Source organism: Vipera berus (assembly GCF_964194415.1).
Source record: "Vipera berus genome assembly, chromosome: 3".
Taxonomy (NCBI): Eukaryota; Metazoa; Chordata; class Lepidosauria; order Squamata; family Viperidae; genus Vipera; species Vipera berus.
Genome location: NC_138204.1, coordinates 54,230,187 through 54,289,481, shown reverse-complemented (window position 1 = coordinate 54,289,481; position 59,295 = coordinate 54,230,187). Strand labels below are relative to the sequence as shown.

Here is a 59,295-nt window from a genome sequence, read left to right as displayed (position 1 = left end):
CAAAAACAACAACCGACCTCGTCAGCGCAACAGAAAGCCCCCGTGCCGTTTCCTTGGCCGAGGCGAGGAGCCGGTAAGAAAAGCCGGCGCCACAAGGCGCATCCTCGGCAGTCGGCTCTTCGGCTGAACGGCTCCGCCGTAGCAATCCCAGAGAGCCGAGGGCAGGGAGGCTCTCCGAGCGGCTGCGGCGGCGGCGGCGAGGGGGGGGGGCTTTGGCTGTCTCCGGCCAGCTGGCTCGGACGAGAAGATTCAGGCTTCCGACAGGATCCGCTCCCCGTCGGAGACCATGGGGTCTAAGCGGGAGAGCAACGGGCTTTCCACGGCCGAGGCGAAAGGGGGCGGGTGGGCTGGTCGGGCGTCAGGTGCGCTTGTGAGGAAGCGGGAGCAAGCCGAGCCCGCTTGGCGCTGTGGCATTTTCAAACTGTGGAAGGGGCGCACCGCTCGGACGACTCGGGCTCTCTCTCTCTCTCTTGCCTCTCTTCTTCTTCCCCTCCTCCAGGACGGGGAGGGGCTGGAAGGGGAGGGGTAGGGCTGTCGCCGTGGGGCTGCCGGCGAGGGCAGGGGTCGGCAACCTCGGCTCTTTTATGACTCGTGGACTTCAACTCCCAGAATTCCTGAGCCAGCATAGCTGGCTCAGGAATTCTGGGAGTTGAAGTCCACGAGTCATAAAAGAGCCGAGGTTGCCTACCCCTGGACGAGGGGGCAAGCTGGGCGCAATCCACAAGTTGCAGCGCCAGGAAAGCCGAAAGGAGGGGAGCTCTTCTTGCCACAAAACAATCCCGAGCCCGAAACGCCACAGGAGGCGCAAAAGCCAACAGAAGCGGGCGCGCTTTCTCTTTGCGGCCCTGAGAGGGCGCTCGGCTGCAGGGCGGCGGGAATTATGGTAGCCCTTGCCGGTTTGCCTTGGAATGACTTCGCGCTTGCCTGTTGCCCGGATACTCGGCTCGTCTATGCCCGGCCCGGCCCTGCCCTGCCCTGCCCAGCCTGTCTTCCAAGTCGAGCAGCAGCTGCTGGCGAGATGCTTTATGCCTTGGCACAGTCCGGGCGCGCGGACGATTATGGGCCGAGCTCGCCGCGTGTTTCTTTTTGCATTTTATCGAGCAAAACCAGCCCTCTTGGGAGTGGAGAAAATGGAAAGAAAAAAAAAAGCCTATTTCGCTGAGGCCTCCTAGGGCTGAGTAGCGCAAACGCGCTAGTTCCAAAGGAGATCCTAATCCTCCCCCCCCCCCCCCCATCAAATGCAGAAAATGAGAAATCTGGAATCTGGAATCGTTTCGGGAGAAGAAGCGGGAAAAAAAAAGAACACGAGAGGTGGATTTGGAAGTCCATACTTTTGGCCCATCCAGTCAATCGCTGTCTGCGTTGCCTGGTAACGGCTGTGATTCCTTGTCGCCGCTGATAACCTTGTGTTTCGTTGCTTTTTGACTTGTTAATATTCCTGCCCCAGATGGAATACTCCATGTTATAAAAAAACAGTGACTCGCAGACAACAAATGCTTATGGCACAGAGGAAATTACTTTACACACGAAGTCGGAGCATTGATCCAGTGGGCTTAAGTTCAAGGAACAGATTTTGGATGCATATTGGGAAAAATGCTCCGTCTGTAAAAGATTTTCTGCAAATCAAGAGAGGTGGGCTCTTCTGTTGCTTTGTGTTCCGTTCTGGCTGAGTGGGTGATAGGATACAGTGACCTTTCTATTAAGGAAGCAAGGTGTTTCACTACCCCCCCAAGTAATTGTTCAGCCCACTTCAGAATTCCTGACATTATAATTCCAAGTTTTAGAATAATGCCCTACATATATTAACTCTTGATATTTTAATATAGTTTGTATTTACCTTTACTCATATTTTTTAAGAAAATCAACAGGTTGAGAAATATAGATAATTAATTGGGTGATACAGCAACTTTGGCAGTAAAATAAATAAATGTAATAAAATAAATAAAATAGCATTAAAAGGCTACCAATAAGCTGACTGTTTAGTGACTATTGAAATTCTCAGAAGAAAATATTCTTCACTATGTACTAATTCTCAGCATAAGTCTTTCCCTACCAAATTTCTTAAGACTTTCCTAGAGAAGTAACCGTGGTAATACACTATTATTATCTATTCATTTTGGGTGTTTTTTTTATTCAGAGTGCTCAGTTCTCTTTATTTATAAGAACCTTGACTAATTCAAAGGCAAAGCCAATGTTGTAGCCATGTCTAACTGCTCTTGAAGGAATAATCATATTTTATTGGGCAGTGATATGTGTTGGGAGCATATCATCCAAGGAACCCATTTCATCCTTCCCCCATAGAAATTGATGTGTAGCTTAAAATGTGCTGGCTCATAAAGCTGGAACCAATTTTCCTTGTGGTGAGTTGCAAATATGCAATAGTGCAGGATAGCTTGTATTATGAACAGATATTATAAAAGAATGTGTGATTTGGGCACAGAGCTTATCTGTCATAGATAGTTATTTTCCCAAGCTAACTGGCTCAATGTATACCCAACTTTGATGTGTTTCTTTTAATGAGTCCCATCACATCAAGATTTATTCTCCGGGACCTGTGAGTGCATGATTTGAGATAAACCAAAGATGCTTGGTGTTAGAGAGGCCCAATTACTCAGTGAGTTGTCTGGTGTGGGTAAAAAGCAATATGATATGGCAGCGTTTCTAAATTTTGGCAAATTGAAAACTTTGAATTGGATGAACTGTGTCCAGAATGGTATTGTAAACTAGTTCATCATTTGGATTAACCCAAAGCAGGTCATTGCAGAGACCCAATGGCTGGTTCCTTTCTATATATTTTGAGAACTAAGAGTACTGCATTATTTTAATACTGCTGTGAGCATATAGATAACTTTGAGCAACCACATAAGATGTAGCCACAAAACATCACCTCCTGACTATATGGTGTCTGATTTGAGATTGTCCATAGCTGCAACATTTCAGATCTATAAATTTAATTATTACAGGGAACTATCATAAGTTACTTTCTGTTGTTCTAAGTCAATGAAGAATACTACATTTGATTATTTATTTTGAAAAGTAGAGGGTTCTGCTTGTGTACATATGCTTAATTTTAGATACAAAATTATATGAACTTTAGATTGATACTCACCTCAGTAAGTACAGGTAGTCCTTGACTTACAACCCCAACTGAGCCCAACATTTCTGTTGTTAAGTGAGACATTTGTTAAGTGAGTTTTGCCACATTTTACGACCTTTTTTGCCACAGTTGTTAAGTGAATCCCTTCAGCTGATAAGCTAGTAACCCGGTTGTTAAGTGAATCTGGCTTCCCCATTGACTTTTCCTATCAAAAGCTGGCAAAAGGGGATCACATGACCTTGGGGCACAGCAATGTTCTTAAGTATGAACCAGTTGCCAAGCATCTGAATTTTGATCAAGTGATCATGGAGATGCTACAAAGGTTGTAACTGTGAAAAATGGTCATAAATCACTTTTTTCAGTGCCATTGTGACTTTGAACAATCACTGAATGAACTGTTGTAAGTCGAGGACTACATGTAATCTGTCTTGTGAAGTTTAACATTAATAAGGGGACATGAATTTCAGAGACTGAGATCAAATTGAGGAACTTTTCATCTTTTTAACCAACTTCACATCACTGACACTGGAGAATTTATTTGCCTCATGGGAGCAGGTAGGTTTATTTAAGGCTATAATTAAACAAGTCAATAAGAAGTAGCCTAGGTATAAAAAGGTAAAGGTTCCCCCGCACATGTGCGCTAGTCGTTTCCGACTCTAGGGGCCGGTGCTCATCTCCGTTTCAAAGCCGAAGAGCCTGCGTTTGTCCGAGGACATCTCTGTGGTCATGTGGCCAGCATGACTAGACGCCAGAGGCGCACGGAACACTGTTACCTTCCCACCGTAGTGGTCCCTATTTTTCTGTTTGCATTTTTACGTGCTTTCGAACTGCTAGGTTGGCAGAAGCTGGGACGAGTAACAGGCGCTCACTCTGTTATGCGGCACTCGGGATTTGACCCGCCAAACTGACAACCTTTTGATCAACAAGCTCAGCGTCCTAACCCACTGAGCCACCACGTCCTAGCCTAGGTATACGTAATGAGAAAAATTCTATTGAGACATGCTGTGGCTGAAGGGGATTAATAAAATGGAAGGGTTATTGGGGTAGAAAAGATTGGGATGACAGTGATTAAGCACAGATCCATCAAAAATACCAATATTTCTTGATTAATCTTAAGAAATATAAACAAATCCTGAAATGTGAAACATGTTCCACTTAGCCACGAGAAAACAAGCTTCCTCTGTTGCTGCTGGTTTTTCAGTCTGGTTATTTCTGTGTAATTATTCTAAGACGTGACTGAGTGCCTAGACCAGAGTTTCTCAAACTTGGCAACTTTAAGATCTGTGGACCTCAGCTCCCAGATTTCTCCAGCCTGCCATGGGGTGTTCTGCTGGCTGGAATATTCTGGGAGTTGAAGTCCGCATGTGTTACTGTTGCCAAGTCTGAGAAACACTGGCCTGGATAGAGTAGAATCCAGACCCTTTTTGTCTCAAATTAGGCAGGAACATATCACTACGGGAGGCCAAGAGAACCATCCAGAGTCTTGTAGGTTCTTACAGTCTCTCCCATTGGCTTGTTTTTCTCCCTGTTTCAGTTGGCTCTGATATCATACTTGTCCTAGCAGTAAAGATTTGCTACAATTGTTTACCTGCCCACCTGTCTCCTATTTATTTTGTGTCATAAAGGAGGTTGTTTGGAAGAGTGTCAGCATGAGAGGACTTTGGGTACTTTAGCAGCGTGTGAAACTGACCTCCCTGGGCTTTAAATTGTTATCTTGTAGAGCTGCACCTCAATCTTGATTTGAACAGGAAAAGATTATTAGGAGGGCCTGTGAGGATGCAAGTCACCCCTATTAGCAGCTCCATTAAAAAAAACTTAATCTTTTCCTGAAATCTCACAGGTGCATCCTCTTTCTTACACAAGTCAGATTGTGTATACGGCATCTCTTGTCAAAGACGAAAGATTCTAGAACAACACTTCTCTTGTTTTCTGGGATAGGCTTCTGGAAGCAGAACAGCAGACAAACATTAATCTGAGCAGGAAAGATTTTAATCGAAGCAAAATGTTGGTAGTCAAGGCCAGCCCTCTTGATCAGCAAATCAATATAACTGATTCAAGCAGCAGATGCTGAGGAACAACAGTAACAGTCCCAGATCTAATTCCTAAAAACTTCTGAGGTTCTCTTCCGTTGTAGAGGATATGATTATCAAACATCCTATCAACTAGGATCCTATCAATGCAAATTCCATGCACAAATGTAAGGTACCCCAGTTTTGCATCATTACAAAAGGTTTCTTTTTCTGTGTGTATGGGTGAAAAAGACACCCTAGGGAGGAATTAACCCAACAAATATTGCATGTGTTAGTTATAAAATGCTGGCAAAGAAGGAATGAAAAATACTAAAAGGGAAATAGAATTATCCTTGAAAAGAACAAGGTTGGCTGGCTAAGTGGCTGTCCAATCTCTTCTTAAAAACTCCAGTGATTGAGCACCCACAACTCCTGAAGACAAGCCATTCCACTGGTTAATTGTTCTCACTGTCAGGAAATTTCTCCTTAGTTCTAAGTTGCTTCTCTCTTTGATTAGTTTCCATCCGTTGCTTCTTGTCTTGCCTTCAGGTGTTTTTGAGAATAGCCTCACCCCTCTTCTTTGTGGCAGCCCCTCAAATATTGGAACACTGTTATCATGTCACCCAGACCTTCTTTTCACTAGAGCAGATATTCTTGCAACCTCGTATATTTTAGCCTCTAGCCCCCTAATCATCTTTGTTGCTAATTGTTGTTTTGTTGTTAATTGTCTTAACTCTTCAACAGAACATTAGAATATCTTGGAGAAGATTTGCTCCTCTTCTGTTACAAAATACATGGTCTTTTGCATTTGTTATGCCCAAGTCACAAAACTGCAATTAGAAAGGAATAAAATCAACAAGCTTTGTTGGAGCTTTGATCAACATCCTGGGAGCAGAGAGACATCTTCTGGTTATTTACATCTCAGAATGGTATCACATTTTCCAGACTGTGCAGTCTGAGCCTATACAACTTTATTTTAGGCAACTACCTAGCATTGCTACCTATATGAGGCACTCAGAACAAATCATGCTTTCTGTTAAAGATAGTAGTACAACATCCAGAGGGGACCAGAAGTAGACACATAGGGCATGTGTGCCCAGCTGTCATCAAGGTTGTGTACACTGCTGCCATCCACCCCGATAGGGTCTTTTGCCAGCCTCTCATGCTTACTAGTTGCGGAATCTTAATCTACTCATCTCAGATGCCACTTATGAAGGAAACTGAATGAATAGTATTTTCCTTCTGATGTGGGAGGGCAAAATGGTTTTCTATCAACATAGAGGTCCATTGGTAAGGCACATGTGTACAATTAAATGCCCTCCATGGTTCCCAGCCACTGGGCCAACCACTAGTTATTCTGGAAAGGCACTTGGATGGGAAAGGCTTCTTTAGAGATATCTTTGAAACATTCATGTAAGCCAAAGTGGATAGTATAATGTGGAAGCAAATGGGCTTCCTGAGATTGGGTTGATGAGTGGGTAACCAACTTTAATTTATAACTTGGACAGAAGAAATACACCATTGAAACTTTCATGGCACTCCACACTATATCGAGAACCTGTGAATATTGTCCCTAAGCCTTTTGAAACAAGGGACACACAAAAAAGCCCAGAAGACAATGCCAGTTAAAGAAGAAACTCTTTTAATTGCAGGCTGCTGTGGGTTGATACAGTATTTCTCCCATACAACAGAATTCTCCTGCTGATACAGGGTGCTTGGGATAATAGTTACACTGGCTATGGTGTATACGAGATAAGTCACTACAAATTGTGCTTCCCATTCACCCCCACCCCCAATCCAGTTTCAACAGTTAGATCCTTTCTAGTTTTTTCTATACAGGCAATTCAGAAGACCCAGCAGCTTCCCTCCTCAAGTTCAGCATCCTCATTTCATGCTTAGCCTTCTTAGCATGGATTCAAGATGCAGATTTGGGAACCAGCTAATCCAGTGCAGCAAGATAAATTTAAATCTACACTATCCTCATCCTGACTCTTTCCCCATGAGATGGACTAATATAGCATTTAATTCTTCTCCATCTTTCTGGATTACTGCAAAATCAATGTATATTTATTCTGTCCCAAAGATATTTTGAATGGCATCAGTCAATTCAGGCAATCAAAGTTTCTTCTGACAGCAGTTTCAATAATATTGCAGTTTTTTATTGTAAATGAAGATGACATATGTGAGACTTCCTTTTTAAAAAAAAAGGTTTCCCCCCCCTTAATTCTCTATGTCTAATATACTCTATGTTACAATCTATATACTGTATGACACAAGGCTATGGACTATAGCAGGTTGATGGAAATTCCTTGGTGGGAGCCAATAAATTATACCATAGAGTTAAATATTACCACAGGGTTATGGTAGGCACCATTTGTAGCTGCCTATAGGACCCAGTAGCACTTTAAAAAGCCTAACATTCAATACTATAAAAAGAATACCTAGTAAAATTTGATAGGTTAAAAATATTCTTCATAAAGCCACCTGAGCTGTATGGGAACATTATGCATTAAGAACGTAGGTTCACTGTTCGACTTCCTGCTATGTTGTTGAGAATTTTTTCTTGCTAGATGTTTTGTAAAAACTGCAGAATGTTTCAGTAATCTGAAAGCAATGCTTACTTTCAAGATTACAGTCCATGAGGCTGACTGGAATATTAGAACATTGAGGCAAAGTACAAATGATCAACTGGTAAAAGAATATCCAGAATAGAATTATTGTAGAACTGATGAGCACCAGATTCAGTTCTGATGTTGAAATTTCAGACTGATAACATTTGGGCCGGAAAATACTAACCATCTTAAACTAACTCAGTTTACAGTGTGGTGGCTTACAGAATCTGGTAGCTGCAGCCACATCTCATCTAAAGGGTACTATCAGGGGGAAGGCTGAGCTAATTTTAAGAGCTGCCATTAGTGTTCAATGGTGCTGACTGCTATAGAATAATCCCACTATGTTTTCGTTTTACAGAATAATCTGATGCACATTTAAGGTTACCATATGTGAGCAACAAAATTTAGATGGGTTATAGATGGCAAGTATGCTGCCATCTCATGGTCATATATGGTAACTAAGCATGCCTATCTTTGCATAGAATCAGACAGATAATATTGCCACCCCTTCCTTACTATATTTCTTTCATAATAATTCCATTTCTCCTAATAATAATCTAACCACATATCATCATACTGGGATTCATCATATCTTCATTCATTGTTTATAAGTCTTTTTTAGAACCTAGAGTGAAGTATATCTCGGCAGCATTGACTAGAAGGATCAACTCATGTTGGCAAAAGGTTGGACTCAATTTATGATGTCATAGATGAGCCAGGAATAGTTATAGGATCCATTTTGACCTTAAGCATGAGTATGGTTCAAGCAACTCATGCTTCCAGATAGCACTTAGACTTAAATACTATCTCATAATGCTTTACAGCATTTTCTGGGTGGTTTACAATGTCCGCATATTGCCCATCAGGTATTTTTGATAAGAAAACTACATCATTCCAATGCTGGAAAGGCTGATCAAAGTGGAAGCCCCCAAAATTTAGAGGGCACGACTTGTTTCTAAGACAATACCGGTAGTTATACGTCTTAGATAAGATTTGATTTTGGACCAAGATATAGGAAATGTACTGTATAGCATATTGTTTCAGACAAGACTTTTAAACTGTAAAGACCTTGCTTCATTCCTGGAATCTTATGGAGAACCTACATGAAGTTGCCTGCCATTTCAATCTTCTCATGGTCTCCTACTTCTTCTTTGGAAGCACATAAGATCAGTAGCAGTATTGGCGCTAAAAGCATTTTCTTAGACTATTGGACTCATTCTTTATCAGACATGTTCCAGATGGGTTACATTTCTCTTCTAGATACTAGTATTTACAAAAGCTGTAGTTTGTGCTATAATTTTTTTTTTGCCTATCCCAAGTGGCTAGATAAGGTCTTAGCTAAGGGGTAGCCCAGTGATAAATGAAAGAAAACAGTCTGCCTTTCCTACCTGGAGCCCTCTACTTGGGTTAAATCTCCCTTTCCATAATTTCCAGCTTTGAGATTGGTTGGTTCAATGTTGGTTGAGATTACAGCAATTTAACTCTGATAAATCCAAAAGGCATCAAGCTGGAGAGGCTCATTCAGTCAAGTGAGCAGGGATATAGCATATTTATTATCTTCTATTGACTATTTGTTTTACAAAGATTGGGCACATGTGATCCTACGTCTGTTAAGCAACAGGCCCTACACATTATTCTACGCTGACAGAAGATGATGTCACCCACCACTATCCTTTTCTGTGTGTTAATTTAGCAGCATACAGTACATGACCATATTTGGGGCTCATTCTATTGGCAATATAGTTGACCACAGGACACAAATTAATGTAGTTCTTCAGTAATATTCCTGTCAGAATAAGCCAGACATTTACCTTGGTCCAAGTCCACAGACATAGAATATCCATACAAAAGCAACAGAATGGCCTTGAAACGGATTATATTATAGGAAGAAAACTAACTCTAGTAGAACAAGATAAGCACAACAGCAGATATGAGTCTTAACACAGGGAGACTCAATGGATCAATTGCTCAAGGCATCTAACACTTATTCCCATCACACCCCAGTTGCTGCTTAGCAAAATGCCACAATGAAATACTGTTACATATTTTCACAGAAATAATGACAGGAGTGCCCTTTTGTGCGCCACCCCCTCCCTCCCGCCCCACGGGCAGCTCAGCAGGATGTGGTCACTAATCAGACACTAAAAAATTATAAATATATCAAATGTACAATAAAATATATCTGTACAGCACTGAGAATGAAAATAGTTCACTGATCACTTTGGAATATGTTTCTCATTTAACAGAATTTACACCAAAATTTACAGAATAAATATACAATAGAAATAGAATCTATAGATTATTTTTTCTCTCTTTATATATATATTTTATGTACAAACAAACGATATATGTTTCTCTGCCTTCCCACTGCCACTATTCATACCCCCACACACACACACACACAAAGGAAGGAAATGTCATGGATCCATTGTGGAAAAACTTCCCTAGACAGCTTCTCCTTGAGAAGCCAGTAAAGGGGCATTACATGAAATTAGCTTAGTCTGTCCAATGGCAGTTCAAACATGTCCCAAGGTGCACAGAGCAAATAAAGAATTGTGGGAATCTCTGACAACTTCCTTCCATGCAAAAGAAGAAGTATTCAGGAGAGAACAATATGGACAGGAAGAGGAAACTCTGTATTCAGCAGTTAGCTTCTTCAGTGATTGCCTTTTCACATTTTGCATGATCTCTAAACGATAGGGTCTGAGCTATATATTTTTTTTCCTTAAGGGAGTCAGAACAAAAAAACTATCAAAATAAATAAATAAAAAGAAATGGAACATTCTAGCAGAGATTTTTTTTTAATCCCTACTTGATTCATTCCCTTTTCATGACTCACAAATTGAAACCCTCAAAAATCAAGTGGTATCTCCTTCACTTTAAAATGTAAGGTTTACAATCTCTTTATAAAAATGAAAACAGTCCATTTAATTGCTCATATCAGAAGCTCACATGATCTCCGCTTATAGTCTTGTCAAGAATATCCAGAGAAGTCAGAAGAGGAATCAAAGAACAGGAAATGAAAATCTGCTGAAACCAATTAATTATAACACTATTCTGAAAAGAAACTTTGCCCTAGAGCTGTCAGTGTCTCTAGTATAAGGAAGAAAAAGTAAGAAGGCTTAATGAAACCCACAAGCCCATTCTTGATTGTCTTTCACATCTTAACCATCTAATACCCTTAATCATTTCTAAAACAGTCATCACAAAAAATGTTTTCCAAGAGAAAAGCCACTCTGAACCATTTTTAACTGCGGCACTGCTTCTAATTAATTGATTCTAGCATAATTACTCTCTTAATCAATCTTTCTGAAGTGGTTTTCTTTGTATCCTGAAAATAAACCTCCCTAACTATATTTCTAATGTCTATAGAACTGTGCAGGCTTTAAAACAGATTGGATACAGTGCTCTAAATCAGACAAGTACAGTACTATAATTTCTTAAATCAGCCCAGCTTTTTCAGTTCTGCATGAACCTGAAGAAAGATGCTGTTCTTTAAACTTATCTAGGGGCCTTTAAAAAAAGCTGGGGCTGTTTTAAGAAATAGAATTAAAGTTATTGGGGTTTTACTTCTTTCTGGGCACTTCTTTCAAATCTTTTTCGAAGCATGCAAAACTCTATAGCACACAGTCATGTGTAAAAATTAGTTAGGCCTGAAGTAACAACAAAAAAGCCTACTTGCCTTTTTAACATTCATTGTACAATTGTCATAATCACCAAATCAGGATATATGATCGTCAAAAACATAAGCTGCCATAATTCTTTTCCTTCTGATCATTAACTGCTTTGAATCAAGTTTTTCTGTTGTCTTCTTTCAAATTTTCATGTTTTAGAATATAGAACTATATAGGGAAATTTAACATGATAATACTTGGAAGAGTGAAAAAATGTTCCTATAGACTTAAAATGCTTCTGCATACTATTTGATTCATATCGTTGACCTGTTGTAATTTATCTGCATAACTGAGTGAAGGGATGTTGGAGTATATTGGCCAACCTTGTAGTGGAAATGGAAAAACAGTGCCGTACATTGACACCCATTTGCTTCTTTAGCAAGTGGCTTACTTAATGTAAGTTATTGTAATTGAGAGATTACAATAACTTCAGATATTTCAAGGGCCGTAATACAGGTGGTACACTAATGTGCTTTTTCTCTTCTATATATAGGATCTAAATGAAGAGATTGATTTTAAAAAAGAGGAAAAGGAAGATTAAGAATTAGAAAAGACCCTTTGACAGAGTAAGCTGTTTGCTTGGGACCAATGCATGTCCTGGAAGGTGGTGGACTTTCTTATTAAAAGATTTTTAAGGGAGACTTCATAGCAGATTACTGCTGGTGCTGAGATACTAGGTTTCCTGTATCAAAAAAATGAATCTTCAGATATATGTGAACGCCAATTCCCATCAGCCCTAACCAGAATGACCAATACTGAGCATTGATCAGACTTGATGCTCACCTTATCTCAAAGGCACGCATTCCTATTTATGAAGTCTATCCCAGTTCTATAATCCTTTCATATGTAGAAGTTGGACCAGATTTCCAATAGCAGTCATTTAGTTTAATTGATTCCAGTGGAATTATATTGACTCACATCCAAAAGATTTATTTCTGACTAGGAAACATGTAGAAGTATCACAGAAAATGGCTTTCTTTATGCAAAATTGCTGCTTTTACAGAACTCAGATAAAATAGCTTGTATAGTAATGTGATACTTTATCACTAGACTAAAAAAGGTCAGAAACTGACTGAAATATAAACTTAGCTACCTCCATTGTCTATTCAGATTATAATACATCATAAGAAGTAGGCTTACTTAAATAATATAACATGTGGAAAAGGAGACATCAAAGTATAATTATGCATATTTCTCCAGGTTACCTGAGTAGTCTGAAGTCAAATCTGAACCCTAAGAACAAAAAGAAAATCCATTGTCTGCTGAAATGAATAAAAATGTTGTGACCTCTTCAAATGCAGAGGTACTGGCAAACCAAATCATCAGGAAACATTGTAGAAAGAGTGTTAAAATGCTAAGTCTCTGGAAAGTAGGGCATTCTTTATCATTTTATTGACATCTTGACATTTCCCCACTGACGTTTCCTTGCCTCTATGGGAATAAACTAGTTGTTTTTCACTGTTGCATAATCAATACATGCTGGATAATTGGGATTCCGGACATTAATTTAATGCATTGTGATATACTGTTCAGTGTTGGGCTACATTGTGCTCCAGAAACCCAATGAATAGAATTAGGTGGAGTTAGGACACTAGATCTTGGCTTCTGTTTAATTGCTGATTTATGCCAAACACCAATTCAAACCCTATTTCTCTATTCCACCACTCTGAAAAATTACGCTGTATATTCAAAGCAGGATAAAGATCAGCCTTAACTGATAGTGGCAGGCAGAAATATTCTGAAAATATAAGTACTATCTACTGACTAATCGTCTTTTTAATTTCCCATAATGCCCTGGACACAACTTTAAAAGTATTATTGGTGATTCAGGCTCTCAATAATGTTCAAAGCATAAGATTTTGTTTTTCTTTTTTGTTGTTTTTGTTTACTGCTAAAAAAAATTGTGCATAATATTAGTCTCAGAAACTAACAAACAGCTGGCCATAGAAAGGCAATCCCAGTAAACACATTTAAAGCAGCCTCTATAAAACTTTTGTACCATTGCAGGCATCTACTCAAGATCTAGCCACTCAACTCTCTGCACATTAACTCTTAAAGCATCTTCTGCAAATGATTTACAGCTGCTACTTATTCCTATCAATATGTATTATTTACTACTTTAAAAAATAGACCTGGTGGTACTTTAGTCCACAAGTTGCAAGCAAGGGAATATTTAAATATCAAAACTAGAGATGGATGAAATGAAAACGGGAGGGGGAAGCCGTTTAAAGCGTTCATTAATTATATGATTTATCTGAACAACTTTGTAAAGACTTAAAACAGTTAAAATCTCACAGATAAATTGTACAATTTTGGAGGGGGAGAAAGAGAATATTTTAAAATTGGCTTTAAAAATTGGCACTGCTTGTTTGAATCACTAACTGAATGTGACTGGGAGGCAAGAACTCTGCCACTAGACTTTAGTACTCTTATCAATTCTATCGGTATCAGATACTGTGATATATGTGCAGTTATCTTCCTCACTGCAGCTAAAGAAAATAGAGGTAACAATCTGAAGAAAACATCTAAAACTATCTTAGGTATAAAATATAAAACATTGTTTAGAAAGTTTGATAATCCCACTACACTGATCCTGGCTGGAGTACATGATTCACATGTGCTATGCTGAAGGAAATGTGCTATCAATATTTTTTAATGTGCTTGTTATTCCTTCCCAAATTATAATATAGGAAATTCCTTCCATATATTTAGTGGGCTCATATAACAGGAGTAGAGAACCTGAAGCCGTGGAGATGTCCTTGCACTGCAGTTCCCTGCATTCCTTATCATTAGCCTTCCTAGCTGATGCCAATGAAATCTAACAACAGCCTGGGGAGCTACTTATTCTCTCCATCTCTATTGTAGAAAAAGAGCTGCTACTGGAATAGTTCTTACTATGTCCTATATGTCAACATTTAATTAGTGTTGTGTAAATAACATCAGGAATGACATCCTGAATTCTGGAAAACTACACTGATAGAGCTAAGTTTTGTTTCTGACTGACACACATGGCACAAACCTGAATTTGTGATAGAGGAACACTGTGAGTCTCAGCAGCATGCATACCATGGCCAACTTCTCTGAAACAAAACACCCTTCAGTTTTTGATCCATCTTCAGAAATAATATCACCAATCTCACATCATGCAACAGCAAGCATTCTAATGTGCTGTCTACCTAAAATGTATCTTAGTCAAGAGTTGAAAGACCACTTCACTAAGACTGTGCAAATTGGATACGGTCAAAGTGTAAAACCAGAAACGTCCTGGTAGAATCCATATTGGGCTATTAGCCTTTTTAAATCTTGTGCTATGAATAGTTGTAGTTGTTCGGCAAATGGGACAAAGGCCTCTTCTCCTAACTAAAAGTAAGGGACGGAGAAAGGGAGAGAGAGAGAGAGTCAGGGAACTAGCTGCTTCTTGTTTTTGTTTTGGCTGTTTCCTTATTCCATCTCTCTCCCCCAATCTTAGATTTCTTGAAACAGGTTATCTGTTTTTTTCCAATACCCATTAGTTAAAATTTCCCTTTTGCCCATAAGATTTATTGCAATGTCCTATGACTACTACTATTCACTGAGGAAAATTCTGGCATTTCATTTGGAGAGCACCAGAAGGAAAGCATCTTTCCTTCTCACTTTTTACACTTGGTATCATCTACCTCTGGTTGCTATGCATGACGGGAAGGGTTTTTTTGTTTTTTTTTAAAGCATAGATGTCCTCCTGAAGGACTATCTTCTCTTTCACCCAGAAAGCAGGGGAAGGCTACTGGTCGATGGTCACAGTTCAGATTCAGGAGTGGTATCCATGAGGTACCCACTGCTGTAGCGTCCATTGGCAACATTGCTCATTTCCATTGGGGACGTGCTCCCAGGGCCCAGGTAAGAGCGATGCGCAGGCATTGGAGAAGGGGTTTCACTAGGAACTTTGCTCAAGATGAAACGGGTCTCATCATTGTCTTCCAAGTTGGATATGTCCTTCATCATACGCCCCTTTTTGTATGTGACAGACAGAGCATTAGAACCATCTGACACCAGGTGGAATTGGCGGAGGACAAAGACCACAGGCAGAGGAAGGGTGGCCAAGATGATCAGAGACACAAGTATGCCCATTGCCCACTTGGGGTAATAGAGAAATTTCTCTGCCGCCTGGAAAAGGAAATGGGAACAGTGATTTAGCATATATTTTTGGTATTATGCACACATTTCTCAACTTAATTAGCCTAGCAGTTCTTTGAAACTAAGGCAAACATAAAACCATTCCTCATCCATCACTTTTTAGGGAAGGAACACACTTTGAAAGGAGATGTTTAGAAGAATTAAAACTGCTACCACTACACAATTTCCCTTTCTCTTCATTTCATATAGGTAATTTCTTCCTTTTCTGTGTCAACAACTTGTCTGCTTCTTATTCACTATTCAGTTTAGGCAGCTTACACCTGAAAGAATATAAAAATTCAATTCTAGTAATCTCAAGTCAGCTACGACTGGGAGAGTAAAAGCCTTTATTCTATATGTACAATCCTTCCCTACTGTTGACTACTGGGGATTTATTTATTTATTTGATTAGAATAGCCACCCAACTCAACCAAGTAGCTTTTGTTTGAAAAGTGATATAAAAAATGGCTGTTTTCACTACTTTCATAATCTAGGAATTTCCTGCAAAAGGAATAAACGCTTAAATCATTTTTCAGTCAGAATCTTCGTAGTGCCCTGTCAATACATAATTCTGAATTACTTTATTTTAAAGCCTATGAAACTGATATATAAAAATTGTACCATCTTGAAGGATTAAATGAAGCAGGAAGAAAAAAATCACAGTTCTTTGGATCTCTAATGTACAATCAGCATACTGTTTTTAGAACAAGAGTTCCCCTTGGCTTAATGCATATGGGCCCTGATCTAGTATTTACATAACTTCATCTGCACTGAAGATTTGGTGGCTTTATTACATATCGCCATGCAATTTTTGATCAACAGATATTCAGCAGCAAATAAAATGGATCAGTTTCATGCTGATGCACAGTTTATGGATTTGAAAATCTAGACTCACCTCTTCTCTTATCCAGGCACTATAACCTGGTGGACTGACTGCTAGCTGAATTATACTGGCTGTCATCAGGCCAGCCATACAGATGGGTGAAATGTACTTCCACGTATAAAAATAATAGCTGGAAGGCCGAAAACCCAGCATTTCTGTTAATTCTTGCATGAATCTAAAAAGGGAGAAGGAAGAAAGCAAGCAGGTGAAGCACAAATGCCAGATTCTGTCTTTTTATTTCACACTGGATGGAGAAATTCAATCAAGAAATTTTGCTGGCACTAGAAATCTAAAGAAAAATCAAGAAATCTGAGGTTTTCACAATCGAGTAAAGTCATTGTATAAAAAGTGGTTTTAGAAGCAAAGGAGTAAAAGAAGGAAGAAATATAAGAATATAAGAACATCAGTTCCACTGATTCCTTTTGAAAGAACGCTTACTTCTTGGTACCGTAAATCCAAGCCACAGTAATATTCTCCAGGATTACCACAAGAGTGAGTGGCAGCGTTGCAGAGTAATCATCAAACATGGTGACGAAATAGTTGCCTGAGCGTTGCACAAAAATCAGACCCACGAAGAAAGCAAAAATGCAACAGCCAACTGTAAGGAGCAGATGACAATGGTTAACACATGTAACTTTCTCTTATATGAAATGGCTGTTATGTTGATCTGCTTAACATATACAGTACTGTCAGGTTTGTCCTATGGATATAATTATATTGCCTAAAAATAGCACACAAAACAAAAAGTCCTAAATAGAAATTCACAAATCATGAATATACTCCATACTGTGGAATAAATGAATGCACTTCTATTGTATGTTTAGGCATGACAGAATTGGCATGTGCATTCAGTGGCAAAACAGGCAAATGTGTGCAACAGACCAAATGCAGGATCCAGCAGAACTTCTTATATGTGCAGTAAAAACTATCCTCTTATACTAAGCAATCCATCTACATTCTATACGGAAGCTACCGTAACTGAAGGCAGAACAAAGCATAGCATTTAATCTTCCTGTGTTTAAAAACATGATTTCAGCATGCATACTTCTCTGAAAGAGCCATTGCAGAAAGTGGGGATTATTTCCATAGGAATTGCTTCCAAGTAAACATGCAAAAGCCTGCAAAGTATCATGGAACAAACTGTATAACTTATCTTTAGAGAAAGGTAAAATAAATTTTGTTGGGAGATACTTGACTTAATAGTATGATGTATTGCAGAGAAAGCTCTTTAATTTTACCTGAGCAATCAGCTAAGAATGTGTGGATTGGGTGAACTCATGGTCAACTTTAGCCCATAGAGAAGCGCTCATTTATATGCTACATTTGGTTACATATATTATTTTATCACAGTACATTTCACTGAAAACAGGAAGAGTTACATCCAAGTAACAATACATAAAATACGATGTAGAGTCACAAAACCACTTTCCAAACACAACTCAAACCTACTCACTACAAACTATTCTGTAAACCAATACTTTGGTCCATGTGTTTCCGAATAACATAGCTATCACCTCATTATCGTAAGATTAACTTCCCAGAGGCTGAAAGGAAAAGGCTATTCCTTCTTTTTAAAGTAACAATGTTGATGGCAACATTGATTAAGGGTCTGAATTAGGATGTTGGAGGAAGAGAAAGGATACCTGCAGTTTAATGGGCCCAGAGTGGTCCACCTCTAATATATCTCGTGAAGCCACAGGTTTTACAACTGCCCTACTATTCACACTGCAGTGTTCTCCATGTGACTCTTTGCATTTCCCTGAAAATGACCTTACCTGTTAATGCTTCTTTGCGCACTTTGAACATGTCAATGATGGGGGTGGTGATGCCAGCCATGGTCCCAATCATGCTCCCCAAACCCAGGTTTATCAGCATCAGGAAGAACATCACTGACCAGAAAGGAGAAGCTGGGAAGTGGGTCATTGCTTCTGTGAAAGCTATGAATGCGAGGCCAGTTCCCTGCACTGACTGTATACAGCCAAAAGAAGATGCTTGTGTTATTCTTGACAACAGAAAGAGCGTTATAAAAGCAGATGTGTGTGTATTCTTGTCAATAGGTTTCTGTCTGTAAAACTACAAGCTTTCAGAGCCAAACAGCCAGTCACGTATTAGCCTCTGGTCCAATGAGGGGAATTTCCTATGTGGATAAGTAGAGGAAAAAGCATGCATGTACTAAGAATTGCACAAGCATCTGCTGCTTTCTATATATACATGCCCTGGAAGAGAGAAAATAAAACTCTGGCTTTATACTGCATGTATATCATAGATAAGATGGGATGAGTATTTATTCCTCAAGTTTTCCCAACATCAGTAACTTCATATAACCCAAGCACATTTATTCACTTATGGTCCATAAGTCTTGAACCTCTTTCTTTCAATAGCTGTGGAGAAAGGCTACCCACCACTTCAGTAAATTATGACCCACACGTTGGGAAAAACTACTTCACTCTGAGAAAATTCATGAACTTTCATTCACATCAGGTTTAGCATCCAATGGTATTTTCTTATCATAAAAAGGTAAAGGTTCCCCCGCACATGCGTGCTAGTCGTTTCCAACTCTAGGGGTCGGTGCTCATCTCCGTTTCAAAGCCGAAGAGCCAGCACTTATCCGAGGACATCTCCGTGGTCATGTGGCCGGCATGACTAGACACCAGAGGCACACGGAACGCTGTTACCTTCCCACCGTAGTGGTCCCTATTTTTCTACTTGCATTTTTACGTGCTTTCGAACTGCTAGGTTTCTTATCATAGCACCCCTGAAATGAGTGCTAACTGGCAATAGATTTCAGAAACCTCAGAACATTAAAAGCCAGTGACATAATTGTGGGCTGAAGCATTTGCTGTTGCAATTCTGCTACAATAAATTACATTAAAAACAAAAACAAAAGATGCCTGAGCCATCCCTCTGGATCTAAATATCACGTCTCTGATAAACCATCAAGAGGATTGATCCCTGCTTTACTATACTGTATATCCAAGCAATAGTTTTCAAGAGCACCTGTGGGCTGATAGACATTTTCTTTGGCATCTCCAAGGTTCTTTGCCCTACCTGACTTTATTTTAAATCTTTCAATTAGAATAATTATGTAGGAATGCCCCCCTATTTCAAAACAAAATATAGGAGGGTTATATCCCCTTTCTTTACAAAGATGCCTCTGTTCCTTATACATCTGAAACTTTAGTCACTGTTTGGAATCAGAGGCTACTATGTGGAATGTTCTAGACATCTGCCAGATAAAATTTCTCAGATCAGGTCTAAGTTGGACTCAGGGTAAGTGCAGTTCAGTGATGGCATAGATCTATTTCACCCATTGAAATGAATAGAGCAGTGCTAAGGGGCAAGAAATGCGAGTGTACATTAAATATGTGAACAACCGGTTCTCTGTGTGGATGCCGCTTCCGGAAGTCCACTGGGCCTGGGCAACAAAAAATTAGCTACTGGTTCTGCCGAAGTGGTGCAAACTGTCTGAATCCCACCACTGGTGCAGTTGAGTTGATCACTGCATGGACTGCCCATTTATCTGGAATGAGTTTGTGCCAGTTGACCCCAGCGAAATGGGCAGTAGTAAGACCACAGCTTCAGAGAGTCCTGGAGGAAGAAGATTAATCTAGAACTCTTTCAGTTAGGGTCAGACCTGGATGTAGTGCTGAAACAGCATTGGTTGATTACCTGTGAAGGGATTGGGAAAGGTGAAGCTCTCAGTCTCTTAGCAGCCTTCAGTGTCATTGACTATGCAAACTTTTAGTTGAGCTTAGCGGGATAGGAGTGGGGAGCAGGATGCTGCAGTAGTTTTTTTCTCCTTGTTTGGGATCAGTTCTAATCATTATTGAGCAGGGGGGAAAGTCTAGCCCTAAACCCCTAATGTGTGAGTTGCCAAAAGTTCTACTTTCCTACATGAGGCTACTAGGTAAGGTTATCCAATGTATCATTAGTACATGGTTTTATTTTGTTTAAATCACTTAGTAAATGCAGAAAATTATGCTATGGACTATGCACTTTTTACTCCATCTATTAAAGTAGGCATTCTGAAGTTAAAAACCATAATGAACTAAAATCAGCAACTTGCGTTTCCTTCCTCGAAAAGGCTTATTTTTACAGTATCTTGGTTTTTAAAATATAATTTAATGAACAAAGTTCTTAACTTTAAATAAATTCAGTATGAAGACTTTGCTCATGCAAAATTCTGAATCAGAATTATTATTTTAAAAAAAAAAAGACTTGTTGAACAATCCGTGATTGATTCTTGATACCTTTAGGCTTCGTGACTTTATGCACAGACTCCAACCGTGCAGTCGAAGATACAGTAGTCATGGGCTTTCTGGCCCAGTTTTCTCCAATTATCGTGCAAACACTTAGAATGAAATAGGTAGATCACTAAACAAACATTTCAATAAGTTAAGATCTGGGATTAGATGTGTTAACAAACCTGGAACTGGAATTTGTAAATCAATAAATCATGGTTGCACATTGTGGCTTATTACTTTTTACATCATGATTTCTGTCTTGGGATGACCATGTCATTAGGAACTTATCATTATTTACAAACCAAACCAATACCTACAGTCATTTTATGTAAGGGATTTGACATTTGGGCAGTATTTGATCAAGTCTTCATTCCGGAAGAGATATTGCTTCAGAAGGACTATAATGTGTTCTTTTTCCTGTAATTTATCTCTTTGTTTTCAAAGGAATTAAGATGGCACCAAATGCCAGTCTTTAAATATACCTTGTTAAGCTCGTCTTCCAGCAGGCAGGGATCCAATCCCAGCTTCTCAAATTGATCCTTCTTCACTGTCTTTATCACAGCATACATTTCAGTGTAATCCTTGGATGTCAGATGGGAGAAGTTCACTTGGGGTGGTATCAGGGCGTGGCTGAGGATATCTGTGTTCAGATAACCCAGGATCTTCTCAGCATTTCTATAATAGGAAAATATATATATATATATACTTACAGTGTCATTCTCTAAATCCCAGAGAATACAACGAATTCCATCTACTCTCAGCAAAATAAAGTATCATTTTTTTAGGCTGATGTAGAAGAATTAGTTTTATTATTCTGAGGAGTTTCTTCAGAAACTATATGATGAAAAGATCTCTTCTCTATTTGCTGTAAGCAAAAGATCTCTTCTATTTGCTAGGAGCTGGGGTGGCACAGTATTTAGAATGCAGTATTGCAGACTAATTAACAGCTGACTGCCAGGAATTCGATTCTGAGCGGCTCAAGGTTGAGTCAGCCTTCCATCCTTCCGAGGTCGGTAAAATGAGGAACCAGATTGTTGGAGGCAATATGCTGTCTCTGTAAACCATTTAGAGAGGGCTGTAAAGCCCTATGAAGTGGCATATAAGTCCAAGTGCTATTGTTTGCTATTGCTATTGCGGTACACTTGAGATATCAGTCCATTTGGAGGAGAATGATAGATTACTGAAACTGCAAATCAGAGGAAAGCTTCAGAAATGATAACTGTATGTGCTAGAGTTCCCTACCCAAATCACCCGGTACTTACTCAACCACACATTTTTCATTCATGACATTGGCTTTGAAGCCCAGCACAGCAAAAACGACCAATGTCGCCAAGATGGAAGTGAAGAAATTGATAAAGGAGACAAGGGCTGCATCAAAGTGACAGTTATTATCCTGTTTGTTATAACTGGAAAAGGCAATAACTCCACCAAAACCCAGTCCAAGGGCAAAGAAGACCTGAGTGGCAGCTTCTCGCCATACTTGGAGATCCAGCATTTTATCAAGCTGCAAAAAAGAGAGACAGACAGAAAGGTCAAGTCATCCCTGCATCTTTGTTGGTGAGCAGGGAAACACCTCCTACAGTATCACAACTTATAAGCAAAGAGAAAGATTGTAGGTATACTTTGTATATACGCTGGCAAGGCCCCAACAACTTTCTCCTCTGCCAATGGAATTATGGATGATAATGGGCAAATCCAAAGAAGGTGGGGCATTTTTAAGATCTGTTAAAATCAGACTATTTGTTTGGAGTGCTCATATATTAACGTTGCTCACTAAATTATATTCTCTGGGCAGCTTGCAGTTATAAAACATACATAGTTTTTATACGATTTTTATTTGATGAATTACAGTTTTGCTATTTGATCAGTATTTTGGTGTTACTCATTGGAACACTATTTAACTATAAATAGCCATCAAATTACAAACTGTAAAATAAATTTGTCGGTGGACCAGCATCACAACTAAACTAAAAATAAGTGTTACACATAGAGTACTGTAGTGAGTAAGTTAAAGATTATGTAGGAAGACTGACTTCAGATTCAATTCGCCAAAGGTGCTCAATTTCAAAATTCTACTCGGGTGCAAACTTACCACTTAGTGTTCATCCTTTCTCAAAACTGCATCTTTGTCCAGATCATGCAGCTGCCACATAGTTCCAGAGAAGGATGATATCTGCTTTGGGAGTTGCAGATGTCATCTGCCTGAAAATCCAGCCATTCCAAAGCATTTTTGAAAACATCCCCAAGCGATATAAAAAAACTCACCCAGTGCTGCAGAAATTTCCATAAGGAAGATGCTAGCATTCTGGGATAATATCCAACAACTGAATTATTATTCCTATATATCTGATGTGTACGAAAATGGGGAAAAAGTGCCTTAAGGCACAATGAAGAGTAGACAGAAAATCTCCCTTAGGTTTTAAGTACAGGTAGTCCTCAACTTACAACCACAATTAAGCCCAAAATTTCTGTTGCTAAGTGAGACAGTTGTTAAGTGAATTTTGCCCCCTTTTATGACCTTTCTTGTCACAGTTGCTAAAGACTGCAGTCGAATCACCGCAGTCATTAAGTTAGTAACAGGGCTGTTAACTGAATCTGGTTTCCCCATTGATTTTGTCAGAAGATCACAAAAGGTGATCACATGACCCTGGGACACCGCAACCATCATAAATATGAATGAATTGCCCAACATCCAAATTTTAATCACATGACTATAGAGATGCTTCGAAGGTCGTAAGTGTGAAAAATGGTCATGTCACTTTTTTCAGCGACTTTGAATGGTCACTAAATGAACTGGTGTTTAAGTCGAGGACTATCTGTAGACTTAGTGACCCTCTGAAGGCTCTTCTCCCTCAGCCTAATCTTCCTCTCAGGGTGAATGTAGAGTGGAGAAACCTGGAGACCCACCTTAATAGTTAGGGCCAGGGGTAGGCAACCTTGGCTCTTTTATGACTCGTGGACTTCAATTCCCAGAATTCCTAAGCCAGCATGGCTGGCTCAGGAATTCTGGGAGTTGAAGTCCACGAGTCATAAAAGAGCCAAGGTTGCCTACCCCTGAGTTAGGCACAAAGCCAACTGGGTGATTCTCAGCTTCTAGGAAGGAGGTGAAAGCAAACCACTTTTGAATCTTTGCCAAGAAACTGCTGGCAGTTGTCTGAAGAGTTGCTAGGAACTAACAAAAATGTAAAGGTATTTTAAAAAGTCTTACCTTAGGAGTGAACATATGTAGAATCCCATCTACTGCCCCTCTCAAAAGCAAACCCCTGATCAGGAAGCAGATCAATACCACATACGGAAAGAGAGAGCTGAAATACATCACCTAAGCGAGGGAGAGGATGTGATGTAAATCTGCAGTAGCACCAATAGGCACCAACCCTAATCAGTTTTTTAATACGTCCTAGTTTTCTATAAAAATGTTGGGAATTGCAATTTGGTGAGATTAGATAACTTATCTTCTGGTTATTCCTATAAACGGAACTATGATTTCCAGAAGGGCAGTCCACTAGACTGAAAAACTGGAAAAAAAACAACTCAGAAGAAGATGGTGGCAATCACTTCCAGACATGGCCAAAAAATCAACATGGGCATGGCTATACATTCACCAATAATCAAGTTTCTGAGCCTCTGTTGAAATAAGAGCTAAGATGTCTTGTGGCATTTTAAATATGAATAAATGTATCAGATCCATACATTGGTGAAGTAACCATAGTCCATAAAAATTGTTACAATAAACTTGTTCATTCATCTTGTAATATATTTATAACATTCTAGTACTTTAACCCTGAAAGAGCTAGATAATGGTGAATATAACCCATTCTTGCCATGGGCCTGTTCACATGCTTATCTTTTAAATAACTACCCAAAAGCACAGGACCATGGAACAGGCATATCTATACTTGGCAAATGTTTAGACAAAATCTGCATGTTTTCAGCATTCACTTGAATGCTCTGGGTGTGTAGAAGTGAATACTGGTTTATACTCTTAAAAGAAGAGTTATCAATCAATTCTAAAAATCCTGCTATTCTCTATTTCAACCCATCACCATGATACTTACCTTTCCTGAGGATTGGATTCCTTTGATCATAGCTAAGCCTACAATGCTCCAAGCTGCCAGCAGACATAAGGTCATTCTCCAGTTAAGTCCACCACTCTCTGAAATGGAGTCGGAAATGTCCAGGGCATCACGATACCAGAAGAAAGTAGTTGCAGAGCTTTTGTCACATTCTGGTTCTACAACTGTAGAGGATAAGAACTTGGGTTGAATACAAATCTTTCAATTGGCAATTTACAGTGGCATGCCTAAGGTGTAGCTAAGTGAGATAGAATTTATTTAGAACCATTGCATAGGACACATTAGGAAATATGCCTAGAGGTCTTTTTCAGAAATGGAAGTGGGGAGAATGTTGCTATCCAAAATTAAAGATTAAATAAATGGGGTGATTTATACTCACTATAAAAGATTCATCTATGTGCTGGGAGATGTTCAAAATCTATTAAATGCTCCATTAGCTTCCAAAGTGACTCAGTTGCATCCTTTGGAAACTATTTCTTACCAGCTCATACAATCTCTTATTCTAGCAGGATGAAACAGACCTGAGCTATTGTCATTTTTGGAATGGAAGCCTCTGCTCTGCTACACTCTTAACATCACAGAAAAAGAGATATCTTCCTTCCATGAATGAACCTTTATTATTATCAAAGTAGAACATGTATACATTGAGATTGGCTGAGCCTCCCTTCGTGTCCCCCCCACAACTCGCAGTGACAACAAACCCACCATCTTGTTACACCATGTGAGCTAATTGCACAACACACCAGCTTTCCTTCCAGAAGGAAAAAAGTGAATGCATTCCCCCCTCTTCCAAATGGCGTTAACAGGAAGCAGCATTAAGTACTATTTCAACAATTATCTTTATTGCTTTTAGTATCCCAATAAAAAGTAGACAATTAGAATGGACATTTGCCTCATCTTCTTTCCCCAATACGGATGGTTGTAAAAATGGCTACTCACTTGCCACTGAGCCATTTTTCAAAACAGGGCATTCACTCCAAGGTAAAGGATACTGGAAGGATTTGAAAAAGTAGAAGATGCTCCATCCAATGATCACATTATAATAGAGTCCAACAAACAAGCAGACCTGGCAAAAGAAAACTGAAATCATGTCTAGATCCTACATAACAATACTCCATTCAAACACAGGAAGAGGACCTTCTAAAAGTGAACCCCAGAAAATGGCCAACTGCCATTTATTTATTTAGCATATGGCATATCACACATGGACTTTCATCATGAATAGTTTTGTGATCATATTTAATCTCCCAAGTTTTATTTTTTTATTTATTTTAATTCCATTTATATCTCGCCCTTCTCCGAAGACTCAGGGCGGCTTACAAGCTTAGCAGTAGCCTTCATTCTATGTATATGCCTGCTTATTAGGGCTTTCACACACACCCCAAGCGGCATTATTACAAAGTCAGCTTATTGCCCCCAACAATCTGGGTCCTCATTTTACCTACCTCGGAAGGATGGAAGGCTGAGTCAACCTTGAGCCTGGTGGGATGCGAACCTGCACTAATTGCAGGCAGCTGGTGTTACTTAAGGAGGCATTAGCCCACTGCTCCACCAAGGCTCTTTTAAGTTGCCATGGGTCTGAGAATATTTATATCCCAACAGAGTGTTACTGAAGAACCAGTCTAATTGAGGGGCTGTAGATCGTGTTTTCACTGAACTGATGGCATAGATCTACTTCACCCATTGAAATGAATAGAGCAGTGCTCATGGGCAAGAAATGTGAGTGTACATTAAATGTTGAAGCAGAAGCCTACCTGGGTGTTTATGATTACTCTCCACCATGGCCATTCTCCTAATGAGCTAGGTTCCCATATTAACTGTGAATGATATAATATTGCAAAATCCAATAGGAGAACTTGCAAAATGATCTCAAACATTATTCTTTGTTTCATCATAATTCCTCTAGTTTTCAGCATTATTTATTGCTTTTTAGATCTTCTTTTTCTTTTGCCTCCATTAAACTGCTAGACATTTTAGGCATTTCATTTAGAAATAAATACTTTTCAGGATGACTCGTAATATTTCTCCAATACTGAACAAAATTTTCTGCAGTGATCATGTACTGTTACACAGTTGTTTAGAAGTCAGAAGTCAGCACATTTTATAAAATGTCCCCAACCTAAATGGCTTTTTTGTGTGTGTGTGTATGCTAATAGCCTGATTGTTTCCTAAATTTCTAATTAGGAAAAAATGGACTCTTAGGAGAAGGCTATGAATGTTGATACATGCAAGTAGAACATATAGCACTTTTAGAATTAGAATAGTGTAGGAAGGGACCTTGGAGGTCTTCTAGTCCAGCCCCCTGCTCAACCTATATCATCTCAGACAAGTGACTGCCTAGTGTCTCTTAAAAACATCCAGTGATGGACCATCCACAATTTCTGAAGGCAAGCTGTTCCACTGGTTAATTGTCCTCACTGTTAGGAAGTTTCTCCTTAATGCCAGGTTGCTTCTCTCTCTGGTCAGTTTCCAACTTTGATGACATTCCCTTTAGGACATTGTGAAGCTTTTTGTTTGCTTGCTTTAAAAAAGCTGTCCTAAACATGAATGTCAGATCCCTAATTGATACCACATATCAACATATTTTTATTCCATTGTTCATAATTAATCACCCTTAGCTACAGTATACGTAATTTATTTATTTATTTTATTTTATGTAATAAAGTAATGACTTTATTTTATTTTATGTAATAAAGTAAATAAAGTAATGACTTTATTTAACATATCTGCTAGGTTATTAATGGCCAGACATTATCCTCTTTTTTCCTGTTAGAACTTTAACATGCATCAACATGCAGATCTCTATATTGTACACAACAGCTTTAATTTATGAACCAGCGTAAAATGGAATTGCAAAAAAGAAAACCCTATCCAGGTAACCCCAAAGTTCTTAAATTTTAGAAGTAGAATTTACTGAGCTAATCATCTCCTTCTTTTCCTTTCCTTTTTGGTTGTTTCTGTTAGATAACTCGGAGTTAGGAATTTTGGTCCGCCTACTGTAAATTTTGCATAAATTTACTAATAGACCCCAGACTTCCTTTTTTGGGCAAAGCCGCCTACATATTATGCACCCATTTATAGCCCTGAATAAGACATATGAACTCATCCAATCACTCACTAAGAGGCTGGCAAATCCAATGCCACCTAATCGAGGGCAAATGTAATTCCACACTCCTATGCTGCCCCGGCGGATTCTCTGCCCTACGGCCAGTTCCAGGAAAAAGAGGGGGACTCCAATAAGGATGAGCAGGATCAGATAGGGGACTAGATAAGCACCTGAAAGGGAAAAGAAAGTTTCATTAGAGACATTTCTTTTTCTGCTACAGATCACAAGAAAAATCATCTGACCCTGAACACTTGTATGCAGAGTGAACAGCATGCACGGGGCAAAGGTTTAAAAACCTATTTGGGGTTTCAGACAGCAAGTGGCTTTGATTGGCACTTCAGAATGAGGCCACAGTTTTATTCCGCTCTGAAGCAAAAACATTACTTTATTATTACATTGCTTCGTGGCTTTTTATGTTTCCCCCAATGGGAAATGGAAAAATAAGCAAATGGCCACAATATCTTTGCTTCTATTTTAAAATGGCAGAGTTGAATCATTAAACTCTCTAATAAAGGAATGACATCTACCACATTTCAGGTAAAAACAGGCAAGAAGACATAGATTATTTGTAAAGAGAAGGAAATTCCATCAAGACTAAAAAGGAAAAGGGTTTTCTGGGTGAGGTGAGGTGGCTGGTTAGTTGTCTCCACTAAGGGCTCCACAAGCAGAAACAGCACTGCACATCAGGAGACAAGAAATTTCTTTGGAGGAAGGAAAAATCAGGCGATCGTCAGTCCTTGTGCTCTGGAAGAGCTGTTCCCCATGAGAGGAGCACAAGAACTGAGTTACCTCTGGCCAATTGCAAGCTCAGCAACTTGAGAGCCAAGGGATTTACAATAAGCCCTTAACTGCTGTGCAGCCTTACAGACATAAGAAAGGTAACCTAAGAGAGATATCTGAATGACAGTGAAGGTTTTGGTGAATGGCTTACTTTTCAAGTTAAGACTTGAAAAGTGTGGGTTGGGGGGGGTGTTAGATGCTATTTTAAGGCATTTCAATTTAAAAGTAAACAGTTTAAGAAGATTGTGATCTAAGAAAGTTTCAAATGGGGAAAGCGGACAGAGGTTTTTAAAAAATAGATTTTTTTCTGACAAAAGTGCCTTTGAAAATAGTAAAATTAATTAGAAGATCCCTTTCTGGGCATGTTGATTGTTTATTTTTAAGGACAGTAGTAGTTAGAGGATTTTACAAAACAAGAAGAAAAGGACTACGTTGTAGGACTGTAACTGTAGAGAGATAATTGGAACTAAAGTGTTAAGGATAGAAGCAAAACAGAAAAAAGGAGAAGGCTGCCTTTTACTTTCACCATAGTAATTGACACACTTTCATTTTTTCACCATGGCAACTACAAATAAAGTTGGGAGAAGGAACCAACTGCCGGTTGAGCTCCGGATGGCACCGGATCTTCGCTCCTTCTGGCGCGGGTTAAAGACCCATCTATTCGAACAAGCTGGCCTGGCCTGATGGGGGAATGTTAGGGTTTTAAATGGGTTTTATATTCTGACTGTTTTAATTGGGCAATTATTTAATCGTTTTTTAACTTTTGTATTTCTATTTATATGCCCTGTTCACCGCCCTGAGTCCTTCGGGAGAAGGGCGGTATAAAAATTCAATAAATAATAATAATAATGCAGGAGTTCACAAGAAAAACTTACAGATAAGGACATTTTATCAGATTTATTGCAGAAAATTTAACATCAATGCCTTAAGAGGGACAAGATTTGATTTGAACAAGAAACTATTGACCAACATCTTTATTGAAGAAGATTACAAATGGTTTGCCATAATTTTGGCTGAAAGGTTGAAAATAATTTTATAGGAGTTTGTTAATGAAGACCAATGTGGGTTTTTACCTAAAAGACAACAACAAGATAATATTAGAAATGTTTTGAATATTCTGGAATACTTGGAGAAATATAATGAAAACAAGCTGCATTGATATTCATAGATACAAAGAAAGCCTTTAACAGGTTGAATTGGAATTTTTTGTTTAGAATTCTGGAACATATGAACCTTGGAGATAATTTTATTAAATGGGTGAGATCTAGTTATACTTTTCAGAAACCACAAATAATTGTTAATAGAGAACTAACAAAATTGTGAGATTCAAGAGGCTTCCGGTTTGCCAAGTCAGCCATCATGCATGTCTGGAGGATGGCTCCCATCTTCCACGTCCAGATTCGCATCGCTGGGGGTTCCTAAAAGGACCAAAGAGTTGCCCTGGAGGGGTGACCAGACAGAAGGGGCTTTTGCAGAAACACGGGGGAGCTGCAACCCCCCCCATTAGTGCCTGCATTCCCTTTGTACTGGCAGACAAAAGACTGGCCATAGAAATATGGCCAGTTACTAGGCTGCAGACAGCCGAAGTCAAACTTACCATCAGGCAACATTAAAGCAGCATGGAAGAGACGGGGGGGGGGGTAAGATTCCTCTCTTATACCTTAATCTTCTTCTTTTCACCTAAATAAGCTGCTAAGTACTTTCCCCCTGTGGAGAGGGAGGGAGAAAGTCAACCCTCTCTTCAAATAAGCTGCGAGCAAGCCCAGGGGTGTTTTTTTTTTAAAAAAAAAACCCGTTGAAGAAAGAAATGGACTAAAAGAAAAGAATTTCCAAAGTACTTGGGGGACACCCAGTGGCTAAACTTGAAATTGCAATCTGACTTTCTCTTTTAAAAAAAACCAAGAAAATATTTAAGAAAAACAAGATAAGAGTAATCTTGAACACCAGATGTGAAACTTCACTATGGAAGAGTTTCAAACACAAATCCATGTTATGTGGCAAATATCTTACCAAACTTATCAGTTCCTTTCTACAGCTGGTGACGAAATAAGAGCTTTTGGAAAAAATTAGAAAGCATCTCGATGAAACAAACTCAAACTGTGACTACAACTAATATTTTATTGGGACAGAACTTAACAGAAGAAATTGAACAATCAAATACATTGGCAGAAGAATTAAATATTCAACAAATACAGGCTTTTGAAGATTGTAACGGAGAACAGATGGGAAAAAAATTATTTAGACCAGGACAATTATATCAAGAGGTGAAAATAATGAGAAGATTTGGTGCTGTTAGCAGACTCTTCAATCCTTCAAAAGTGGAGACTGGAGGGCCACTTCAATATGATATAGTAACACAAGAATGCTTTGATGACCCTGAGGCAAAGAAGCGAAAAATGACATGGCAAAGGAAGAAAGCAAGAATAAGATTGAAGAAATATGAACATTTTTAAGAGGCCTGAAACAGATAATAGCAAAATAGACAGGATTGTATTGGGATTACGAAAGATTGTTTTGATAAGTAGACAAAAATACTGACTAAAAAAATAAAAATAAAATAAAAATAAAATACAGATGTATGAATACTAACACTGAAATATTGAGTTCTTTAAATGATATGGGTTAAGATGTATATATGCTAAAAATGATAGAATGTAACTAATATACTTGGATGTAGAGACATGAGAGGCTGTATTAAATGTTGAAATGGAAGAAAGTTTGGTTAATTTTTAATATGTGGAACACCTGCTGCCGGCATCAAACGCCCTTCGCCCAGTGCGCTCCCACAGGGAGGGTCTGCTCAGGGTTCCGCCGGTGAGAGATTGCCGGCGGGTGACACCCAGGGATAGGGCCTTCTCTGTGGGAGCGCCTGCCCTCTGGAACCAGCTGCCGGTGGAGCTGAGGACTGCCCCCGACCTCCGATCATTCCGCCGGGGCCTGAAGACCTGGCTCTTCGAGCTCTCGGGCCCAGACTGAGGAGGAATTTTTAATTTGGGGTTCTTTTTTAACTGACTACAGGGTTAATTTAATTTTTTTTTAATTTGGTTCTTAATTTTTGTATTTTGGATTTTTAATTCCCTGTAAACCGCCCTGAGTCCTCAGGGAATAGGGCGGTATATAAATACAATTAAATAAATAAATAAATAAACTATAAATGAGAAACAAGAATATTATATTGTCTGTTGTGATTCAGGGTCAGCCTGTGGGTCCGGCAGCCGGGTCGGATGACTCGGATGACTCAGACGAGGGGGAGGAGGAGGGTGTTGAAGACGAACTTGCTGATGATGGCTTGGAGGCTTCGCAGAGCCCCCAGCCAGGCCCCTCTTCTCAGCTGCGCGAGCCCGACAGTGCGGATGATGATGACCCACAGCTGGCCCTGTTCAAGGACGCCCGACGCAGGAGGCAGTCAAGCAGGAGCAAGCAGAGAAAGGCTGTGGGACTCCTCGGAAGGAGGCACAGGGAGGCCACGCCCTGAACTCTAATAAAGGGAGTGTTTGGGGAAGGGCTGGTTGCTGAAAGCAACCGCTCCGTTTGAGGATCAAAGTTCCGGTATCTTGTTTCATGTTTTGTTGCTTGTTTGTATAATAAATCTTGGCAGACGTTTTCCAGCCTCAGACGCTCTCCAGCCTCTGCCGTTTGTACAGGGGTTGCCTTTCTGCAAGGCCGGTAGCAGGCTGGTACAGAACATTGTCCTCCTCTTCTTTCTCCTCCTTGCAATTGGTATTTTAATGACTACTATTTTAAATATTGTATGACTGATATGGATATGGAAATGAGATAAATAAGAACTGGATTACATTACTAGGTATTCGAGAAAATTGTGTAAAGGGAAAGGAGGTTATTTAGCAATATGAAAATGAGAAATCTTAAACGTTTAATTTCAATATCAATGTAAAATTAAAGCTAGAAAAATATATAAGGTGTTTGATGTTTTAAAGATGGAATGTTAAAATATAAAATATACTAAAATTACTATTAAATGACTGATGGATAGCAATGAGAAGTATGTTAATTTAGATAAGAGATAGTATGTATTAAAGGAAAAAAGAGAGAGGAAGTATTGGTTACAATAACTTGGAGATTTGTAATAATATGTATTTGTCTGAAATGGAACTATTGTAACCCGGACACCATGTTGCTTTTTAAAGATATTATTGTAATATTGGAAAACTAATAAAAAATAAATAAAAAAGCTGTGAGATTCAAAAAGGATAAGACAAGGATGTCCACTGTTTCCACTTTTATTCATTTTGGTTCTTGAGGTACTAAATAGAGACATAAGTTCAGAGACTTATGGGAGTTAATGTTATTTGTTAAGTTAACAGTTAAGGGCATTTATTTATTTATTTATTTATTTATTTATTTATTTATTTATTTATTTATTTATTTATTTATTTATTTATTTATTTTTGGGACTTATATGCCACCCTATCTCCTGAAGGACTCAGGGCGGCTAACAACAATAAAAAACAACAATACAAAAATTAAAAAAGAATTAAATAACAGCCCCAAAATAAATTAACTACACAGTTAAAAATTAAAACATATTTAAAAACCCATCATCAATCCAGGTCAGCCTGATGGAAGAAGAAAGTTTTGAGGTCGCGGCAAAAGGACCGGAGGTCCGGGGCCATCTGAAGCTCAAGGGGGAGTTGGTTCCAAAGGGCTGGTGCTCCCACAGAGAAGGCCCTCCCCCTGGGGGTTGCCAGCCGACATTGTCTGGCCAACGGCACCCTGAGGAGGCCCTCTCTGTGTGAGCGCACTGGGTGATGGGAAGTCGTCCCCGGTAGCAGACGGTCCTGCAAATATTTGCAGATGGTGTTAGTTTCAGAAGTTGCATTAGAGAGAATAGAAACATGGGAACATTAAATAACCTTTGTATACTAGCAGGAAGTTTTACAAACATAGAAACTGATGGCTGAAAATTATTATTATTATTATTATTATTATTATTATTATTATTATTATTATTATTATTATTATTATTATTATTATTATTATTATTATTATTATTATTATTATTTTGTCCTGCACTCTCATATGCCTTGTCTGGTTGTGATTCAGCACAATGTACATTTTATACATATTTTCTAGCTCAGCATGTGGTGTGAGCCCATCCAGATGTGATTTATTTAATAAATAATGGTTAAGCAAAATATTGCTCAGCAGTCTATCTGAGCCAATCAATGTCCTCATCAACCTCACATCTACCATAATCATATGCTGCCTTTTGCATTTATTGTTCCCACAGCAGCTCTGTGGTGAAAAAGAACAATTCCTGGAAATGCTAGATGAAATTTCTCCATAAAAGATTCTTAAAATAGCAGCACTATAATTCTTAGGTTAAATGGACAGAAAGGAATTAACTGGGTAGATTGAGAAATATAAATAGCTGATCAGAAAGTCTAAAAATATGAACGCTGGAAGTTGCCCACTAACATAAAGTGGGCCCTCCCTCCTCTTATTAATATTCCAAGCACATTCAGCATCAGCGGGATTTAAAAACCTCCCTCACATTCAGAATTGCCAGATAAGCAACTGGCGGGGTGGGGGTGGGGGAATAAATAAGGCATCCACGCAACAGCATTGGGGCAATGCTTGCCACAGCTCTGAGGAAGCTAACCCCCCCACCCCAAATTTTTCTCACACCTGTGAAAGCTCTGATAAAAAGTCCCACTGACCCAACAAATAACAGTATGTTTTCCCCCATGGTGAACAGGAAAACAATATAACTCTGAAATACCTTTAATGCATAAACCTTTACATAGCTATCTTAAGTGAATCTCCATAAAATTCCCTACAGCAATAAAACCATTGTTCATTGCTAAGCTGCTTCATACTTTGATCAATACTGAATGAAAAGGTCAAACTGCTATGCAGGTGTGCACATATATATATATATATATATAATATATAAATCCTCTTTCCCAAAACTATGCTTGGAAAACACACACACACACAAACACACACAAACACACACAAATACACGGCAAGGTTCCTTCTTAAGACAACAGCACTCTCTGGTGGTCCACCAGTGAATAGACAACTAGAAATGTGGACAACAGTGAGGTAAGTCTATGGCCAAGGTGAGCTTCACAAGTGGTTGCTTAGGGCTGCACATAACCAGAGACCCCTATAGGCTGAGAACATCTGCATAAACATATTTTAAAAATGATTTTACAGATGAAGCTTTCGGATAGGCTGATATTCAGTACAAAAGGCTGAAGCACAACATTCAAGACAATGGCAGTAAAATTTTATTGAGGTATAATCAATAAAAGTATTCTCAGATAAGTGCAGGTATGTTTGCACTTTGTATTATTTATGTAGAGATCGGACTCTCAGCTTTTAAATATTAAAGAAAATCTTAGGGTGGCTAATAATAAATATGGTTTAAAATCAAAATGCTTGAAAATAGAACCAGAAACAAATGATTCACAGCAAATTAACAATATAATTCCATGCATCTTCTGTTATCAGTGAAGTCTAGTCTGCTGGATGGCAATCCAAAAGAATAAAATGAGTGTCAGAAGTGCAGGTGATTGAGTGCAAATTTTTAAAAAGGAAAGGAAACTGCAGGTATTTTTCAGCATACAAACACAACATAATCATTCATTTGAAAAATCTGATGTTAAAAAAGAAGTCTGTATCTGAGTTTAAAGGTTAATAATGCCAGGTGAACTCACCTGGGGAGAAGATTTCATAAAGTTTCAAATACACATAACAAAGTAACCTAATGAAGACTGAATGTGCTCAGGGATCAGATGGCAAACTACCCTATATCTATTTTCTTCACATCCATGATGGAAAAAAAGATATAAATGGCAGGAATAATTTTCCAACAAACAGGAATTCTCTGCTCAAGAACATTCCGGCAGCCCAATATACTAAGATGTTCAGAATTTCAAAGAAATTTTAAGAAATCAGCAAGCTGATAAACTCTAGAATCAGATGCAAGAACCAAAGTATGTACCAAAGAGCTACAACTAGCAGATATAAACTGGGCTTGCACATTCAGCTGAACGACTGAGGTGCTTTATTTCATTGAAATGCCCAACCAATGCAGCATCATTTTGTCAGCTCCTGAGCACAGTGTTCTTAAAAAAACAAAAACAAAACTGGCCTAGAGCCACATACTTTCAGCAGAAAACTCTTCTCTCTATGCAGCATATGTATATTGGATTATGCATGAAAACAATTTGAATGTTTTAGCAGAAAAAAGATGACACTGTCTGCCAAAATTAAATGTGTTAATTACAAAAATAACATCATTTTTATAATGTAAATTGCAAAATATACACCAACATTTTTTTTGATAAATAGAATTTTGTCCTGCATTCCTCTCCAGCTAACAAAATGCATTTGCTCTAGAGTTATTTATTTATTTATTTATTTATCCAACTTATATAGCTACCCATTTCAGCCAAATGATTCTGGGCAGCTTATAGTTCATATGTTTGAACCACTCCCCCCCCCCAACCACCCCAATTTTTAGGAGATCTGTGAATCTGCAAGGTTCTTTAAAAAGATATAGGTGCATATGGCTAATCTAATATGTAATTAATTAATTAATTAATTAATGTGTTTGTTGCCATCTCACACAAGGTGACTATGGGAAGCTTATAATAGTCGCCGCAATAAAGCCATATAGATCCATATATCTAACTGCAATAAAAGATGCAAATTACAAATTATGACTAGAAGATAGGGCAGGAAGCTGTTTGATGAGCCAAGAGGGGGGTAGTAGAATCTGTTATTGGTCCATCAACCATCTCCAATGTGAAGCATTAATATGTGTTAATTATGTTAATTATAATAATCACTCTGGGTATTCAACCAGAGAAGAAAGGAAGGTTCCATTTCAAAGAAATGAAGTCACACACACAAACCCAATTCAAATGATTCCCACTGTATTAGCATTTTGAGATGCCCTAAAGACCTGGCTCTTTGCCCATGCCACCAACAATACAACCAATGCCCCTTTCTTCCTTTTTGTTACCCTCCAAGTTTGTTTTCCTTGCCATCATTTTTTTCTGGTGCTGTTTTTGTGGGGGTTTTTTTATTGTTTCTCACTTTTAACTTTTTTATCAATTGTAAACTTCTCAGAGGTGTTGGGAGTGGGGGGGCATATAAATTTAATAATGATTATAATTGGTCACATAGTCAGATATTTAGACTGAATTTGACATTTTTAGCCACCTATTGAGTCCTTCCAAGAATCTGGGATAGGCAGATGTTGTTATTTGAAGTTGTTAAAGGTATCATTGTGGGATGTAAGCTGTTCCAAGTTGAGTTGCCTTTTGTAATTGATTGATGGTGAATTTGTCAATGCCGGTGATGTTCCCCAGATGTTCCCCAGATGTTTTGGGATTGCACCCAAGGCATCTATTACTATTGGTACGATATCTGGCTGGTTGGTTTCCCAGTCAGCCAGACATTTAGACTGGGTTTGGCATTTTTATCCACCTATCACGTACATCTCAAGAACCTGTTCACAATAATGAGAAGTCACAGCTGCCATTGGCCTTCATACACACTGAATTCTATCCAAGAACCTAGGATGTCATAAGGTGGTGGCATAGTATATATGCCGATCCAAGCAGTGTGAGCTTTTACAAATGACTGATGAAAATTTCGTCAATGCGCAGATTTTCTAAATACTGTCCAAGATTTTTGGGTATGGCATCCAATGTGCCCCTAACAAACAAGCCTTCAGTTTATTTTTTTTAATGTTTCATTTGTAAGTCATTGCCAGATTTTATTTTTATCCACTTTCCCCTCAATCTTTTGTAGAAATTGACCATGTAATGTTTTTCCTTGATAGTGTTCTGTTCATATTTTTATTACATTATTGTGATAGTCACTTTTAGTTTCCTGTACATTAGGCAAGTTCCAGTTTTGAACTTGCATCAATGCTTGTTCTTGACTGTCTTTTACATAATCAGCCAATGCACACTTTTCTTCTTCTTGTTTGACTTGAAGTAAACCTCTGCTTCTAATTCTGCAAGACAAGTATAATCTATCAACATCACCACAGGGATGTAATGTATATTGAATAGTCATCAGTTTTCTTGGGGGTGTTTTGATCCAAGCTGTCCAGTTTAGCTTGTGTCCCATTAATAATTCCAGAGTTTAGTGTATCACAAGTATGGCCCAGTTATTGATGATTTTGATGGTGCTTCCACCATTCAATTTCGTCTTTACTAAACACATTTTTAGCTTGTCCATATTTGATGTTATCCAACTATAAAATGCCCAACCCAACTTTTGGGGCACTATAGACCCCTCCCTTGGAAAAAAGCATGTGATGTCACACATGTCTTGATACACTACACAAATGATGTACTTATATGTCATTTGCATAATGATACATGATATAATAAACTTGTGTCATTTGTGGGGTGGCGTGATGTGTGTGACATCTTTGAGGATTCTGGTGGGTGCCTGTTTATTTAACTCTTGTTAACCTACTAGCCTTAACTAGACTGTAAAATACAACAAAACAAGGGGAAAATGTCAAAATTGAAAGTAATGTTCATCTTTATATTTCTGGTGAAGTGTAGCATGAAAATATAAGCAATCGCCATTTTTTCTTTCTGCTCCTCTGCTGGAAAATTAATCTTTTTTTGCTCTCAGACATACATTAATAATCATACAATATTAGGGGGACCCCCCCCAAAAGGTAGCAACAGAGTGCTAAGCATGAGTTCTGAAATTCTTCCCCATATAGGAAGAACCCATATTTTCTTTGTGTACAATCTATGGATCGTAGTAATAGGATGCAACACATTTTCAAACTTGATCTTTCTTTTGCTAGCTTCTCCCACCAAATTAATTTCCCTGCTAGTTTTGGAGCTTCAGAGTCTTGAGCCACAATTTATTTCCAGCTATCCAGTGGGTTGGAGAGAATAAAAAAGAATCACATTATAAAAAAATACATTAGTTAAAAGTTGATAAATCATAAATTATTGTATATCTGAAATATAAATTAAACAATATTGTATATCACAACTAACTTGACAAATTTAAATCATAGAAGGCTTAGCTGGGTTAATCTATCTAAAATTATTACTAGTTTGAAAGAGATTTTAATAAAGAAATATTTAATATTTCTAAGATAATCATTCTGCTTTTTATCAAAACAAGTAAATTTGAGACTTGTTCATGATGGAATTACAAAATAATCTAGGGAAATAATCTGTATTAGCACATACAGTTTGATTTAGGATAACAGCTTCTATTTGTCTATGAGCCCTTTTGATTCTACAAGGATATCAGATATGAGGATACCTGAAGCTGGTTGTGGAGCATCCCAAGCGAATGACTGAGACGCCAGGTTTTTGTTTTTTATTTTTATTGTTATGGTTTACAATTTTATAGATATTGGTTTTATTATTGTGAGCCAAACGAGAGTTTTTTATTTATTGATTGATTTATTTTATTTTATTTTAATTTTATTATTTTATTTTATTTTATTTTATTTTATTATTTTATTATTTTATTATTTTATTATTTTATTTTATTTTATTTTATTTTATTTTATTTTATTTTATTTTATTTTATCTTATTTTATTATTTTATTTTATTATTTTATCTTATTTTAATTTTATTTATTTATTTATTACATTTCTATGCCACCCAGCACCCTTACAAAGTGATTCTTGGTGTTTATGATGGGAGGCAATAAACAGACCAAATACAAACTAAATACAAGAAAAAAATATTTGGGCATACACTTAAAGTAATGTGCCTTACCATACAGTCAAGGGAACAGTTGTCGCTCAATAGTGGATTATAACTTTTACCTGCCTTTACAGAGAAAGTTGGAAAAGATTCTCCTCTAAAACTGAAGAGTCCCTCTGGGTTACCTAAGGATGGAGAACCCCTGGCTTTCAAATCAGAAAATCTGGTCAGCCCCAGCTAATAATGGAGGATGAAGGGTGTACACATGTAGTTAATATAACATGCAAATCAAGACAAAATAGCCTCCTTTCCTCTAGGTTGGAGCAGACAAGCAGAGCAGAGGCCTTCTCTGTTGAGCATTGTTTCTTCTTCCTTGGTCACTTACCTCCACCATTCTTTTGGCACAAGTAGGGAAACCGCCACACATTCCCCAGGCCCACAGAGTAGCCTATTTGAGCCAAAATGTACTGTAGCTTGCTGTTCCATGCTGGTCTGTCATCCTCTGGTTCCTCCCCAACCTGCTGTTTGCTCCAGTTTTCTGAAGCCACATTTAAGACACTGTGTCTGTAGTCCACAGGTTCCTCCAGAGCCAGTAGATCAGCCACTGATTCTGTAACAGGCTCATTGCTCTGTTCTCGCTGAGTTACTTTGCTGCTCTTAGGCATTGAGATGGTCTGGTGTAGCCACTTATAGATTAAGTACAGATTTATTCCAAGGCCAGATGGAATAAAATTTTAAAAGGGCAAGTGCTGGCTTTGGGGATAAGACGTCAGATCTGAGTCATTTCTGTGAGACCTGCAAAATAGTACAAAAAGGAATCCAAATTAAAATATGTTAGGGTGTATTACCACTATCTCCCCTGCTGACCCACCCATGTGTGCTTCATCATTCTTTAATCATATAGTGCAGATGTGGACATTAGCTACAAGAATCAATTGTCCATCAGTCTTAGTTTTCATTCTCAAAGAACAATTTCCTAGTCCAGTGATGGCAAACCTTTTAGAGACCGAGTGCCCAAACCGCAACCCAAAACCCACTTATTTATTGCAAAGTGCCAAGTCCGCATCAGCATTGTGGTGCCCTCGGGGAGGGGTAGGGAGGCGCCTCTGAGTGCCACCTCTGGCACACAAAAACTGGGGATGCAAAAATGGGCCACCATGCTGCAAGGCGCAAAAATGGTTGCTGCGGCGCTGCAGGGTGCAGATACAAGGCGCTGCATCACACAAGAATGGGGCAGGGCTAGTGAGTATCATGCAGGCCCTATCCCTGCCCCATTTGCAGTGTGTGTGTGCTCACGGCCCCATGCGCGCATGCACATATGTAAAATGCTTCCCCCTCCATTTTCTTCCAGTCCACCAATCGACAATGGTTGGTGGCCTCTGCTCTACCACCTCTACTCCAGCTTGATAGTTGGCCAATTTGCCTCCTTTGTGCTAGGCAGGGCTCCTGCTCCGGGCAGCAGTGGTGGCCTGATGGACCTGCTGCTGGTGACGGTGGTGCACGTGCCAACAGAGAGGGCTCTGAGTGCTGCCTCTGGCACACATGCCATAGGTTCGCCACCACTGTCCTAGTCCATAATGCTTGAAAAGATGCTGGCAATTCTTGGCGGACATAAAAGATAGGGCTGGAGAGGTGATAGAGGAGACAGAATTTCTACATAGAGTTTTTTGGTAGAAGCCATTCCATTATATACAATATGGTAATGTATTTGCACAATGAGGACAGGTAGTAGCTTTTCTTGGTACTGATATAGGGATAATTGGTTATTCCAATATCAATATCAAGTATTTAATTAATTTTTGAGAACATTCACTGTCTTGGGCATATTAAGTAAAAAGCATATGAAAATTTCATTTCATTTCAAACTTAAAGGAAGATCATGCACCTGTTTTTCATTATTTCCAACAAAACCTTGGACAGTTGTTTCAATTTCTTATTGGTTTGCTACTGAAATTCAATACATGTGGGGCAGGGGGGTTACAAAAAAGAGGCTTTGAGGTCATACGTGATCCATAGTTCCCCCTCTCAGCTATAAAGCAACTTCATAACTAGCCACCCTTCATTTTGATGTCTCCTTTTCCAATCACTGAAAATTGGAGGATTTACAATAGTTTTTTAATCTAACATTTTTTCCCCCAAGTGTGGGCAATGCCAACAATGTGTCAGAAGCTATTTAGGTTAAAATATTGCGGCAGTAAAGAGCAGACCAAGCTTTGGCACTTCTCACATAAGAGCAGCCAACATTAAAGTTATCTTTTTGTTGCTGACATTATCAGAGTAAGTAGAATGGCCAGAAACCTTCTGTTAAATTGCCCATGACACTTGTACAACAGATAGTATCTGCGAAGTGTTTGGCACTGCATGCGAAGCCATTGATTAGTTGGCTTTGCCATTAAAGAACTATCATCTCTCAATAGAAAACCCTCCCCAACTGAATAGGGCGCAGTTCCCCACCTTTCAATGTAGGCACCCGAGTTCCTGATCCTGAACTATTTCAAGATTGATGCAGTTTCATTTCCCTGAAAACATATTTTAAAATGAGATTATTAAAAAGCTGTTTTCACTAGCACTTTCCTGCTTGCATATAGTTTGGAGCAACCGAGGTTGCTCCTCAATATAACATTCACTTTATTCTACAAAATCGTAACCAATAGGTCCCCATGAGTTTCACTAAGCCCACCATCAACTTCTTTGGTGCCCACAAGGCTTTCTGCTCCATCTGGTATTCTACATATTATTTTTAAAAATATTTTAAACTAGAAAACTAACATCTTATATACGAATGAGGGAGGTTATAGTACACGAGGGAGGGTATGACATAGTTGGCATAACAGAAACCTGGTCTACAAATAAAGGAGGGGGAATTGCACTAAATGTAAAGAGAACACTACGTATCTGCAGAAATGCACGTGATCAAAAATAAAATCTCTCCAGAATGTATATGGTTCATAGGTGTATATTACAGGCCACCTAACCAATCAGAAGAAATAGATTAACTCTTTGCCTACCAGTTAATAAACGTATGTAGGAAGCATATCACAGTAGTAATAAGAGACTTCAACCAGTGGTGGGATTCAGCCGGTTTGCACCACTTCAGCAGAAACAGTAGCTAATTTTGTGTTGCCAAGGCCCAGAATGGACTTCCAGAAGTGGCATCTACGCAGAGAACTGGTTGTTCACATATTTGAATCCCACCATTGACTTCAACTATCCAGATATCAACTGGGAGACAAACTCTGCAGTGAGCGGGAGATCAAACAGATTCCTAACCAACCTAGCCAACAACTTTGTCACCCAAAAGGTGGAGGAGGGAACTAGATGTAAAACTATACTGGACTTAATCCTTACAAATAGAGAAGAAGTGATAGAGGGAATTGACATTGCCAAAACCTTGGGTGAAAGTGACCATGTCATACTGGAATTTAATATAATGCAAACACTAGCCATAGAAAACAATCCAACCAGTGTCTTAAACTTCAAAAGAGCTGACTTTAACAAGCTCAGAAAGAACCTAGGAAAGATCCCATGGATGAAAATCCTAAAGGGGAAAACAACCCAAGAAGCATGGGAAACCCTGAAAAATGCAATCATAAAAGCCCAGACCAGCACAATACCATTGAGAAGGAAAAACAAGACATTCAAGAAGAAACCAGTATGGCTGCACAAAGATTTTTCTGACAAACTGAAAGACAAAAAGGACAAATACAAAAAATGGAAAGAGGGGCACATAACTTAAGGCCAATTATCAGCACAGTCAGAACATGCAAAGATGAAGTCAGGAAAGCAAAGGCTCAGAATGAACAAAGACTTGCAACAGAAATCAAGGATAATAAAAAAAAGTTTCTTCCAACATATTTACAAGAAGAAAAAAGTCAAGGAAACTGTAGGCCCACTAAAGAGAGAAGAGGGCAAGGAAATAACAGGCAACAGGGAGAAAGCAGAGCTGCTTAACTCATACTTTGCATCAGTCTTCACACAAAAAGAAACTATAGCCCAACATACCAAAAAAAACCACTGCAAAAGACACACTAGAAACAAAAATTAAAATAAGCAAGAAAATGGTAAGAGAACACCTATCCGACCTTGACCAATATAAATCACTGGGACCTGACAGATTACATCCCAGAATTCTGAAAGAGCTGGCAGATGTTATCTTAGAACCATTGCACCACATCTTTCATAAATCATCTCGAGAAACCTGGAAGTTACGTCAGGATGCTTTTTGTTGACTACAGCTCGGCTTTCAACACCATTTTGCTGAGCATTCTTATCGAGAAGCTGACTGACTTGAAATTCTCCCCCGCCATCTGCGATTGGATTCAAGACTTTCTTAGGGATCGGGTACAAACAGTGAGGGTTGGGTCTGCTTTGTCCACCCCCCTGAAGCTTTGCACCGGCACGCCACAGGGCTGTGTGCTTAGCCCCTACCTGTACTCTTTATACACTTATGATTGTGTATCATCTGACCCATCCACTGCGATAATCAAGTTCGCAGATGATACAACTGTGGTGGGTCTTATTACGGGTGGGGATGAGACAGCATATAGGGCGGAGGTACAAAAACTATCCATATGGTGTAGTAACAACAACTTGCACCTAAACATCGGCAAGACGAAAGAGATGGTGTTAGACTTCTGGAGAAAAAAGGAGGAACCTGCCCCACTTTACATCGGGGAGGACTGTGTAGATAGAGTTTCCTCCTTTAAATTTCTGGGAGTCTACCTCTGTGAAGATCTGACCTGGAAAGTTAACACAACCCAGGTGGCTAGAAAGGCCCAACAGAGGCTTCACTTTCTTAGGATCTTGCGGAAGAACAGGGTAGAACAACAGCTAATGACCCTCTTTTACCGGTCTACCATAGAGAGCGTCCTCTCGTATGGTATTGTGGTTTGGTATGCTGGTCTGACAGCCGCGGACAGGAAAGTATTACAGAGGGTAGTGAGCACAGCACAAGACATTGTGGGCTGTCCCCTGACACCACTGGATGACATCACCAGGGCTCGTTGCCTTGGAAGAGTGAGGAAGATTCTCAGGGATGACTCACACCCTGGACGGTATCTCTTTACTCTACTACCATCCGGTAGGAGATACAGGAATATAGCCAGCCATACCAACAGGCTGAAAAATAGCTTTTATCCGTGGGCTGTTAGGCTTTTAAATGGGACATAATCTTATGCAGAATTGACTTGGGAGGCCGGTGTGTGGTGTAGTTGGTTCACATAGTGTGGTGGGATGGAGGGTTTGTTGTCACTGTGTGTTGGGGGGAGAGAGCACGGGGGGAGGCTCAGTTAATCTCAATGTACACATGTTGTACTTTGACAATAAAGGTTTTTATTATTTTTATTTTTATTATAAATCCTGGGGCACCGGGGAAGTACCTGAGGATTGGAAAAGGGCTGATGTGGTTCCCATCTTCAAGAAAGGGGGGGGGGGGAAACGGACCCAGGAAACTACAGACCAATCAGTTTAACATCAATATCTGGGAAGATCCCAGAAAAGATAATAAAAAAACAGATCTGCGAACAACTAGAAGCAAACAAAGTCATAACCAGTAGCCAGCACAGATTTGTTAAAAACAGATCATGCTGAACCAATCTTATTTCATTCTTTGATAAAGTGACTAAACTAGTAGATCAGTGAAATGCTCTGGTCATAGTATACTTAGATTTCAGTAAGGCATTTGATAAAATAGACCACAACCTACTGCTTGGTAAACTAGAAAAAGGTGGAATAGACAACATCACCACCAGATGGATCTGTAGCTGGCTGTCAAACCGTACTCAATGAATAGTCCTCAATGGCACTATATCCACATGGAGAGAAGTAAGCAGTGGGGTACCACAAGGTTCCGTCTTAGGCCCAGTACTCTTCAACATTTTCATAAATGTCTTAGATGAGGGAATCGTAGGGGAACTCATCAAATTTGCAGATGACACCAAACTGACAGGAGTAGCCAACACCCCAGTAGACAATCTCAGGATCCAAAAAGATCTTGACAAACTTGAAAAATGGGCCCTATCCAACAAAATGAGTTTCAATGTGGACAAAAGCAAAGTCTTACATTTAGGCAGGAAAAACCAAAGGTAAAAATACAGATTGGGTGAGACCTGGCTTAAAAATAGTAACTGTGAGAGGGACCTTGGAGTCCTAGTGGATGATCACTTGACTAGGATCTAGCAGTGTGCAGCAGCAAACAAAAAAGCTAATACAGACCTGGGTTGTATAAACAGAGGCATAGAATCAAGATCACATGAAGTATTAGTACCACTTTATAAAACCCTAGTAAGACCACAACTGGAATACTGCAACCAATTTTGGTCACCATATCACAAAAAAGATGTTGAGAGTTTGGAAAAAATCCAGAGAAGAGCAAGTAAGATGATCAAAGGCCTGGAAACTAAAACATACAAAAAACGGCTATGGGACTTGGGTTTGGCTAGTCTAAAGAAAAGAAGAAATAGGGGAGACATGTTAGCAATATTCCAGTATCTAAGGGGCTGCCACAAGGCAGAGGGGGCCAGGTTGTTCACCAAAGCACCAGAGGGAAGGACGAGAAACAATGGTTGGAAACTGATCAAAGAGAGAAGCAACTTGGAATTAAGGAGAAACTTCCTGACAATGAGGACAATTAACCAGTGGAACAGCTTGTCTGCAGAAATCGTGGGCACTCCATCACTGGAGATTTTTAAGAAGAGACTGGACAATCACCTGTCTGAGATGGTATAGTTCTTCTGCTTGAGCAGGGGACTGGACTAGAAGACCTCCAAGGTCCCTTCCAGCTCTATTCTATTCCTATTCCTAAACCCAAGAGGCATTGTTAGGAGGGTGGGAAGCTAGGGATGATAAGAAGCAACCCACTAGTTAGCCTTCTAATAGACAGATACAAGTTGTTCTCAACTTACGACCACAATGGAGCCAAAAGTGTATGTTGCTAAATGAGAAATTTGTTAAGTGAGTTTTACCCCATTTTAAGACTTTTCTTGCCACACTTGTTAAGTGAATGTCTGCATTTGTTAAATTAGAAACCCAGTTGTTAAGTGAAACTGCTTTTCTGTTGACTTTGCTTTTTGGAAGGTTGCAAAAGGGGAACATCTGACTCTGGGACACTGTCAAGCATCCAAATATAAATCACATGACCATGGGGATGTTGCATTGGTCATAGTGTGAAGAATGGTCATAAGTCACTTTTTTCAGTGCTGTTGTAACTTTGAAATGGTCGCTAAGCAAACAGGTAGTAGCAAATTATTACCTGTAATTTGTCAGTGCCCATGTTTACCTTTTTGTGAGAGTGCCCACAACATGCTTTCAAATTTTCAAATATATTCATCAAAGAAAATTTTTGGTGCTTCTACTACAGGAAAGGCAATTCAGAGCATCCAGGAATTTAATGAAGGTTTTGCATCTGAGAGAAATAGGTATGGATCTGAAGAACTGAACTTACTCCAATAGAAGCCCTGCATTTTCCTTTTAATAAATCAATCTTAATTTATTTCATCAACTTCTCACCAAAAAGAACAACTAATATGCACCATCTTCAGTCAAAATCCAAGCAAACATACTCAAAATATATGTGAAAGAGATATCTAACCAAGATCAGAAAACTAAAAAACGATTGGCTAGATTCCTTGAAGCATTATCCTTCTTAATGAAGAATTGCAGGAAAATAGAATGAAAACAAGATTCTAGAATTTGGTTGAGATTAAGTCTGATCTTGAGCAAGTTTATTGCCTATATTTTGTAATAATTAAATGAATTTGTATTGGTCAATACAAGATCAGGGTAATGAAGACTAAAGCCTGCTTTACGCTAATTTAACTGATTCTTCAGTGTTAATATGTATGAATTAAAGAATTAAATAAACAATCTAATTTCCTTATAGTTTTGAATAAACTTTGGTGTTGCTATGGTACTATATTATGGTAATAATTATGGTATTAATTAAAACATTTCATGAAATAGGACCTACTATAATATATACTGCATATTTTTTCATCTTTTTAAAATACTCTGTGGTCTGAAAGACTTCATAATCTATTTTAAAACCTGTAGAAACTTTACCAGTAGTAGAAAATACTGTTGAATGCATTGTATCTCATCCTTTACAGAGTACTTCAGGTTATTTATTTTTACATCATAGGAACATAGCCAGGGTTGCTTAACCCGGTTGTCTAATCTATGGTTATACATATATATCTTCACTAAGTAAATATCTGTATATACCTAACTACTTCTATACTAAGTAGCATTTTACTAATTTCCATGACTGGAACAGAAAATTAATCATATTCATGCACTTTCCCTGCCTTCTCTTGGGAGATGAAATAAACTAAATTTTAGTTTATTGGCTTGTCATTATATTAAGTGCTTATTCAACTCATAAGATAATTTGATCAATGATCAATATATTGCTTATACACACACACACACATAATTGTTAGTATATATAAACTAGTTTATATTAAGCTAACCAAAAATAATATATGTAGGCTTACTGAATCTAGATCTTGCCCAAAATGTAAATGGAGGTGCTTGAAGACTGATTTATTATAGAATAGGTCCTGCTCATTCTAATGACTTGGCCATTAGATAAAAGTTTTCACATTATTAAGGATACAAAGCTAGTAATCAAGATTTTCCTGACTTTAATAAACCCAAAGGCAACCTTATGTTACTTAGGTTATTTGAGCACATACAAAAAGATGGATTTTCATGGTGGAATTCCAATTAAGCTAATCTTAAACAGGATTATTCTTGTGGATTTATCCTCCTTTAATAATTTACCTGTAATAGCAGTGACAGTAATGACCCAATTTACTATTTTTCCCTGTAATGTGTTTCTGTGCTTTTGTAGATGGGAAGGCGACTGTTCAGTTGTTCTCAACCCTGTGAAATAAGAAAAGGGAAACTGCTACTATATATGGCAAAGCATTCTTCTTACTGAGTGTGTGATATGGAAGCATCAATATTGTGTAATATTTTAAATCAATATCAGCATTCAGAAAGAAGAGGAGAGAGTTTTCTATCTGTTCCAGGGATTAATGTTCATAAATATCATAGCTATGGAGAGTCCTTAATTCTTCAGTTGTTCTGCTTTAAAGACTGAATGGCTTAAAGATTACATTGCACTAAGCAAAGGCTGTGCACCCCTGCAATGAATGACATAAACACTGAGAGAACGTAAATTTTTACCAAATTAAATTCTAGTGTAAACATTCAATTTTAATTTAATTTGGGGAAATTGCTGCAATTGATTGTATACATCGGTCCCAGGTACTACTGATACAGCAAGTTCAAAGACTTGTTAATGTATCTTAGCAACCAGCAGCCTAAAATAGCATGGACCTGGATGGGAAAATGAGAGTTCTCAAAAGGAACAAAATAATGAGGTGAGGAAGCAAAACAGCCCTAAATATTTTATTGCTAAGCATTTCTATTCCCTTGTGAGGCCACAGAAATCCATTGGCACTTCACCTCTGGAAGTCATTGTTATTTGAACTAGTTTTCATAAATATTACCAATCAAAAATGGTGCTAGACTTATTTGCCCCTTTCAATAGACTGTTATATTTTTGAATAACTCACATAAAGATATGAAACAGTTATAGACTATGCATTTGGAGATCCCAAGAACTTTTATCTGATTTCTGAAAATTATAAATGAATATGTTCACTTCCCTGTTCATTGTCCCAACAACATACCATGTTTTTTCTCATCTTATTACATACATTCATATTTACTCCATAGCTTATCTGAGTACATCATTTTAAAATTTCCTTTTTTGCTGTCAATCAGTTAAACAATCCTGCAGATATCTGCTTTTAAAAAATGTTCTCTCTCTGAATATTTGGGAGGTTGTTTATACCCTCTCTTCAAACTATTCCAAGGTTTTGTGAAAAAGGCATTATAAAATTTAGGTTTACATCTCTCTTGGTCTGAATATCCCACTCAAGAATCATCCCAATGCATAGAGCAATTAGGAAGTCATAAAACAACTTATGAGTAGAATGGTAATTTTATTATTAATGCATATTCTTTGTCTACTGATATTCAGGAAATGTACAGTGTTTAGCATTATTACATCCAGATGTTGGGTACCTTGTCAATGAGCTCAGCTGGAGGGCAAGGGTTACTTAAATTGTTTCCTATAGTTGGGCTGTCAAACGTTAAATAAATTTTCCATTATAATAAATATCTGATGATATCTGGTATTCATATAAGTAGTTGGCTATTGTCCCATCTAATAAAAACCATAAAAATGTGATATATTTTATTGAGTGGAAGCACAGACTACTATAACTTAACTGGCAAAGTCTTAAGAACCAGTCCTTCATAGGCAGAGTGAAAGGTTCTTATAATTCAATCGTTTGCTACTCAGAGTCACATTCACGAGATTGGCGACTATGTAAAATACATAAAATCCATTCTTTCAGCCACATAGAAAATGCATTTGACACTTGAAGCTTGAGACAAGAAAAATATAGTAGATTCACCCTAATGCTAATCAATAAAGTTTTGTAATCAGAATGTTGCTATCCTTGGTACTGATTCTTCTAGCAAAAACTATTACTACAGTAACGAAATAATCTGTAATAAAAAGAATGAACAGTTTTATGTAGCATTTGAATAAGTCTTCTTTCATTTTTTTTTCTTTTCTTATCTTAGTTTCTTTTTATACGTATTTAATATTATTATTATTTGTTTTATCCTATATAAGCTAGAGAGTGATGGATTTTAGAGTTTATAATTGTTAGTATATGATTGTTTATGATTGCTTTTTATATATATACCTTGTATTTAGCTCTGGGAAGTCGGGGGGGGGAGGGGGGGAGGGGGGGAGGTAGGGAGGGGGGAGGAGGGAGGGGGAAGGGGGGATTTTTAAAGGAAAACTGTATTTTAAAACTTTTTAATAAAAAAAAAGAATGAACATTTGTGTGGCAATTAAAAGAATAACAAATGTATTATTGTATAAGCTTTCATGGATCACAGTCCATTGTACCAGATGCATGTGAACCTGATACAATTGGCTGTAATCTACAAAAGTCCATGGAAAAGTTGTGCACTCTTATTTGTTTTTGCTGCAAGACTGATATAGCCATCATTCTGGGAACCATCATTTGGAGTTATAGTCTCCATATAATTCTCTTTCAATACACCAAAATTATTATACTATTTAAATTATCACTGACTCCAATTTTTATCCATATTATCCTATTTCTCTCTCTGTTTCCCTCTTTAATGAAATCATTCTTGGGGGGGCCATGCCTTCTCCATTCAAATTCTTAATTATTTCAATCTCAGTGACTCCTTAAAGCATACAATATGCTCTTTCCTGTAGCCATGGGGAAAATACGCTATTCAGAATCACACAATGCAAAAATAATGCTAGGGGATCACAACAAAGCTACCTTCAGTATCTCATTAGACTCATCCCATAATGATACTGTATGTTCAGCATGTACTGAGCATGCAGCAGGAACAAAGTGTGGTGGTTCTTAAGTAACTAAACATAAATCATCGGGACAAGATGGAATTGGCATCTTTGAATCACCATTCGCAATAGGTGTTTCCTAGCTTCAGTCTTTGGTCATCATTTACGTCCACTGAGCTTCAATTATTGCTTTTCTCAAGTATCACTAGAAACCTTTATATCTATTTTCCCCTAATTCTATAAAACTATTCCCATACCATCATGCAAATTACAGCAGTTAATACATGTAAAAATGACAGCTTTTCTAAGGCAATCTAATTTTCCCCTTTCCCCCATGAGTTTATCTATGCTGTGTGTAGATTTGCATCCAGCTATTTTCTTCTGAATAATTCCACTGCAATCAAGCAGAGTAAATATACACGAGGAACCTCTTTCTACATGCTCTGTACCTACTTGTATATCCTTGCATATAATACCATTTCAAATTGCTGCAAGAACAGAACTTTGAGGACTAGTTTGTAATTCTGATAATTACACTGATAATTCCTCTTAATGTTTAATACCGCTTTTATCAAGTTTATACTCTCCCACTGTGCTGGATTTCAACTTGCAGTCAAAACAGCTCATGGTCCTGTTTGACTGGAGATTGGGGTGGGGGTGGGGGGGTGGGATGAAGCTCAACATATTTTAAAGCCACCTAGTTAGAGAAAAATATTAAGCGAATGTTTGCTAGTGCCATTGACTGTGAAACAGCCACAGTAATATTAATATGTCTGCCAGGAGTGGAACAAAAAAAACAAAAGTATTGACATAATAAACAAAGCTGAACAGTGAAAGAAAAGTAGGCTGTTTTCCAATTTATTTATTGCAGGCATAATCCAGTTGGAGATCTACAATCAGATTTAGATAAGCAAGAGCTGTTCAAGAAAACAACCCATATAGCACTGCCATTAAGTCCTTTTATAGATGGCAAGACCATAAACTTATCATTCTCGCTAATTTTTCACATTAAAGTGTACTAATTTGTATAGCAATTTTGATTCACATGTTCATGCTTTAGGGGTATTGCCTGTGAAACGTCTGTTTCATACATATATAAGCTCTTTATTTATTGAATGAATGTTGTACCTGCAGTTCTTAAATGCATGAGTAGAAATTGGCATGGAATTTGGCATAGTAATACATTTCAGCTGTCAATGGAAGAAAGATTTTGCTAGCCCTTTGAGATTAAAAAGATAACTTTAAAAACAATCCTTGATCAAATACGTATCCAGGAGCAAGTTTCACAGGAGTGAGTGATTTGTTTTTAATTATGTGGTTTGTTTTTGCCTCAACATCATTAAATAGATTAGAATAAATTATGCAGTTATGAAAATACAGGGTGTATCAAAGGTCAGGCCCTACAAACAATTTATTACATAAATTAATTAAATGTACTAATTGGTTGTGTTTTCTTCTAAACTTTCCTTACTTGTTCGCCACATGACCTTGGAATATTCCTAAGCACTGTAATATTTTCTCTGAAAAATAGTAATTAATAAAATGCATTGTGATTAACATATGGGACTCACTTTTATTATCCATATATATTAAATCTGTCTGCTTTGCAAGCTTAAATGGATTGTAATGTACAGGTCTTTCTCATAATGTATTTAATTGATGCAATTTTTAAAAGCATAGTATCTACACAGTTCCTTGATTTCACTAGCAGTTTCACAGAATAACTTTCAAAGGAGGAACAATAATATCCTTCCACTCACTGATGGTGGGAATATCATCTTCAGAATTCCCGGCTAGCATGGTTCACAATGATGTTGATTTGGAACTGGAGTGATGTAGTCTTGGCATATCTGGTGGGCACCAATTTGGGCGAATTTTTTGATAAGCTAGAATGCTGAAGATCAGATCCTTGCTTACTCATTAATTCACTAGGTATCCCTGAGAACATAATTTCCCAATCCTACTTCTCTATGTAAAACATTAATAGTAATTACCTATCCTGCAAGTTTGTTATAAGTATAAATACAATTTTTAAAAGTACTCATTTACGTGCTAAAATATAATGCACATTTATTATTAATCATTGTACTACTAAAAATAGAAAGTAGCACAGTTTACACAACTCCACTGCTACTCTATTTTATTGTCTACAGCCAGTGCCTATTTAACAATGTAAAATATGAAGGTTCAGCAAAGAAACAATGAGTTAAATGAATTGGAAAAATATTATTGAATGCTTTCAATCCCCACTCAGAAGCTTTTATAAAAGTCTTTCCTTCCTTTCTCATTTAAAAGGAGAAGGGAGAAAATTCCACAGGAACATCAGTGGTCTAAAAAAAATAAGTGAGACGATTCATCTAACACAATCTGTATTTATTTTTTGTTGGTATTATAGAGAGCATTCATGAGCACCAACATTATGACCCTGTTATAGGAAGGCAGCAAAAACCACTAATCATATGACTTACTAAATGCTATGATTATATTTACAAAATGATACTTCTGACTTGGAGCCAAAGAACAAATTGGCACTCTAATGTATAAAACCATATGAGTCTTTCTATGGAAAACTGTCGCAAGGATTAACTGTTAAAATCAGGGCATTTAACAGGATGATGAGCATCATCATTATTAATTATAGTAAATTTAGAAATACCAGTGCTTTAGATCTATTAGCTATTACTTCCCAACTGTGCTAACATTGTTCATATTTAAAATTAAGTACCATCTTTGTGATATAAAAACTAGCATTGTATTTTATTGTCCTTCTATAACAAGTAATTTGTGAATTTTATTTAAGGCTGAAAACAGAGTTAGTTACTGTAATTGTAGGGTTATATACTTTTGGATAGAAGCAATTAACTTATTTGATGTGTATTATTTTCCCTAAAGGTATAACCTGCATAGTACCTGGGAAGGGATAATCCAACTAGGTCATCCTAAACCTTGCACCATCATTGATTTTATATCTTTATCACAAAGACACCTTCCCCTTTACCCCCACCTCTAGCCCCTGAAGAGCTGTGGAGAATTCATAAGTTTGTCTGTTAGTGACATTTTGGCTGGTCCTGAAAGAGAGACAATTCCACCGCAGACTTTATAAATTATGTCATATAAAAGAAAGATTGTGCATGTGTTAATATTCCCAGGATTAGCAATTTCTTCCATATGCCCCAACTCATATTCCAAAATTAGCACTACCCTGAGATCTAGGATTCCTGAAGGCCAAAATCTTCTGCTGCAGATACAAGACATGGAATCACCAAAAAGAAAAGGGGCACTTGTGTGGAAGGACAAGATGAGAAAGGCAGATGGAGAGATGGTTCTTCTGAATTATGTGATGACTCCCACAGGCCCCCAGCAATGCTTCTGTATGTTTAATAATGCATTGGGCACTTTTAACTAAGCAAAGTGCTGTGATGTTTTTAGCTCACCCTCATCCCACTCTTGCCAGCAAAGAACCTTGTGTGGTCCATCACCATGGATCATTTTAGAAATGGGATCAAAACAGGATCAGTCCAAGCACAATAAGTGAATTGCTGAACCAGTCCCAGAATTCTTAGACCTTATATATATTGACTCTCACATTAAAGAATGAGTTTTTTGGAAGATATGCTGACCCAGTCACATGAAAGCTCTAATATTTCCTTGAGGGCATCAAGTTGGACAGAGAAATCTTTTAAAAAGAGTATTTATCAACATTTAAAATAGATTTCAGGCTAGTAAGATGTTTTGACTATGCAACAAAACAGATCTGAATAATTAAAGAGAGGTTTATCTAACTTTATAATCTGCAATACAAGTATGTAAGTCATCAAGACACAAAGTGTTGTTAATTTATAGTAATATGTTGCCCTGAAATTAATTTGGTCATTAAATAGAGCACAGGACTACACTTTTTTAAAAATAGCCTTTCCAAACTCAGTAGACTCTTCCTAGGTTAGGAAAGATTGTTTTCTGAATGAGAAAGCGGCATTTGGTATTCCTGATACATGTGTCTTCACTGTCCAGGCAAATCAAGGCATGAATAATAGATAGAATTTCTAATGTTATGGAGTGAGGAATGGGAAATGTTGGTGTGAAAGATATATAATTGAGTAGCGGGTTAGGACGCTGAGCTTGTCGATCAGAAGGTCGGCAGTTTGGCAGGTCGAATCCCGAGTGCCGCGTAACAGAGTGAGCGCCTGTTACTCGTCCCAGCTTCTGCCAACCTAGCAGTTCGAAAGCACGTAAAAATGCAAGTAGAAAAATAGGGACCACTACGGTGGGAAGGTAACAGCGTTCCGTGCACCTTTGGCATCTAATCATGCCAGCTACATGACCACAGAGACGTCCTCAAACAAGCACTGGCTCTTCGGCTTTGAAACGGAGATGAGCACCGGCCCCTAGAGTCGGAAACGATTAGCACGCATGTGCGGGGGAACCTTTACCTTTACCTTTTTAGCCACAAGGAAACCAGAATTTGACACACATTCAGGGAGGAATGGAAGCCAAAATGTCCATATATCATTGGAAGAGGAGGGATATATAAAGAACATTTGGTAGCCTAAGGACACCTGGGTTTCAGAAGATACCATTTAAATAAGTCATCCAGATCACACAAAAACTAGTCCACTTCAACATTTGATTCCAGGTCTGAGCCAATTCTGTTTAGACACAATGAAACAATTGCCTCAGACAGCATATACTGGAGTATGGCATGCAACAATAAATAGGATGGAAGTATAGATGCTACACAGCCTACTATATTTTCCCCAACCGAGCTTGATATTTTGAAATGCAAGTGAAGTGCTACCTCATCACCAATACTGAAGTTGTATTTAATTGCCCATCTGTCTTATCTTGCACAGGGAATAGCAGGGAAGTACAGAAGCTTCCCAGATTAATTTCAGACAAACCTGTGATAGGACTTCACGTACAGTACACTATTCCAACTGAATGTTTGTGTTCACATGATTCACAAGACAAACAGAATCATAAACTAATCACAGAAGTTACATTTCCACACATTATGCTTACATATAGTTGGCTAGATTGTGGTTAAGCCTGCAGTGTTGTATGACAATAGCCTATAGGAGAACTAAAAGCAGCGACCTATATATATATTAGAAAAGTATTGAGCATTCAAAACAAGTCTCTATTTTTAACTCAGTTTCTAAAAAGAGAAGACATCGAGGCCTGTAATTCCTAAGGCCTTAGTCTGTTTCATTAGAATTCATATAATTTTAACTTTCAGCCTCTTAAATTATTCTGCATCAGATTAACGTAAAATACCTGTGTGTCTCTTTTCCTTCCCTAGCTTCAGAACCGGATGCAACAAATCATTTTACAAATGCACGCTTAAAAAAAAAGTAAGCCAAATCTGTGTTTTATATCCCCCCCTCCCCCGTGCATTTCTTATTTCAGTCCATATTTTAAGCACCTCAATTGACTGGACTTGTGCTATCACAATCACCAACCGGGAGGAAGGCAGAAATCGAGGCACAGGATTTGAGCTCCGGTCCCGTGAGCAATTCACGAGGGTGGACTGGTTTCTCCTTTCCTTCTCAATGTTAAGATCAAGGTCAAATACACCTCCGACAGCAGAGATGATATTTGCACTTTTTCCTTCCTCCGTGTTTTTTTTTCTTTTTTTCCAAATCTGGGTTTCATCACAGGGACGGAGCGCTTCCCAGGAAGCTGGAGACCTACTCGGGCTTCGAGGAAGGGCCATTTGCTTGCCAAACACCCCCCCTCCTCACCACCACCACCACCACCCCCGCTTTACTCACGCGACGCAAGGCTGCGCGCGAAGGCCTGGGTCCTTGGGTTCCGCATCGCTTGTTATTTTTAGGCTTCAGGTGATGATGCGCACCTCCCCCTCCCCGAGGGACTTGGGCCATTTTCCACCGTCAACCCGTCGCTTCTTCCCGAGGTCTCCTCTTGCCTTCTCGCCTAGCAACTAAGAGTTCGTCGTCTATCTCCCGGGAGAAGCGTTTGTGTGTGTGTGTGTGTGTGTTTGTGTGTGTGTGGTGGGGGGAGCGGGTGTTGGGTGGTGAGGAAATAAGCTGGAGGGTCCTGCCTGTGCTGGGAAGAGAATCTGAGGAAGACGAAAGAGGAAAGAAGCGAGGAAGCGCGGAGCCGAAATCTGCCCGTACCTACCTGGAGGGTGGCGGGTGGGTGAGGGGGAAAGGTGGAGGCACAAGATGCCCGTTTCCCTTAGAGGCGGCCAGCTGCTTTCCTTGGCTTGGCCGCGGATCCGTCCGTCGCCCCTCCCTGTGCCACGGCGAACTTCTCCGCGACGAAAAAAATAAATAAATAAACGGGAGGGAGAGAGCTGAGGGGCTCCGCCAAGCACCCGCTTAGCGACTTGCCCAGGAACGGAGCGGAGTCGGTGCTTCGAAAGCGAGCGGCCTCAACGCTCCGGGCTCTGTCGCGCGCATCAGCTGCTCAGGTCTGCGCACCGCGCCGCGTTTGCCCGACCCCCTGGTCTTCCTCTTGCAGCTCCCCACTCGCGTCCTTCTGGCTGCTTGGGAGGGCTCGGCTCGCGCGGTTCGCGGAGGTCCAGCCAAACCCTTTCTGGTAGCGATGGGCGGCGTAGCAGCCAGCCCGGATCCGCCTCTCCGGCTGGCTCGGTGGCTGTCTAGTCCGGGAAACCGAAGCCTCGAGCGCCCCTAGGTCGTGAGGAGAGGCTTTCTTCACCCGGGGAGAGCGCACGTCTTTTGCCTGGGCGGGGGGGTGACGTAGGTTTGAGTCACTCGGCGATGCGCGTCAGTGGGCACAGCGCGGGGTTTTTCCTGGCAACATCAGCCAGGCGCCCCTTATGGGGACGGAGCGCCAAACAAAGGACGGGAGTGCTGAGGCGCTATTCCCCAAGCTCACAAGCGACGCCCCCAAATCGGCTGGCTGAGCAGTGCGGCCGCTCGCACTAGTGAGACCGTCGGTGTCTCCACACCTGATGCTTTTGGGAAAAGGCGGGATTTTCCCAGAATACCTTGGACTGCTTTGACACACTGCGGGAAAGGGTCCCTGTAGTGTATGCTATTAAAGCATACACGGAAATGTCAGCACAGCAGGGGGCTGGACAGCTCCAGGCTATAACCGTTTTGGCGGGAAAGCCTGAATAGAGCGAGTCGTTGACAGCCCCAGGGCATGGTCAGCTCTGGTGGGAAGCCAGGGTTTAAATCCATTGGCCACCTGCACTGGCGGGAAGCCCAGGTTTAAATCTATTGGTCACCACTCACCTGGGCAGGTATAAAGAGACGCCAGGTAACCCCTTAGCCCCAGCTTCATTTCTGCCTCAATAAAGAAATACTACCCAGCTCAAGTGTCCGTCTCTCCGTTCAACCACGCAATTTTGCAGTCCCCAATAGCAATTAGCCTGAGAGCTAACGTTGTCTCTTTAGGGCGTGCGGGACTTTTGAGGGCCGTTCAAACCAGGCCGGTATACTCGTTTCTGCCCGACTGTAAATAAAGAGGATCTTTTCCGACAATCCAACTAGGCGAGGCGGATAGCAGGAATTTGAATCTGAGGTGATCCTCCACCCAGGAACCGCATCCCATCAAGGCTTTGCTGCTTGGGGTAGATGAGATTTGTAACCGAAGCCATTGGAAAAGCTGGCATGAAGCCACCGCCACTGCCCCCACCTTGCCATTTGGACACCAGCTGCATCTCTGCTTTGGTCAAGCAAGACAATCTGAGGGAAGACCTCCCAGAGGAGAAGGAACAATACCCATGTAATCATTTCATTCTGTCATCCCTTATCTATGATAGGCCAGAGTCTGCCATAAATTGGCCCATTCCGGTTTGGCTTCATCCCTAGTCTGCTTCTCTGTTCCATGGTTTCATAGTTGGATTTTCAGGTTCTGCTTTTGCAATCCCAGACCACACTTTTGGAATCAGAAGGGAATGGCTCTGTGTTCCTCAAGAGATACCTAAGGAGGGACTGGTGTTACGGGGCAAATGTGCTGTTAATAACATATCATTTCAAGAAGGTAGTTTTATTCACACAAAAAATTGCATTGTGTGATGTATAATGCAAATGTAAAACTTAACATTGACTAGACTTTTCACTTTAGAAACATATCCCTCTCTCTTTGCCTCTTGTAAATAGGTATCACATTCCAGGCTAAAGTTGAACTGTCAAGTTCATTTATTTACAAGAGAAAAGGCAGTTTTAAGAGCTCTGGGTTAAAAAAAAGGGGGGGACAAGATATTTTATTAGAGATAAAAATGGCATATTATATTGAAAAGGGGGAAATGCCAAGAAAATGCACAAATTACTGAACCATTGCATAAATCATTAGGCTAAAATCAAATAAACCTTATTACTTGTAGTCCTCAACTTACCACCACAATAGGAACCAGAATTTCCATTGCTAAGCAAGATGGTTGTTAAGTCAGTGGTGCCCAATTTTACAACCTTTTTTGCCATGCTACTGCAATTGCTTGTCGGAAGCCAGATGGGAAGATCACAAATGGTGATCACATGACCCTGGGACACTGCAACTTTTGTAAATACATGCTGGTTGCCAAGCACCAGAATTTTAATCACATGACCGTAGAGATGATGTA

At 39.0% G+C, this 59,295-nt stretch overlaps 1 protein-coding gene across 1 annotated transcript; it reads right to left on the bottom strand.

The window, feature by feature from the left end:
* Positions 1–14,974: 14,974 nt before the first annotated feature.
* SLC6A17 (solute carrier family 6 member 17) lies at positions 14,975–39,978 on the bottom strand (the record flags this gene model as incomplete). Its single annotated transcript, XM_081326067.1, has 11 exons — positions 14,975–15,535; positions 16,440–16,602; positions 16,866–17,025; positions 18,203–18,395; positions 21,154–21,346; positions 21,934–22,175; positions 23,880–23,990; positions 24,727–24,908; positions 25,684–25,810; positions 27,863–28,020; positions 39,699–39,978. The coding sequence occupies 11 exons, from the start codon at positions 39,976–39,978 to the stop codon at positions 15,167–15,169; spliced, it is 2,178 nt and encodes a 725-aa protein (XP_081182193.1). The 3' UTR covers positions 14,975–15,166.
* Between the last annotated feature and the right edge of the window lie 19,317 nt (positions 39,979–59,295).